Source organism: Rutidosis leptorrhynchoides, chromosome 3 (genome assembly GCF_046630445.1).
Source record: "Rutidosis leptorrhynchoides isolate AG116_Rl617_1_P2 chromosome 3, CSIRO_AGI_Rlap_v1, whole genome shotgun sequence".
Taxonomy (NCBI): domain Eukaryota; kingdom Viridiplantae; phylum Streptophyta; class Magnoliopsida; order Asterales; family Asteraceae; genus Rutidosis; species Rutidosis leptorrhynchoides.
The window spans coordinates 210,431,178-210,503,266 of record NC_092335.1 but is presented as its reverse complement, the minus strand read 5'-3'; the positions used below and the strand labels follow the sequence as shown (position 1 = coordinate 210,503,266).

Genomic DNA, 72,089 nt, shown 5'->3' with positions numbered 1-72,089 from the left:
AACGCTCTGATACCACATGTCATAACCCGTCCTTAACCATAAGAACGCGTTAGATAACGTATGATTTCATTGCGAGGTATTGACCTCTATATGAGACATTTTTGAAAGAAAACTGCATATATTATACATTACAAACCATAACCATTATTTTTGTTACAAGCTTAAGACAATAAAAAGAAGATTAACGTTTAGCGATAATCTTCGACTTACAAACTTTACAAATGATGACAACAACATGGTTTCTAGCATATTTTACAATACAACATCTCGGATATGCAGTTTTATTTTTGACACAAACATGCGTACGCAAGATCCTGGTTAGATCCAACATGATGCAGCGGAAGCTTTAGAAATCACCTGAGAATAGACATGTTTTAAAAGGTCAACATAAAGTTGGTGAGATATAGGTTTAATGCCGGCAGCAATATATATATAGACCACAAGATTTCGTATATAAACAGTTCAATAAAAGTATTCTAAGTGGTTGAGCACTTGGTAACCATACTTAACATTTTCACGTCGCATATTCCCTTTAATATGAAATCTTACTACACCGTACCAAGTGTAGTCACAAAACGAAGTACTGTGCAACCGTTGAATACTGGTCGTCCAGTCCGGTTGGGGTTGTCAGGCCCGATAGATCTATCAACAGGATTCGCGTTTACAATACCGCTGTAAATATTAGTTACCAAGCTACAGGGAAGTATGCCAGTGGTACAACTCAACGTAGAACATAATTTTCAGTTACTTGTGTCCATATCGTAAAACATAAAATACATGTATTCTCATCCCGAAATATTTAGAGTTTAAAAGTGGGACTATATACTCACGGTTGTCTTTGAAGATATAGATAATTGACTTGGTCTCCCGGTTGATATCACGAACCTATCCATATATAATATATCAATATGTTTTCATTTTTAAACAAACGTTATAAATATATACTTGTTATACTTTTAATACTTTGAATAATTCCTTAGTCCGTAGTTAGCAGTCCGATGTTAGTAATTCAATTTTAATGGTTCATTTTTAGATGTTTAATATACCCGCAATGAAATAAATAAAACCCCCAACGAAATCAATAAAACCCCATCATATATGTATTGGTCGAGATTAATCTTGACCCATGGTACCGGTGTTGTCAAATGACGTGTTGCGTACATAAAGTACCGGTGTTGTCAAATGACGTGTTGCGTACAAACATGGGATCTTATGATTAATCTTCTCGTATTGTTTACGGGTGATCCTGAACCATATAAAATTGAATTATAAGTACATATATATAAAATATCATGTTATCTTAGAAATATGTGATTTATATCATTTTTTTCCAATTGATCCCGTAGTTGAAATGATCTAGGATAACCAATTTTGTTTCGGTCATAGTTTCTTCGTTTCAAATCCGTTTTCGTTGATTCAAATTGCCATCTTCTTGGATCGAGTTCTTCTTTAAGACTATGAACTGTAAATACCTTGGTTTGTATTCAAAATCATACGGGATAAGTGAAACATTAGTGAAACATATGAAGTTAATCATTTTCCATCATGTAAACAACCTCAAATGATTATTTTCTAAAAATACTTATACTTTGAAAAACCAAGTTTTACCTTGTTAAATTAACATATAAATAAGTTATGTTACATGTCTTGAAGTATTTTAAAAGTTAAGTTAGAAGGATCTATTTAGTTTGCAAACAAGTTTGAAAACATTCAAACTATGTTCTTGTTGTTAAACTTTTGTACCACAAAATAAGATAGCTATATATATATGAATCGAATAAGGTTATGAACATAGATCCTACCTCAAGTTCCTTGGATAAGTTTGCTGTAAAAGAGGAGTAAGAAGCTAGAATCAAAAGGGTGATAGAAGTGGATGAAAGATTGGAAGTAAGTTGGTGTTCTTGGAAGGTTTTCTTGAAGTATTTTTGTAAGGGTTTTCTTATGATGATTAAGTGATGTTTTGAAGCTAAAAACTTATGAGGATTTTGAAGAACAATTGAAGGTTGAAGATAAGAGAGTTTAGAAGATCATTTTAACTTGAAAGAAATTTGTTATGAATGTGTATGTGTGTGTATATAGGCGTATATGTATATGTATATATAGACTTTATTTTTTTTGATTTTTAGCTTAAGAGTCTTCATCCATGATCCCACATGTTGGTGACTAATACAAGCTGCCAAGATCATATAATTGAGGTCTAATAATTTGTATTTTTCAATAGTAAAACTTCTAGAAACTGCGTATTTATACGGGTACATATACCCTAGATATACGTATGGAAATTTTGTGAAAAATGGAATGAGGATTCAAATATAGCTATCTTTTGTGAATACACTTATATGGTTTTATGTATTTAAGTCTTTAAAAGTGATTAAATACATTACTTATACGATATATGTATAAACATTATATGTCTTAAGTATTTATGTCAAATAACGTTACGTATAGTTATTGTTTTGAAAACTTAAGTTAGTAGTTTCAAAATATACTTATAACTTGTTGTTATTAATACAAAATGAGATATTAAAACATTTATTAATCATGTTAAATATGTATATATACCTATATATACACAAACGTATAAATATCATATATTGTATAGTTTGTGATATCATCGGTCAAACTAGACGGTCAAACGTTGTGTAAAACTCTTTTCGGAAATATAAATCTTAACAATTTGGATTGCTTATCATGTTGGCAAGGTTTAATTTATGTAAATATTAATCTTATAAGTATAGAATGATCGAAAAAGTGCGGGTCGTTACAAATAGGAGGCAGGTAAGGAACAACAGCAAGATGCTCCCCCTGACTAATAACATCATCATCATCAAGGATGATTGTTTCTGTTGGCTGTGTTTGTTGTGTAGCTGGCTGAGCAGCAGATGCTGGTTGAGGAGTAGAGCTGGCTTCTAACATAGCATCAACCCATTTCATGAAAATATCAGCTCTAACTCCACCAGTTGACTCAGTAGAATCAAGGTAATCCTTCATCTCAGCAGGAGTCATGTTCCTGATTCTTTCTGCTCTCTGTGCATACAGCTTTGCCCTCTGTTTGTCGTATTTGACCATGAACTTGGCATTTCTTTTTCTTGCCTCTTTTCTGTGTTTATCAAAGGCAGTCAGGTCATCATCGATTGCCATTGCTTTTGGACTCAGCCATCTTCTGTGCATAATCTTACGACGTTTAAGTTCAGCAAAGGCCTCAAACTTGGCATTGAAGGCATCATCTAGTTCCTGCTGTCGCTTTTGATGTCTCTCTAACTTCCTCTTCATTTTACGTTCAATAGATTGAGACAGCACAAAAGCTTCAGCTACAGCCATATCAGAAACATCACTGGGCTTACTGCCAGAACCAATATCATCCACTGGTGTGGCAGACACACTGGGTTGAGTACCACCAGTTGCCTGTGCACCACCAGCTTCAGTATGAGCGTTGCTGGGCTTAGGGCCAGTGTCTTGACCATCACCATCACCATCTCCATCTCTCCTGGGGTGTTTAGGAGCCTTTTCATGTTCATGCTCCCCCTCAGACTGTTTTCTCTTTTTAGATTTCTTTTTGGACTTTTTCTCCCCCTTTTTGTCATCAGCACGGGCAGTAGGGTGAATAGTAGGGGAGACAGTAGCATCAAGATCACTGTCTGACTGAGGAGCAGAGAAGGCAAAATTGTTCCACTCAGCAACCTCTGGAGTAAGATGGGCACCAGGATCCACTCCAAATTGTCTTAGCAGAAGATTGGAGGATCTAACTTCATTCCTGGCTACACCCATAGCCATTTGTTCAACGATGGCTCGAACATCACCTTGCAAAGCAGCCATTCGTTGCATGTTTTCAACCATCTGAACATAGGCAGCAGCAGGAATCATGTTAGCCATTTGAGCTTCCTGCGATTCCAATCTCTCATGTAACACCCTGTTCTCCTTATTTAAGAAAGTATTTCTGCGGTTAGCAGCATCCAAATCAGCTTGGAGTCGGGTGATATTTTCACAGTACTCATTGTGAGAGATAATTCGCCTTTCAAGCTCCTCTTCATCTTCGTGGTGCTTTGTGATTGCTTCGACTGCCACATCAGCAAAAGCACACACCTGCTGGAGTTTAAGATCAATAGGAGTTGTAACAGCCTCTCCAGCAGATCTGATAGCAGCAGAGACACTATCAACAATAGCTCTGCAAATAGTTTCCTCCAAATTTGGTGTGATCCCTTGCAGTGTCTTATAGACAGCAAAGGTGGAAATATCAGCAACCTCATCTGCATTGAACTTTAAGTATGCAGAGGTTGAAGGTTGGTCAGCACCAGCTAACAGAGGAGTATCACCGTGGGGTGGTGGAGGTGGAAGGTCAGGAGCTGACTCATCACCATGATCACCATCGTTTTTACCTTTGCCCGAAGGCTTAGAACCACTGATATCCTTGTCAGCATTATTATCAGCATTGTCATCAATAAGATCCACTGGTTTGTCTTTGGAACCAGTTACGTTATCATGAATGACTGGTTCGCCCTTACCAGTACCTTCATCAGCATCCCCATCAGAAGAAGATGATGAGGAAGAAGCTAAGGAAGAAGAAGGTACTGGCGAATCAGGGACATTTTGCATAACACACTTACCAGTAGTAGGATCGATGACAAACTTGAGAGGCCTCCATGTACCAGGAAATGGCGAAGCAGCTGGAGCCATACCAAAAACATGATAGTAAGGCTGTTCATTGATTTGCTCCAGCAGGGCTATCCTCTCATAAATTTCTTCTCTAGCTGGTCTATCAAGCTGAGATAATAGCTCAACCATCTCTTCACGAGGTAATCTGCTGGCTGAGACTATTGCAGATTCGGGATCAATGGTCAGCTGATCGACCAGCATAGCAATCTTGGGAGAGATTGAAGCTCCCTTAAAAATGAAGTTAGGAACAACTTCATCTGGATCTGGTACCTGCACAACATATGGCCTTTTTTCCTCAGTAACAGGAGCCTTAGTCGAATCAGTAGTTGTGTCAGCAGAGGTACCAGCATCCTTAACATCAGCAACCTGTGCACCAGTATCAGAAGGAAAAGTAGCACTAGTACCAGCATCCATAGCAGAATCAGATGGAAACGTAGCACTAGCACTAGCATCAGCTGTAACAATACCAGAATCAGAACCAGGAATGACAATAACATAAGCTGCATTCGGCTGAATGGTTTCAAACTCCATCTCAGCAGTTGGTTCAGTAGCAACCAAAATTGGACCAATAGGATGACGAACTGCAGATTCTGTAAGAACTTGACGTTCCATAGTAGAAGAATAAGAAGAATCAGCAGGCTCATCAGACATTAATGCAGAGTACACTCTTGGCTGGGTGACAGGTTCATCAAGAAGAACATCCTTGACAATATTGTCAATAACCTTCTCAAGAACAGGAGGTTCTTCCATGATAACATCTTCCACATCATGCTCAGTAGTGGAAGTAGTGGTACTGAGAGTTTGAGGAGGAACAGTAGTAGCAGTAGTATCAGTATCCATCTCCTCAGTAACAACAGCTGGACCAGTAGTAGTGGCCAACTCCTCAGTAACACCAGCAGCAGCAGAATCAACAGTACCAGCATCAGCACCACCAGTAACAGAATCAGTGGCACCAACACCAGTAGCAGAGGCAGCAATATCACCAGTAGGAATAACAACATCTTTATTTTGCTCCCCCTCTGCCTGTTCATCTACCCTGCTAAGAACTGAAACAATAGAACAAGTTATGTTAGCAACTGTAGAACCAAATAAATTTGACTCAACAATTGCATCTGTTTTTGGTCTCTGGGGACAGACTTGTGATTTGGCCAGCCCTTCGAATGAGACAGAAGAAGGTGTCTGTAAGTACAGCGGTGACTCTGCTGACTCATTGGCAACACATGTTGACCCAGATAGTGTAAGAGATCTGGCTGGTAATGATGTAGGAGTGTGACTCTTATCAGTATCCGAGTAACATACTGGCTGTGCAGTCACCTGAGCTGGTTCAACACGATGAAGACCCAGCTCAAGCCTGCTTTGGGGGTCAGTTATGTTCTCTACTGGTTGTACTGTCAGCAGAGAGTATTGCATTAAGTTCATTTCAGAAAAATGTGGAAGTGCCTTGTTAGAAGAGTATGGGTTGCTACTCTTCTTGACACCTATTTTAAAACCAGTCAGCTTGGGAGCCAGGGTTATACCTTTAACTCCCTCAACATTTTTCAAGTCAGCAGTTAAAAAATTTTCAATTAAGTTAGATTGTTCTGCTGTTTGGTCTAGAAACGCACCAGGTTCCATAGCTACATCCTTTGCAGGAGCAGCAGCTGAGACTGGTGCAATCTCCCCTGTGGTTCGCTTGGAGCCAGCTTTAGCACGCTTAGGTTTGCCTGTTACCAAGAAATAGATGAGCAACGGATTCCAACACTAGAATTGGGTAGTCAGTATATAAGACTAGGGCTGTTCTTTATGATCAGAGAGCACTAGATTCTAATACAACTACTGCTTTACCAGTATATGAGACGGTGGCTGTACTAGTTGAGGTAGCTAGCTACTTCCTTCGCGTTTCTGGATTTCGCTGAGGACCCTCCCCCTCAGCTGGTGCAGAACCAGAGGCAGTCGATTGGGTGGCTCCACGACGAGCAGCAAGATACTCGTTCATTGCTGGTGTCAACTCAGCATATGGAGCAGCAGGTACATCCTTTGGCATGCCCCCTTGTTTTACTGGGACCTCAAATGATTGATCAGCAATTTACTGATAAGCTTCACCCAGTTCACTTTCAAATACCAGGCTTAAAAATCGTGGAAATGGAATCAAGTTGGTTCTTACTCTAGCAGTCACCATTTCCCTTAGCCTCAAATAAATTTCAAGGGCGTAATCGATGTTCCTGTTGAACAACAACCCATGACCAAGCTTGAGCTCAAAATCTGAGCATTAGTCAAAGCTTCCTGACTTTTGACTCATGCACTGAGTCATCAACCCAAAGAAGTAGTACCACAGTGGTGGCATATGCTTTCTCAACGGTGTATGTGCCACTGGTCCAGCAAACCCAATGGTCTCCAACACCTCTCTTCTGAATTCGTCACTAGTAGGTGAATCAACAAATGGTCCACCGGGCAATTGAAGAGCACGTCTAATAGCTTCGACGGTGACAGAGCAATTTAGGGTTTCAGTCACCATGCCACGAATACATGGAACGTTGTCGGGAGTGGTGGCAACAGTGGCAGTATACCAAAATCGTGCCAAACAGGCAGCATAGAATCGGGAAGGTACACCGGTGATGGCTCTTGCCAGAGGTGATTGATGGATATATTCGATGAGGGCCTCATACCCTTTGTTAACCTTCGATTTGGGGATAGAGAGGGCATGTGCAGCATTGCCTCTAGATAGGCGAATCAGTGAGTGATCAGGTGCATTGGGAGCCCTAATCAGGTTGGGGTGGAGATTGAACAGTGGTCCTTGAACGACTTGTTCTTGAACCACCGGTTCCTCCGGTGCCGGTACCAGTTGCGGTTGTGGGGCAGGTTGTGGTTGCTGTTGTGGTTCGACTGTTTGAGGTTGTTGTTGCTGTTGTTCCTCTTGCTGGCTTGCAGCACGTGGTGATTGTTGTTGTTGTTCTGCCATTGATGAATGTAGGATGAAGATTTGAAGATTGAAGATTGAAAAGATTTTGAGAGTAAAAGTGTGTGTGTTTTGAATAATGAATAACCGAAGGTTATTATGGAAGATGAAACACACTTTTATCCGTTGTGATTGGGTGAAAAAGTGCAGGAGAGAGAAAATTACTGTCATCTGCAGGCGCGTGGGCAGATGTGACAGACTGGCACATTTTCAAGGGGACACAGACTGTTGACATGACATTTATACGGCTTAAACACTCATTCCTCCCATTCAGCATTAAATGCATCAGATTTCATTTCAAACAAATTGATTTAAAACCTCAAAAATAATTTTTGTATTAAATACAAAATACTTTTGCAGAAAGACCTTGCTGTGCTGGTTGTTTGACATGTAGGCAGTAAGTAAATAAATGTGACTTATTGGTTTGCCCTACACGTTGTAGAGCCAGCACACCAACAAAAGTTGTCTTTTATTTAAAGTTCAAGCATACCCAGCTCAGAGATGAGATAATTAAAACGTTTCTCATCTAATGGCTTTGTAAATAGGTCTGCTAATTGCTGGTCTGTAGAAATAAAATGTAACTCAACATCACCCTTTTGAACATGATCCCTTATGAAATGATACCGAACATCGATGTGCTTAGTCCTTGAGTGCATCACAGGATTGTTGGTGATAGCAATTGCACTGGTGTTGTCACAGTAGATTGGAGTTTTTGTAACATGAACACCATAGTCCTTTAGCTGGCTTTGCATCCACAGTACTTGAGCAGTACAACTACCAGCAGAGACATATTCTGCCTCAGCAGTAGATGTGGACACAGTATTTTGCTTTTTGCTTGTCCAGCTGACTAGCCTACTACCCAGTAACTAGCAACCACCAGTAGTACTTTTCCTGTCTATTTTACACCCTGCAAAGTCAGCATCTGAATACCCAATTAGTTCAAAATCCTGGTCTTTGGGATACCAAAGACCACGTTTAGCAGTACCTTTTAGGTATCTGAATATTCTTTTTACTGCCAGCAAGTGTGACTCTTTAGGATCAGCTTGATATCTGGCACAGAGACATGTGGCGAACATAATATCTGGTCTGCTGGCTGTGAGATAAAGTAGGGATCCAATCATACCTCTATATTCAGTGATATTGACTGGTTCACCATTTGGATCAGCATCTATTTTAATGGATGCTGCCATTGGAGTCCCTATGTCTTTTAAACAGGTCAGACCAAATTTCTTTAACATATCTTTGATATATTTATCTTGACTTATAAATATTCCATCATCAAGTTGTTTGATCTGCAATCCTAAAAAGTATTGCAGATCTCTTTGTAAACTCATTTCATATGCCTTTGACATACGTTTTGAAAAATCTTGACAATGTTTTTCATTTTTAGAACCATAAATAATATCATCCACATATATCTGTACCAACAAGAGATCACCATCTATCTCTTTTGAGAATAGAGTGGTATCAATTGTTCCAACTTTAAAACCTATACCAGTGAGATACACATGAAGTGTCTCATACCATGCTCTTGGAGCCTGTTTAAGGCCATAAAGAGCTTTGTCTAACTTGTAGACATGGTCTGGATATTTACTGCTTACAAAACCAGGAGGCTGTTTGACATAAACTTCTTCTTGCAGCTTCCCATTCAGAAATGCAGATTTAACATCCATCTGAAATACTCTAAAATTCATCCTAGCAGCATATGCTAAGAACAATCTGATAGCTTCCATCCTAGCCACTGGTGCATAAGTTTCCCCATAATCCAATCCTTCTTCCTGTCTAAACCCTTGAGCAACCAATCTTGCTTTGTTTCTGATAACGACACCATCTTCATCCATCTTGTTTTTAAACACCCACTTAGTACCAATGATCTTCTTTGTCTTATCCTCAGGTTCAGGTACCAATGTCCACACTTTGTTCCTATCAAACTGAGTAATTTCTTCTTGCATTGAACCAACCCAGCTAGGATCTTGAAGTGCTTCCTCAGGACACGTGGGCTCAATGGTAGACACAAAATTAACATGCATACAAAAGTTGCTGGTTGCATGCCTCCGTGTTTTAACACCACTCGCAAGATTACCAATAATCTGCTCAATCGGATGCTCCCTTGTCCATTTGGTGTTATGAACAGGTGAGCTGGTTATAGAACACACAGCATCTTGATCATCAGCTGGTTCAGATGAGTGAGCAGCAACAGAAGGTTGCTGATCAATATCAGTAGAATCAGTACCAGCTTGTGATCTCTCAGAACCAGCAGACCTAGGCTCAAGTTGCAGCACTTCAGTAGAGCCAGTAGGTCCACTTGGTTTAGACACAGATGGAACAGAATGTTCCATTTCATCATCAGAGAACCCAGCAGCATGGATTGGTGAGGGTTGTGCTGCTGGCTCTTCATCATCAAGAGCTTGCTGAGTAGGCTCTTCAAACAGTAACACTTCATCTTCACGATCAGTAGATGAAGCAGAGGCAGTTTCATCGAATGTAACATTAATGGATTCTTCAAAACAACCCCTTCTTTTGTTGTAGACCCTATATACCTTTGACATGTTGGAATATCCAAGGAATATACCTTCATCAGCTTTAGCATCGAATTTGCCCAGCTGATCCCTATTATTTAGAATGTAACAGGGAGTGCCAAATACATGAAGAAATGAAATTGAGGGTCTTCTTCCTTTGAGAACTTCATAAGCAGTTTTCTGATGTCTTTTCACAATAAGAGATCTATTCTGGGTAAAACAGGCAGTATTCACAGCTTCTACCCAGTACGAATTCTTTAACCCAGACTCAGCCAACATAGATCTTGCTGCTTCAATGAGAGTTCTGTTTCTTCTTTCTGCAACACCATTTTGCTGAGGTGTTCTCACAGCAGAGAAATTTTGGGAAATACCTTTGTCAGCACAAAATTCTTCTAATGTAGCATTTCTGAATTCTGTACCATGATCACTTCTTAGTTGCTTCACCAGTTGCCCATTCAAAAGCTCCATTCTTTTGATAAAATTGATGATTTTATCAACAGCTTCACTCTTTTGCCTCAAAAAGAACACCCAAGTGTATCTCGAGTATTCATCAACAATAACCAGTGTATACTTCTTCCCACTACAGCTGGCCACATTTACTGGACCAAATAGATCCATATGAAGTAAGTGAAATGGTTTCTCAACAGATGAGATTTGCTTTGATTTGAACGAGGCATGGTGATGTTTCCCCTTTTCACAACCAGGACACAATCTGTCCTTCACATAAGACATTGTGGGTAGCCCAGACACCAAACTTCTACTGGATAATTTGTGAATATCTTTGAAGTTGAGATGTGAGAGTCTCTTGTGCCATAACCACTTCAGGTTGTCTGCTGCCTTCGAATAGAAACAAGTATCAGTTGTTGTGACTGCTGTGTTCATGTCAATTTGATACATGTTTTCATGACGTTTTGCAGTCAGCAGTGGCTTCCCTGTCTTATCAAAAATAGTACCAATTTTCTTTCAGAATTGGACTATCTTATTCTTGCTTGTCAGATGGCTTATGCTGAGTAAGTTATGTTTAAGCCCAACTACATATGCAACATTTGAGAACGTGACATTCCCATTTGTCAAAGTACCAAAACCCTTTGTGTAACCCAACGAATTATCTCCATACGAAACAACTGGACCATCCTTTTCCTGATAGTCCATCAGCAGGGACTTACTTCTGGTCATATGTCTCGAACAACCACTATCGAGATACCAGATTTGCTTGTTTTGAATGCCCTGCACAATAGCTTAGAGATTAGTTCTTTTTGGGAACCCATCCAAGGATGGGTTCTGAAGGAGTCACCTTTGATGACTTCTTCTTTTCTACTGGCTTGCTAGAAGAAGCAGCAGATGGGGTTTGGGTTTGGGTTTGAGTACACTGGTTAGCCAAGTGAGCTTTGCTGCCACATTTGTAGCATTTTCTCACTTTTGGCTTTTGTGGCTGGTCATGCACAGATCTAATAGGGGCAGTAAGATCGGGTTGACTTTTGGTTACTGCCTCAATTAGCTGGTCAAGCTTGACTGTCATTATCTCAGTGATAGACAGCTCATCAGTCGAGTCAATTTTTGCTTTTCCCTTATGGGCAGCTTTCCTTTTGGAACCAGTACCATGACCATGGCGAGCTGTCTTTCCTTTATCATTTGACAAGTTAGCGTGGGAAGTTGCTGGCTTGTCTTCTGATGCTGATGAACCAGTAGGTATCTTAACTGCTGCCTTAGATTTGCCAGTATTTCGTTTCACTGGCTTGTCTGCAGCTACTGGGTGACCAGTAGATTGGTCATCAGCTGGCTTAGCACTGGTAGAACTCGAACACGAAGGGGAATCAGTTGGTTTAACTTTTCTCAAATTGTTTTCAGTGATTTCCCTTTTAATACGTCTTTCTTTCGTAGTCATGTAGTAGATGCTTGAGGGGTCAGTAGTCTCATCAATTGAGTTACTGGCTTCTCTTGCTCTAACTTCATCCTCCAAAATTTCTTTCATGGCAGGTGGTGGGGACACAGTAGGTCTAACAAATTTGTTTGTCACAACCTTTTTACCTTCAACTATCTTGGCAAAAGTATTTGGCAAGACAGCTTCAGGATCAGTTTCAAGAATCGGGTCCATGAAAGTAACTTCTACAATAGCAGCAGCAGCAGCATAGTCACCAGCAAATAAGGCTTCAACTTGGGCAGGCACCTGCTCGTTAACACATTTAGCTGTGCGTTGAGCAGATGTGAACCATGAAGCAACAACTCTTTTGAGATTGTCCAGCTGGGTCTTGACTTCTGCTGCCTCAACGTGAAGAGTTTCTAAAGCAAAGTTTTGTTTTTCAAGTTTGGAAATTGTATCTTTTAAGATCTTAATTTCATCATTTTTGCCTTTGAGTTTTTCATTTAAAGATTTGTTACTAGATTTCAAACTCTCTTCACGTTTGCAGCTTCTGCATAAGTCAATTCTTAGGTAGTCAAACATTTCAGCTTTTTCATCATCAGTATAAGTTCGAAAATTATCAACCTTATACATCATTTCAGTTTTCCATTGAGGAGAATCTCTTTTTTGATCAGCTTCCCTCATATCAGCCAAAAACGTACTACCACCATCATCCTCATCAGACTCCTCGACCTCTTTGGCCATCAAACACAGCTTTTTACCAGTAGCGTAACCAGCACCATCATCATCAGTATCACTATCAGAAGATGAAGACGTGCTGGCTTCATCCCAGTCATGATGTTCAGCAACTAGAACCTTTTCTGGCTGTTTACCCTTCTTGTCAGTCTTTGCACTTTCCTTCATCTGAGCTTTCATAGCTTTGTACTTGTTTTTGTACTTATCAGCTTTTGAGAAAGAGTTAGCATGTGACGTGGAAGGTTTCTTGGACATGCATTCAGCAGCAAAATGTCCAACCTTCCCACAATTAAAGCACTCAGATTTAGGACCCTTGACTGACTTGCTGTTGTACCTAGCACTTGGCTTTTTGCTCCCTTTGTATGACTTGCTGGTTCTACTACGATTGAACCTTTTGAACTGCCTAGCCAGCAGAGCCATACCTTCAGCAAACCCTTCTACATCACTTTCATCAGTACTGCTTTCTTCAGACCCAGTACCACTTTCCTCAACACTATCAGCTGACTCTTGTTCTGCCAGTAACTTTTGAACCAGTAAAGCTTTTTGAGCTTTCTTCCATTTAGCAGCAGCAATAAGAGCAGTATCATCATTTTTAGATGATTTTGAAGTGGTGGGGGCAGACCTAAAGTTTTCTTTCATGTTAAGTTCAAACTTGGCTTCTGCCTTCTCATGATTCCAAAGGGAACTATAGAGAGAAGACAGGTTAAAGTTCTTTAGGGTCTGTGTGGTTCTGAATGGGTCAGTAACAGGTCTCCATTTACATGGTAGTGCATCAATGAATTTGTTCACTTGTTCAAATTCAGTGTAGGTCACATTTAAAGTGATCAGGTCTGCTATCAAAGAGTTAAACCTAATGAAGGTTTGCTTAAGGGTTTCATTCTTATAGGCAAAGAACATTTCATATTCTCTTTTAAGAGCAATCATCATGTTCTGCCTAACTTCTCCCATACCCTCATAGGTGACATCTAGGTAGTCAAGCATAAGCTTAGCATTTTCTTTTCCCTTGATCAGTTTGAACAGTGGGTTAGGCAAAGTTATGGCTAACAGGGTTCTGATTTTAGGGTCAAGACCAACTCGATGTTTATCCTCATCATCCCATCTAGAGGGAGTGAGAATAACCTCTCTGCCAGGGATGGCAGGAGTGTCAGCTGTTGCTGGTGCACTACTAACTGTCTCAGTGGGAACAAAAGGGCCATCTTTGGCAATTCCAGGCATGAGTGGATCCACAGACTCAAGATGGAGCATGAACCTTGCTTCCAGGTTTCATACTCATCTTCATCAAACTTAGGTGGTCTGTTAGACGAGCCATTCTCAAGGTAAGCTGAGTTTGAATACGAAGCCATAAGAGAATTCAGATCCAAGATATTAATTATCAAGACTGAAGCTTTGATACCAGTTGTTGGTCCCTTAATAACAACAGGAGTATTGTAGAGGGGGGGGTGAATACAATTCTTTTCTTAATTAACTAGTCAGTTAAAAACGTTTAGTATTCTGTAGTAAATAAGATAGAGTCACAGGTAATTTTCAACAGTTATTCTTTATTGATTAAATCAGAAAGAATCACAACTATCCTTGGCGGAAATGATAGTTGGTTGATACAGATTACCTAGATTATAGCTAAGAGATAAACTAAAGCTATTACACGGTTTGGACTCTAACAGATAAACCCACACCACTAGTTTTTACAATAGTGGATACAACAATATATATAGTAGTTCTATTAACCGTGTAATTGATCTATTGTCCACTGGTACATAGGATGTCTGTACTTGAGGGGACAATTGTGTAAGGAGGCGTGCTCCCTTTCTTTCCTCTTTAGTAGCTATTTGCAGGAACACCCCAATTCGGTTTGGCACCACTATTTGATTAAACAAATAGAATGTTGTGTTCCCTAGGTGTTGACAACGGATAACTTATGTTTGCACATAAGTTAAACTTCTGCATTCCCATGCGGTCTTGTAAGGTCACTTGTCAGCTGCCGACGCGTGTCCTTCTCTGTTCAACTTTGTCTTCGACTTCTGTTGAATAGTACATTTGATGTAGACCACTCAGGGAAACTTATCATGCTTGTAATGGAGCATGGCTGTCTTGTGTTGTATACTGATATCCAGACTTACTGGTCCTTCATATGCTGAGTCACTTGATATTCTTGATTTGCTGGGTGCACATCCTGTGCTGATTCGAAGAATACATTTCTACCTTGTGCTGATAGACTAGGCAGCATACTAAACACTCGACACAGCTATATTAGCTGACTATACATAAACAAACTTGTGCTGGCTGCACATAACACTTTAGTGCAAATAAATATTGTTTTGTCATAATTAAATCCTTAATTATTTTGGGGACTCAACAATAACCACATACGCTTAATCGGACACGATGGGCGGGACATTTATAAGTACGAATTATTGTTCATTTGATCGGACACGGGGATGGATTAATAGTCAATGGACTCATTAAAACAGGGGTGAATTACATTCAAGGGTAATTGGTGTAATTGTTAACAAAGTAGTAAAACCTTGGTTTACACGCAGTCGATAACCTGGTGTATTCATTAAACAAAGTATTAAAACCTTGTTACAATTCGAATCCCCAATTAGTTGGAATATTTGACTTCGGGAATAAGAATAATTTGACGAAGGCTTTCGCTCTTTATATTTATGACTGATGGACTATTATGGACAAATCCGTATGGACATATTAAATAATCCAGGATAAAGGACAATTAACCCATGGGCATAAAACTAAAATGAACACGTCAAACATCATGATTACGGAAGTTTAAATAAGCATAATTATTTTATTTCATATTTAATTTCCTTTATTTTATATTTAATTGCACTTCTAATTATCGCATTTTTATTTATTGTTATTGTATTTAATTGCACTTTTAATTATCGTACTTTTTAATTATCGCAAGTTTATTTTATCGCACTTTTATTATTCGCAATTTCATTATCGTTATTTACTTTATGCTTTAATTTAAGTCTTGTATTTATTTTTAATATTTTACATTTGGTTTTAACTGCGACTAAAGTTTTAAAATCGACAAACCGGTCATTAAACGGTAAAAACCCCCTTTTATAATAATAATATTACTTATATATATATATTTGTATTTTTATAAAAGTAAACTAATATAGCGTTAAGCTTTGTTTAAAAAGATTCCCTGTGGAACGAACCGGACTTACTAAAAACTACACTACTGTACGATTAGGTACACTGCCTATAAGTGTTGTAGCAAGGTTTAAGTATATCCATTCTATAAATAAATAAATATCTTGTGTAAAATTGTATCGTATTTAATAGTATTTCCTGTAAAAATTAAGCTATTTTATATACACCTCGCACGACATCAAGTTATTTTTGGCGCCGCTGCCGGGGAACTCTTTTAAAAGCCGGAAGCGCAACGCTAATATATAAAAAAAAAATTTAGTTAACTTTTATTAAAATTCGTTTTTGTAAAAATACGTTTTAATTATTCGAAAATATAAAAAGAAAAACAAAAATTTAAATATTTTTAGGAGTTTGATAAATATTTAAGTTTTATAAAGTTTCTTTAGTTTGTAAAAATACAAGTTTTATTTAATTTATTTTATAAATATATTTAATAAATATAAAAAACCGAAAAAAAATATAAATATATATAAATCTATTTTTTTTATTGTTATAAAGTATTTTATTTTTATCTTAGTTATTAAAGATAAGTTTTATTTAAATTATATAAATATTTTAATTAGATAATATAAACAGAAAATATAAAAACAGAAAACAGAAAAAAAAAATAAAGAAAAACGCGTCGAATTTTAAACCTGTCAGTTGAATTTCTGAACCCCGCGACTCGCGGGGTTTGGTGCCTTGAATACCGCAACTCGCGGAGGGGACCTGACACCAACAGGAAGCCCTAATCCTGCATTTATTACGGAGTATTATTAATTATTATTAATTAAATTATAATTAGGGTTAAATATTTAATTAATTTAGTATTTAATTTAAGTTTTAATTAATTTGTATATTTAGTTTATTAAGTTTAATTAAATTGTAAAATAAATAGTTTTAATAAATAAATAATATAAAAATAATATTTTTATAAAAAATTGTACTTTTTACAACTTTTTGTATATTTTTATATTTTGTTCCTTTTTAATCGTTTTAGCGTAACTTTTGTATTTTTCGCTCATATTTAGTTTTAAACTTAGTTTTTGCCATAGTTATTTTTACTTCTAGATTTTTAGGCTTTGCTGTAGAATTCCTTAAGTGCTTTTTCTTTAGACTAAGATTTAGGTACTTTAGAATTTTGCGACGCCTTTTTAAGTTTTAGTTTCTTTTTAAGTTATTTCCATTTGGGATTTAGTTTTTCCTGTAAGCTTTAATATTTTTAGACACCTTTTACTATGTATCAATTATCATTCCAATTAATAATCTCAATTTGCGATTATAATTTTAAGTTAGTTGTAGTAATAAGGTTAGGTTAGTCAATTGTTTTTAAGTTTTATAAGTTTCTTTTATTTTTCCGTCACCTTTTATTTTTCAAACATTTTTCTTTTTCGACCTTTTTCGACGAGCTCTTTTTCTTTCTTATTTCTCGCTATTCTAGTTTTAGGACATAGATTTCTATTCTACTTCTTATCTAAATTTCTTAAAATTACGAAAATTTATTTTAAGTGGTTAAATTGATAGACATCAAAATTTTCTGGTTCGTAGTAATAGTTGGATTTGTACGTGGACCGGGTTATTGGAGCCAAACAGTCCTCAATTATATTGAGACCAAACGAATCCTGCCCCTCTGCTTCATCTTTTGGCTATTCGAAACGTGGGCAAAATCAGAAAAGTCTATTGATTGGATAACTTATTATAATTTTTCTTTCCTTTAAAAAAAAAAAACTAATAGGATATTCAGTGAATGCACCGAGCAAGATGTTCACCACCTTTTGTACGTTCACCACCTGTAACTAGATCAAGACATTTAGTAAATATTACCGCCGTTGATTTTTCTTTAGAATCGTCATCCAGTCGACCAAGTACTCCAGTTCAAATTTCCGATAATCCATTTTTTGAATCCGACCTCACAATTGAGAATCCGGAGAATATTCAGGAACGATTCGTAGATCCTGAACCACTAAACTTTCCTCCGGAACCACCAATCATTCAAACAGAGATTGTTGAGGAATGAACCATTAAATCAGAATCCTCTAGTGATTCCGATTCAACAAATTCAATTATGGAGAATCTGGAACCTTTAAGTATGGAAGACCGAATGAGAGCTAAACGCACTGGCCAAGGTCACGCAATTACTCATCCAGACATTAATGCGCCAGATTATGAAATCAAAGGAAAAATTCTACACATGGTGACTAATCAATGCCAATTTAGTGGTGCGCCGAAGGAAGATCCAAATGAACATCTACGTACCTTTAATAGGATCTGCACACTATTTAAAATCCGAGAAGTGGAGGATGAACAGATATATCTCATGTTATTTCCCTGGACTTTAAAGGGAGAAGCCAAAGATTGGTTGGAATCGTTACCTGAAGGGGCGATTGATACATGGGATGTTTTAGTTGACAAATTTCTTAAACAATTCTTTCCGGCATCTAAAGCCGTAAGACTTCAAGCAGAAATTGTTACGTTCACACAAAAGCCGAATGAAACTCTATATGAGGCATGGACTAGATATGGAAAGTTGTTAAGAGGATGTCCGCAACATGGTTTAGACACCTGTCAAATAGTACAAATATTCTACCAAGGATGCGACATCACTACAAGGAAAGACATAGATATAGCAGCTGGTGGTTCTATTATGAAAGAAACCGAAACTGATGCTTACAAAATTATTGATAACACTGCTTCCCACTCACATGAGTGGCACCAAGAAAAAGATATCGTTAGGTCATCTAAAGCAGCTAGAGCCGATTCTAGCCATGACTTAGATTCCATTTCTGCAAAGATAGATGCTGTGGAGAGACGAATGGAAAAGATGACTAAAGATATTCACTCAATACGAATTAGTTGTGAGCAGTGTGGAGGACCACATTTGACAAAAGATTGTCTCAGTATTGAATTAAAAATGGAACAAAGAGAGAATATTTCATACATAAACCAAAGGCCTGGAAATAATTATCAGAATAATTATCAACCGCCAAGACCTATTTACAATCAAAACCAGAATTATAACCGAAATATTCCATACAACAACCAACAAGGTCCTAGCAATCAACAAGTATCCAATAATACTTACAATCAGCAAAGACCTAATTTTTAAAACAAAACACCACAACAAACCGATGATAAAAAGCCGAATTTAGAAGATATGATGACGAAGCTAGTTGAAACTCAAACGCAGTTTTTCACATCTCAGAAACAAACTAATGAACAAAATGCTCAAGCATTTAGAAAACAACAAGCTTCTATTCAAAATCTGGAACAAGAAGTAAGTAACCTAGCAAGGTTAATAGGTGAAAGAACACCGGGAAGTCTACCTAGTGATACAAATGCTAACCCCCGGAATGAAACAGCTAAAGCCATTACCATAAGAAGTGGTACAACACTTAAACCACCTGAAATACCTGTAACTTCTGATGAAGCTATTCCTACTCCACAAGAACCACAACCTGATCAAGATAAGGAAAAAGAACCGGTAGTTGAAAAGGTTAATGAAGATAACACAGTTAAGGCTAAACCTTATGTTAAACCATACCAACCACCACTTCCTTACCCGAGTAAAATGAAGAAAGAGAAACTTGAAGCCGAGCAATCCAAATTCTTGGATATTTTTAAACAGATAAATATAAATCTTCCTTTCATTGATGTGATTTCAGGAATGCCTAGATATGCTAAATTCTTGAAAGATCTAATCTCAAATAGAAAGAAAATGGAAGAACTCTCGGCTGTTACTATGAATGCTAATTGTTCAGCAGTGCTATTGAATAAGATACCAGAAAAATTATCTGATCCAGGAAGTTTCACAATTCCATGTTTTCTGGGTAGTCTTAGTTCAATAGAAGCATTAGCAGACTTAGGTGCTAGTATAAATTTAATGCCGTATTCACTATACGCTAAACTAGACCTTGGAGAATTGAAACCAACCAGAATAAGCATACAACTAGCCGATAGATCAATAAAATATCCTAGAGGGATAATGGAGAACATGCTAGTTAAAGTTGGTACTTTAGTATTTCCAGTAGATTTTGTTGTTTTGGACATGGAAGAAGATTCTTAAGTTCCTCTCATATTAGGAAGACCATTCTTAAACACGGCTAAAGCAATGATAGACGTGTTCGGTAAGAAATTGACCCTAAGTATAGAGGATGAGAGTGTTACCTTTTCAGTTGATAGAGCAATGCAACAACCGCAATCTGCAGATGATACATGTTATTATATTCAAACTATAGATGCACATGCAGAATTATTAGAAGAATTTCTAAAATTACAAGGAACAGGAGAATGTTCTTTAGGAGAAGGTAATGAACCAATTGATGAAGCTGAAATGTTAGCTACACTTATAGCTAATGGATATGAACCAACAACAGAAGAAATTCAAATGCTAAAAGAAGAAGACAGATATCGATATAAATCATCGATAGAAGAACCTCTGAAATTAGAGTTAAAGCCACTTCCAAACCATTTGGAATACGCTTATTTACATGGTGAATCTGAATTACCTGTAATAATATCGTCTTCTCTTACTGAAAATGAGAAATCACAACTCATTTCTGTGTTGAAAGCTCATAAACCAGCCATTGCATGGAAGATTCATGATATTAAAGGAATAAGTCCTTCGTATTGCACACATAAAATCCTTATGGAAGAAGGTCATAAAACGTATGTGCAACGCCAACAAAGACAAAATCCTAATATGCAAGATGTAGTTAAGAAAGAGATTATTAAACTGCTAGACGCAGGTCTAATTTATCCAATTTCTGATAGTCCATGGGTAAGCCCAGTTCAATGCGTGCCTAAGAAGGGTGGCATGACTGTCATTACAAATGAGAAAAATGAGCTTACTCCTACTAGGACTGTAACAAGATGGCGTGTGTGTATTGATTATAGAAAATTAAATGACGCCACCAGAAAAGATTACTTTCCCTTACCTTTCATAGATCAAATGTTGGAAAGATTAGCCGGAAATAGTTACTATTGTTTTCTAGATGGATTTTCCGGATATTTTCAAATTCCAATAGCACCCGAAGATCAAGAGAAAACCACATTCACGTGCCCTTATGGTACTTTTGCTTACAAACGCATTCCATTTGGACTTTGTAACGCCCCTGCAACCTTTCAAAGGTGTATGATGGTGATTTTTCATGACATGATAGAAGAATGCATGGAAGTATTCATGGATGACTTTTCAGTCTTCGGTGATACATTTGAATCATGTCTAGTTAATCTGGAACGAATGCTTATTAGATGCGAACAATCAAATCTAGTACTTAATTGGGAGAAATGCCATTTCATGGTTAAAGAAGGCATCGTTCTTGGTCATAAAATTTCAAAAGAAGGAATTGAAGTGGATAGAGCTAAAGTAGATGTAATTGCTAAACTTCCACATCCCACCAATGTTAGAGGAGTTAGGAGTTTTCTAGGGCATGCCGGTTTTTACCGACGTTTCATAAAAGATTTTTCTAAAATTGCCACTCCTATGAATAAACTCCTAGAAAAAGATGCTCCATTCATCTTTTCAGATGAGTGTATCAAATCTTTTAATATTCTTAAAGAGAAACTCACTAATGCGCCAATCATGATAACACCAAATTGGAATCTACCATTTGAACTAATGTGCGATGCAAGTGATTTTGCAATGGGAGCCGTTTTTGGACAAAAGATTGAAAAACGATTTCAACCTATATATTATGCTAGTAAGACGTTACAAGGAGCACAAACGAACTATACAACTACTGAAAAAGAACTCCTTGCTATTGTCTTTGCTTTTGACAAATTTCGTTCATATCTCGTTCTAGCAAAAACGGTGGTCTATACCGACCATTCTGCTCTTAGAATCCTATTTTCGAAACAAGATGCTAAACCAAGATTAATCCGTTGGATCTTACTCTTACAAGAGTTTGACATTGAAATCCGAGATAAAAGAGGAGCAGAAAATCTCGCCGCTGATCATCTTTCTCGTCTTGAAAATCCCGAATTAGAAGTTCTAAATGAATCGGCCATACAAGACAACTTTCCTGATGAATATCTATTGAAGATAGATTATAATGAAATTCCATGGTTTGCAGACTATGCAAACTATTTAGTATGTGGATTCCTTGAAAAAGGATTATCGTACCAAAGACGAAAGAAATTCTTCAGTGATATAAAACACTATTTTTGGGAAGATCCACATCTGTTTAAAAGTTGTCCCGATGGAATAATACGCCGATTTGTATTCGGAGATGAAGCTAGTAAAATTTTAAACCATTGTCACACAGGACCAACAGGAGGGCATTATGGGCCTCAACTAATAGCAAGAAAAGTTTATGATGCTGGATTCTATTGGCCTACAATTTACAAAGACGCACACCTTCTTTGCAAATCCTGTGATGCTTGTCAAAGGGCCGGAAAAATAAGTCAACGTGATGAAATGCCACAAAATGTCATCCAAGTATGTGAAGTATTTGACATTTGGGGTATTGACTTTATGGGTCCATTTCCAAAATCTCATAATAATCTATATATACTCGTAGCCATTGATTATGTATCTAAATGGGCGAAAGCACAAGCTCTCCCAAATAACGACGCACGAGTTGTAGTCAACTTTTTAAAACGTCTTTTTGCAAGGTTTGGAACACCGAAAGCTTTAATAAGTGATCGGGGTACTCATTTCTGTAATAATCAACTTGAGAAAGTTCTTAAAAGATATGGAGTAACTCATAAAATCTCCACCGCATATCATCCACAAACAAGTGGACAAGTTGAAAATACCAACCGAGCTTTAAAACGTATTCTAGAGAAAACCGTAGGATCAAATTCGAAGGAATGGTCCATTAAATTGGAGGATGCACTCTGGGCTTTTAGAACAGCCTTCAAAACTCCAATTGGAACCACACCTTTTAGACTTGTTTATGGAAAAGCATGTCATCTTCCAGTAGAAATTGAACACAAAGCATTTTGGGCTTTGAAAACATGTAATCTTGATTTACATGAAGCCGGACGTCTACGATTAAGTCAACCAAACGAATTAGAAGAATTAAGGCATGAAGCATACGAAAATTCGTTAATCTATAAAGAAAGAACGAAGAAATGGCATGATAAAAGAATCAGAAGTTCAAAAGAATTTAAAGAAGGAGACAGAGTTCTTCTTTTCAATTCACGATTCAAGCTATTTCCTGGAAAATTGAAATCAAGATGGTTTGGACCATTCATAGTCAAAAGAGTTTTCCCATACGGAACGATAGAATTAATAAATTCAAATGGAATTGAATTTAAAGTTAATGGTCACAGAGTTAAACATTATATAGATAGTCCGATGGAAGTCGACAACGAAGTTAATCACAATTTCGACACCACAGCTAACTAAGTGTGGGGAGAATCAAGTATTTAAAAGATAATATGTATTTCTGTTAGAGTTAGATTGTCTGTTTTCGTGTAGTTCTCGAAAATGGAACCCGAATGGTCTTTCCCTAGCAGACCCTAAAGAACTAGTCTTCTCCCCCCATTCTGAATTTTTATTTTTTTTAGGTTTTTACGAAATGAAGACTGCCTGTGAACTAAATAATGGTCTAATGCTACACGCTTTGATCACTAAACGTAATAATGACACACTTCCGAGTGAAATAGTATCAGTAATCAGAGAAAGAATGGACGGAGTTAGAAAAGAATCCAGATGCGAAGATAATAAGTTACAATTTGGTAAAGGAAAATCAAAATCCGCAGCGAAAAGAAGAGCACGACACCTAGAAAGATGTCACAAATGCGTAAAATGGTCACACGGAGGTAAATGTTCAAATAATCAAACCTATTCAAACACCGAATTTGTTACTTTATGCAGAGACGGACCGTTCGTATGTTTAGAAGAAAAGACACTGAATGCTCGGGGTTACGCCTTTGTAGCCATGGAAAACCAATTAAACCGACTATCTTATGAATGGGATAGATCATATAACTAAGAAATCTATTTCACAGGTAAGTCTGTACAGTTTTTATTTTATTTTTTTTATTTTTAACCTTTTGATAATTAACGCTAATTTGTTCGCTAAAAAGTATTAAATTGGTATTGAATAAAATTAGGTTTGGCGACCGAAATTATTGATATCATACAAAAATTTATTACATCACTGCGAAATTTAACGTTTATTCTTAAGGTATAAATATCTTTAATCAATCAAACCAAAATATTTCAAAAATTCATCATGAGTTAAATTAGGTTTTGGAACCGAAATTACTTTACCGAAAAGAGGGGCGCATATTTTTGATAATATTTGATTGATTAAAGTGGGATAAAAAGCCAAAAAGATTTTTAATTTTATTTTTAGCATGTTTTTAAAATTAATATTTAAATCTTAAATTAATATTGTAAACTTTGTAAAAACAATATTTTTAAAATTGTAAATATTTGAATTTTTAAATTAAGTTTGGTGTGAATTTATAATATTTGAATTTTTAAATTAAGTTTGGTGTGAATTTATAATATGAATTTTTAAATTAAGTTTGGTGTGAATTTTTAAAATATGAATTTTTAATTTTATGCATTTTAAATTGTAAGTTTGGTGTGAATTTTTAATATTAATTTTGAATTTTATATTTAAATTGTGTGAATTTAAAAACAAAAATTTACTTTATCTCATTAAGTTAAAAATATAATTTTTAAAATTCGTCGTAAGTTGAAGACTAGGTCTTTGAACCGAAATTACTTTACCCAAGGGAGGGACGAGAATTTTTATTATCATTATTTTTAATCTTATTGAATTAAAGTATGCCAAAAACATTAAAAAACCCAAAAATCTTAGCTTTTAAAACAATCGCTACAAAAAGACAAATCTTAAAATTTTGTCGAAGGACGGACTAGGACATCGATCCGAAACGACCTCGTCCTAAATAACAAGGGAAACAAAATTTTAAATTAATTAATTAATTGTTTTAATTAGTATAAGATGTTATAAAAAAAAAAAAAAAAAGCAAACTCCGTGACTCGCGGAGTTTGAAGCTTTAAACACCGCGAGTCGCGGGAGGATCAGATTACAGAAAAAAAAATAAGAGCTGAAACAGCTCAGTCCACACAACCCACAACACAAAACACTGCAAACAAAAACCCGAAAAACCCGAAAAATACACCCCAAAATCACAATTTTTAACCTTTAATCATCAAATCTTTTATTAAAATCATATTGAGAAGGATGCTATCTAGGAATTACTCAAGAAAAACGGTAAATTTCTACACCTAAACACCATTTAATCCGAAATTTGTGTTCTTGAGCAATTTTTTCCCCAATTTGATTTTGATGCTTTTTAGTGTAATTAGGCTTAAATTATTTATGTATTATGCTTGTATAACCTAGATTGATGCTATTTAATATGATTAGAAGCCTTAAACTTCAAATTTTGAGTAATCTAGGGTTTGTGTTCTTGAGCAAATTTGGGGCTTTTTGATATAAACAGGTTATGGCCGATTTTTGTCATGAATTATTGCTAAATTAAGTAGTGTAACATGTCTAGGTAGTTAAATGATCCAAACTTTGAGCCTAAACATGATTTTGAAAATTAAAGTGGACTTTTTCAAGTCTAAAATTCGTGAACTTGATTTTTGAGAGATAATGCCATTTGAAACTTGTTTAATTGCTAGTAATGATTATTTTGACATGTTATTTGAGTTGAATGCTTATGAACTTGGCGAACATTTTCGTATATGCTTATTTGAAAAAGTGTAGATTTGATAAAAATGTGAAAATGAGCTTAAGTTTGATATAAATTGATCATGTCATTGTAATTATTTTGATTGATGATTTTGCTGACACTAATGCATATTTGGATGCACAAAAATTGTGTTTGATGTGTTTTGCAGACTGAAATGGGTGAATCTTCATCCCAAGCTCGCAATGCTCCTGCTAAGAATGCGGAATAACAGGAGGTGGATAACTACTACAAGCAGGATATACCTCATCCAGTCATGACCTTTTCTGATATGCACTTGGAAGAGTTGCACCCGAACCTGAGATTTGACAGACTTTGGATAGATTATCCAAAATACCAAAGGGGTTTGCATACTCTTCATTCTAAGGTTGTTGAGGTACCGAGGGTCATAGAATGGGGACCCTTAGAAGCTGTAGAATTGGCCGGGCCAATTAGGGAATTACTTGTACAGAGGTATGGTAATTCTACTTTTAATGACTGGGTACGTTTATTCACCATGCGTAGACCTGTATATAAAGTATGGTGTGAAGAATTGTTATGTAGTATAGAATTAAATGATCGGGTAGCTAGTTTAACCGACCGATCATTTATTAGATTTTTGTTAGGAGGTTCGATGCGCCACATGTCTTTACTAAACATGGCTCAGGCTTTACGTATATATACGCCTGAGGAGTTAGCATCTGCCGATTGTAGAGGGTTGATACTAAACGGTAGAAAGATAGATGAAAATTTTGATACACACGGTGTGTGGAGTCAAATGACAAGCCATCACCATTTCAAAGGGGGAAATTACTCTTATTTGGATATAGATAGAGCCGAATTAAGAGTGATTCATAGGTTTTTAGCTAATTCAATTACACAAAGAGGTAAGAACAAGGAAAAGGTAAATGAACAGGATTTGTTTTACCATATGTGTATTCGAGACCCACAAAGCGCTGTAAGTATACCTTATTGTGTGGGTTATTATTTATCAGCTATGGTTAGGGGGATGCGACCGAATAGCATAATAGGAGGCGGTATTTTTATTACTTTGATTGGTGAATATCTCGGTGTGGATATAAGTCGGGGGGGATTATTAGTAGAAGAACCAGAACCCCGCGATACTATAGGTTTAAATGTATACCATGGTGCGAAAGTTTTGAAGAGGTGAAATAACGCCGTAGTACAATACCATGGTAGACATCCACAGGTTGAGAGAAACCAACAGCAAGGTAATGTAGGAGGGGGAAATGAAATGCAAGAAATGCAAAGGTTTATAGCTTCACAGGAGTACGAAAATGCTAGACAGAGAGCATTTGAAGATTGGCAAGTTCATCAGAACCAAATCATAGCTCATTGCCAACATATAGGTAGAAACTATATTCCTACACCAAAACCCATCTTCCCTCCCTGGTCTATAGAGATGCAACCACTGTATCCTACGTATAACCCTACCGAAGCATTCTATAGCACCTATGGTTATGCCTGGAACCCCTATTGGTACCAGTATCATCCCTAGTCTACTTAGTTTTATTTATTTTGTAATTTGTAATATTGATACATTTAATACTTATGTTAATATTGTAATAGTTTTTATAATTTTCTAACTTTTATTCCTAGATTTTAATAATTTTTGAATGTGGGGTAATATACCAAACTTCAAAAATATGTATATATGTTTGCAGTTTATCTTATGTACACAACAGGGTAAAACAACGCATTTTCAAAGACTGGCATTAAGTTCAGCAAAAGCAACTAATTTTGACGACAAGATGCAAAATATATGTGAAATAACAACAAGACGGAATGAACAAATGATGTGCACCATTTATCATTCAGCAAACAAACGCCAATATATTTGGAAACTTTGGTAAAAATTTAATCATTTTCACACAAATCACCCTCAATAATTTAAATTGTTACTGATTTCTTGCAAATGAGGGCATTGCAAGATCTTAAGTGTGGGAAGGGGTTAAATTCTTTCGGATTTTAAAATTTTTACTTTAAACACTGGGTTACCATTAAAAATACTAGTAAAGCAGTAGTTGTATTAGAATCTAGTGCTCTCTGATAATAAAGAACAGCCCTAGTCTTATATACTGACTACCCAATTCTAGTAAAATTTTACAAAATTTTCAATTAAATGAACTCAAAATCATGTTTATACATATTTATGAACGATAAAACTAGGTTATAACACCGAAATTATTGTTACCTCGAAAAGGACATAAATTGAGAAACAAACCAAAATGTTAAAATTCATTTAAAATGGAATAGAGGACGATAAAAAAGGAAAATAAAAGCCAAGTGTGGGAAAAATTACCAAGTTATCTTAAACATATGCCACATATTTTTGTACAAATAACTGAAAATACTTTTGCTTTGGACTAAACTAAAAAGTTTTACCTGATTTACTGTAAGAAAGATGGATCTACACGATGAATCAATTCCATCATCAAAAGGAAGTAAAGTCTTCCGAAAAAAGAAACGCGCTTCTTGATTTAGGTCAAGAAGTTATCGTCCAGACCAGTTGTAGGTTGACGAAAAATCTAGAAAAGTCATCACTAAAATCAGTAGGAAATCCACGGACCTCAGCATTAAACAGGGTCGCCAAGTGGTCAGATTTATCCTAATCATGAGAAGGATTTATCTCGTAAAATGGGGGGCACCATGCAAATTAGCTGGATAAGACTAATAAATCAGATCCCCAGAAAGGATAATCTCCTTAAAAGATCAAAAATTAGCTTTTAAGCCTGATATTACTCAATCATAGAGATTGACCTTAAAGATTGAGAATTCAAACTCATGGAATTCAATGATATCTAAACTCGAGCTTGAACGAGAAAATATTTTGATCAAAATTACAAACCGATTTGTTTTCTGAAAACCCTATTTTCAATGCGTTCATTACCATTGAACGTAAAATCCTAGGAATTCACCTGGAATTCATTAGGTCACCTGAACCAAATCGGGTGTCAACCGTAAGAACGGTGGTTGCATAGCATGGTCAAAGACAAGACCTTGTGCCAGACCGAAAAATTATAAGGGTGAGCTTTACTATTGCTCCTACCAAGGATAGTAATTGCGTCCGACACGTTATAGACCATAATTAAAAGCATGTCAGGGGACATTGCCTTAACAGTTGCTTGTTCAATGCTTTCCTTTACAACCGGACGGTAGTTTACCGAAAGGTAATATACGGGACAAGTAAACTGGACGTGTTGCTTTCCAAATACAAGGTTAGCAAGTGGGTGACACAAAACCGCAAGTTTTGAGCTAAAATTTTCAAATCTGAAACCCACCAAACCCACAAAAATATTTTGCAAACACCGGTAAAGGGTTATTCCGGAAAACTTATCTAGGGTAAAAACTAGATTTAATTTTCAAAAGATCAAATGTTTTCATAAAGATCCAATTTCCTTAATGGATCTAAATTTTTATAGTCATGTGGGACTGTAAACCATATCGTTACTACCATTGTTTATACCACCGTATAGAAATCACTGATGTACAAAGTGTGAAGAATAAAGAAGTGATTCTAGTATTTCAAGACGATATTGCTTGAGGACAAGCAACGCTTAAGTGTGGGAATATTTGATAATGCTAAAAACGAACATATATTTCATAGCATTATTCCTCAAGAAAGACAAGCTTTTAGTTGCAATTGTTCTATTTACAAGTGATATTCGTTTAAATAATAAAAGGTGAAGACAAAAGACAGATTCGACGAATTGAAGACGCAAACGACCAAAAAGCTCAAAAGTACAAAATACAATCAAAGAGGTTCCAATTATTGATAAGAAACGTCTCGAAATTACAAGAGTACAAGATTCAAAACGCAAAGTACAAGATATTAAATTGTACGCAAGGACGTTCGAAAATCCGGAACCGGGACCAGAGTCAACTCTCAACGCTCGACGCAACGGACTAAAAATTACAAGTCAACTATGCACATAAATATAATATAATATTTAAATAATTCTTATAATTATTTATATATTATAATAAATAATAAAAACCGTCGGCAAGAAAGACTCTAAACTGGACTGAGCTGTAATTTCAATCTCCGCGACTCGCGGAGTTTGAAGGCCAAAAATGTCGCGAGTCGCGGAGCCCCAAGTTTTGAAATTCCCTATAAAAGCAACCGAATTCTGAGCATTTTTCATCATCTTTTTCTTCTTCTCTCATAATACTACGTAAATATTTATATTTATATTTTAATTTTAATTTTAATTTTAATTATAATTCTAATAATAAGGGTATGTTAGCGAATGTTGTAAGGGTGTAAGTCGAAATTCTGTCCGTGTAACGCTATGCTATTTTTAATCATTGTAAGTTATGTTCAACCTTTTTACATTAATGTCTCGTAGCTAAGTTATTATTATGCTTATATAATCCGAAGTAATCATGATGTTGGGCTAATTACTAAAATTGGGTAATTGGACTTTGTACCATAATTGGGGTTTGGATAAAAGAATGACACTTGTGGAAATTAGACTATGGGCTATTAATGAGTTTTATATTAACTAAACAATACCTTGTTAATTTAATATACAAACTTATAATTCGACGTATTTATATATAACCACATACGCTTAATCGGACACGATGGGCGGGACATTTATAAGTTCGAATTATTGTTCATTTGACCGGACACGGGGATGGATTAATAGTCAATGGACTCATTAAAACAGGGGTGAATTACATTCAAGGGTAATTGGTGTAATTGTTAACAAAGTAGTAAAACCTTGGTTTACACGCAGTCGATAACCTGGTGTATTCATTAAACAAAGTATTAAAACCTTGTTACAATTCGAATCCCCAATTAGTTGGAATATTTGACTTCGGGAATAAGAATAATTTGACGAAGGCTTTCGCTCTTTATATTTATGACTGATGGACTATTATGGACAAATCCGTATGGACATATTAAATAATCCAGGACAAAGGACAATTAACCCATGGGCATAAAACTAAAATGAACACGTCAAACATCATGATTACGGAAGTTTAAATAAGCATAATTATTTTATTTCATATTTAATTTCCTTTATTTTATATTTAATTGCACTTCTAATTATCGCATTTTTATTTATTGTTATTGTATTTAATTGCACTTTTAATTATCGTACTTTTTAATTATCGCAAGTTTATTTTATCGCACTTTTATTATTCGCAATTTCATTATCGTTATTTACTTTATGCTTTAATTTAAGTCTTGTATTTAATTTTAATATTTTACATTTGGTTTTAACTGCGACTAAAGTTTTAAAATCGACAAACCGGTCATTAAACGGTAAAAACCCCCCTTTATAATAATAATATTACTTATATATATATATTTGTATTTTTATAAAAGTAAACTAATATAGCGTTAAGCTTTGTTTAAAAAGATTCCCTGTGGAACGAACCGGACTTACTAAAAACTACACTACTGTACGATTAGGTACACTGCCTATAAGTGTTGTAGCAAGGTTTAAGTATATCCATTCTATAAATAAATAAATATCTTGTGTAAAATTGTATCGTATTTAATAGTATTTCCTGTAAAAATATAAGCTATTTTATATACACCTCGCACGACATCAATGTGCATCGATTATCGGGAGTTGAACAAAGTGACGATCAAGAATCGTTATCCATTACCTAGGATTGACGATTTGTTTGACCAACTCCAAGGTGCAACGTATTTTTCTAAGATTGACTTACGGTCTGGCTATCATCAAGTGCGAGTCCGTGAGGAAGACATAGAGAAAACGGCTTTCCGAACGCGTTACGGGCATTATGAGTTTGTAGTTATGCCTTTTGGTCTTACGAATGCACCGGCGGCATTCATGGATCTTATGAACCGGGTGTGCCAACCTATGTTGGACAAGTCGGTAATTGTGTTCATCGACAACATACTTGTTTATTCAAAGAGTATGAAGGAACATGAGCACCATTTGCGTGAAGTGTTGAAGACATTGCGGAAGGAGAAGTTGTATGAAAAATTCTCCAAATGTGAATTTTGGCTAAGGGAAGTTCAATTCCTTGGCCATATTGTGAATCAAGAAGGAATTCAAGTAGACCCGGGGAAGATAGAAACGGTGAAGAGTTGGGGACAACCGACTACGCCTATGGAAATCTGAAGCTTTCTCGGATTGGCCGGTTATTATCGTCGGTTCATCCAAGACTTTTTTAAGATTGCTTCTCCTTTGACTAAATTGATGAGGAAGAACGTAAGATTCAATTGGGAGAACGAGCAAGAAATCGCTTTTCAATTGTTAAAAGAGAAATTGTGTCAAGCTCCGGTGTTAGTGTTGCCGGAAGGGGTAGAAGACATGACGGTTTATTGTGATGCTTCTTTAAATGGGATCGGGTGTGTTTTGATGCAAAGAGGTAAGTTCATCGCTTACGCCTCTCGACAATTAAAGGAACACGAAAAGAGATACCCGACACATGATCTTGAATTGGCGGCGGTGGTTCATGCGTTGAAAATTTGGTGCCACTACTTGTATGGTGTCAAGTGTACGATTTATTCGGACCATAAGAGTTTGAAACATCTCTTTACTCAACGAGATTTGAATTATCGTCAACGTAGGTGGATGGATGTGGTAAAGGATTATGATTGTGAGATACTTTACCATCCGGGAAAAGCGAACGTGGTCGCGGATGCCTTGAGTCGAAAGAGTCAACATCCAGCGATACGAGTAGGATCGTTACGCATGATTATTACTAACGATTTCCTTGTAAAGCTTGGTGAGGTTCAAATAGAAGCGTATGTTCACAACAAGCACGAAGAGCGGATTGTGGGGCAAACGGAGTTCATTGCTATGGGCTCGCGTGGTTTGTTGTCGTTTCAAGGAAGAGTATGGGTACCTAAGATGGGTGGTAACTGACAAGTGCTACTTGAAGAAAGATGTACTATGACTTGAAGAAAGATTATTGGTGGCCCGGTATGAAGCGTGATGTGGTTAAGTATGTTGAATAATGCGTCACGTGTTTGCAACAAAGATGTACTATGACTTGAAGAAAGATTATTGGTGGCCCGGTATGAAGCGTGATGTGGTTAAGTATGTTGAATAATGCGTCACGTGTTTGCAAGTTAAAGCCGAACACCAAAAGCCGTACGATAAGTTACAACCCTTGGAAGTCCCGAAATGGAAATGGGAGCACATTACCATGGACTTCATTACTAAGTTACCGAAGATGGTTAGAACCCAATATGATACGATTTGGGTGATAGTTGATCGATTGACGAAAAGTGCTTTGCTATACGGGAAACGATATCATCGGAGACTTTATCCAAGTTGTTTATCAAGGAGGTGATATCGAGACATGGGGTTCCTATATCTATTGTTTCGGATCGAGATACTCGTTTTACGTCCCGGTTTTGGAACAAGTTTCATGAAGATATGGGTACTCAATTGAAAATGAGCACGGTGTATCATCCTCAAACGGACGGTCAAACTGAGCGTACGAACCAAACGTTAGAGGATATGTTAAGGGCGTGTATTATTGACTTTGGTGGAAGTTGGGATGAGCACTTACCCTTGGTGGAATTCTCATACAAAAATAGTTACCACACTAGTATTGGAATGCCACCTTATGAGATGCTCTATGGGCGTAGGTTTCGAACTCCCATTTGTTGGGGAGAAGTGGGTCAACGAGAAATCGGAAGTTCCGATTTGGTTTTGGAGACAAATAGTAAAATTGAGATGATTCGGGCTCGACTTAAAGCGGTGCAAGATAGACAAAAGTCTTATGCCGATAAAGGTAGGAGAACGATAGAGTTTCAAGAAGGTGACATGGTGATGCTTAAGGTTTCTCCATGGAAGGGTGTTATCCGGTTTCGGAAACGAGGAACGTTAGCTCCTCGGTTTATTGGTCCTTTCAAGGTTTTGGCACATGTTGGTGAGGTTGCTTATCGACTAGAGTTACCGAAGAACTTGCGGGAATTCATAACACATTTCATGTTTCCCATCTTCGTAAGTGTCTTGCGGATGACTCGACTTGGGTGCCTTTAGATGAGATTACGTTGAATAACAAGCTAGAGTATGCGGAAGAACCGGTTGCAATCCTTGATGAGAAGGTTAAGATGTTGCGGAACAAGGAAATTAGAACTTTCAAGGTGCAATGGCGACATCAAAAGGGTTCCGAGTTTACGTGGGAATTCCGAAGAGTTTGTTTTAGTTTATCTTCCGGCTTGTCATGCGGCTTGGATCGCGAGGACGCGCTCCGATTCAAGTGGGGGAGAGTTGTTACATCCCATTTTCCCGTACGTATCGAAAGGTACATACTTAATCGTTTGTACGTTTGTAACTCGTCGTTTAAGCGTAATTGTGTGTGTGTATATATATATATATATACATATATATATATATATATATATATATATATATATATATATATATATATATATATATATATATATGTACTTGTTAATGTGTGCGTATATAAGTTTGTATATGAGTTTGGTTAGCGTTAAGTCTTGTGTGGCTTAGATACGATGTTTAGACGTGTATTGGAAGCTTGAACGACTTGAATGTTGTGTAAAACGATTTTTGTGTTTAAGGTTGTCGAGATGGCCAGATAGTGCCTTAGGTCGCGCCGCGACAGACGGGTCCGCGCCGCGGCATATCAAGCAAATCTGGGACAGAACCTGGGTTAAGAAGGGGTGATTTTTCCTTTGTTCGTCGCGCCGCGACGATTTGAGCCGCGCCGCGACATTTCTGCCAGACTGGTGCCGGTTTTAACTCAAATTAAATGACTTCAAGGGGCAAATTAGTAATTTGGCGTATAAATCTGATGGGAGCATTAAATCCCAACCACTCATCCATTTCATTTAATTTCTTTTATCTTTTCTTTCATTTTCTCTCCCAAAAACTCAACACCCATTTAGATTAAAAGTGAGATTTGAGACTGAAGGATTGAGGGTTGATCTTTAGAGCAAGAATTAAAGTTGTTCCTTGTGTCTCTAGCTACGTGTTGATAGTCTCGGTAAGTTCTAACTCTAAGTTTTGAGTTTTAATTGGTTAATGGTTAGGTTTTGGTTACTAGAGACTTGTTTGACCCATTTGAGGGTAAAATGGGTGAATTTGGGTTATGTGGTTGTAATGAAACCCTAATAGCCACAAGCTAGGGTCTGGTCTAATGAAAATAGGATTTGTAAATGTTAAATGGCGTTTTTAGTCACTAAAACACTTGTTAAAGTTGAAAGAGATGTTAATTGGGTCATGTTTGACAAGTTTGGTAGTGAAAGTGTTAAAATGGATCCAAAATGTGCTAGTTGACCTAGTTTGGGTGAAATGGGTATAAATTACCCTAAGTTGGTGCTAGTTGAAGTTACTATACTTTAATTCACTAGTTTTAGTGATTAAAGTCGAGTCTTGGCCATTAAAGGGGCGGTTGTGGTGTGTTTGAGTCATTTAATGCGAGTTGGGTCATTAAATGCTCAAGTAGGTGCAATGTGGTTAATTCCACTAGTTGTGTAATGGAATGTGTACTTATGTATTAGGTACTTTGCTTTGAAGCTCGAAAGTGCATAATCATCACCGAAGTGTTAAGGTGAGTGGAATAATTATATGCGTGCATATATGATGTATTTATTTGTGTAGTTGAGTTGTAAAGTGTCGACGTGTTAAGACACCACTCCTCACATGACGAGTGAATTGTCGATGTTTTAAGACACCACTCGGGAGTGAAGTATCGATGTGTTAAGATGCCACTCCGAGAGATGTAACGAGTGAAGTGTCGATGTGCTAAGACACCACTCGGGGTGAAGTGCCGAAGTGTTAAGGCACCACCCGGGGTGAAGTATCGACGTGTTAAGATGCCACCCGTGGGGTTAGTGTACGAAGTGTTAAGTGCACTAATGGTTGTTATGAACTCCGACAATTTTTAAACACAGTTCCCTCGTTCGTTTGGTTAACCATGGTTGTGTGTGTGGATTGTAGCATATTATATTGTTTAAACTATATGCTATTGTTATGCTAGCTCGTATGGTGGAAGGTTTAGTGTAATACTTGTGATGGTATGAATACTTATAATGCTAGCATGTATGCGGTAAATGCGTAAGTGATTGCAAGTAAGTAGGTTGTATATGTAAACGTATAATTGTTGCACTCACTAAGCATTAGCTTACCCCTCTCGTTGTTTATCTTTTTAGATGCAGGTATGGACAAGGGCAAGGGGGTTATTGGGCACTAGGTGTCCTTGTTGATGTTATGATGAAGCTTTTGGAAGTTGACCTACGTTTTGGGTAGTTTAGTCCCAAACCATGCTCAAGGGGTCGTTTGGATTATAAACTATCATTTTTAGTTGGTTAAACTTGTATCATATTCATTAATGGCCTTTGTGCCTTTTTGTAAACATTAAACTCGTAGTATGTTTTTAATGAAGCGTGTGGAATGGTTTACATATTTAATTGGCGCGTAAATGTGTATCATTTAAAAAAAAATTACCGTACGGAGTACGGGTTGGGTTGTTTCACGCACGGGCCAAGGTCACGCCAATATTAAACCAGATATTAATGCGCCAGATTATAAGATCAAAGGACAAATCCTACACATGGTAACTAATCAATGCCAATATAGTGGTACGCCAAAAGAAGATCCAAACGAACATCTTCGAACATTTAATAGGATTTGTACTCTATTCAAAATCAGAGAAGTTGAGGATGAACAGATCTATCTCATTTAATATGGTTTCAACAAATTCTGAAAAACCAGCATCAGAAGATGGGAAGGTTTTTGATGTGAGTAACAATGAAGAAGTTACAACACCACCACCACCCGAGTATGTAAAGCCAGTGGTGGCACCATACAGACCAACCATCCCGTTTCCAAGAAAAGGAGTTGAGTATGAGCAAGTAATAGGTAATAAAGTTTGTGATACCTCTGGAAAGAAGAAGAAGAATAAGAAAGTACAAGAAACAAAAACCGTAAAGATAAACCCGGTGAAGACAGTTCCACCAAAACCTCCACCCAGGTTAGATGATCCAGGTGAATTTATTGTTCCTTGTCTACTTAGTGATTGTGTCATGTATGATGCACTAGCATATTTAGGTGCGAGTGTGAGTGTTATGCCTCTTTCATTATATAAGAGATTAGGAGTAGGTGAGTTAAGTCCAACAGAGATGAGTGTCCGGCTCTTTGATCAAACCATTAGGCACCCAGTTGGAATCGCTGAAAATCTACCCGTTCAAGTGGGTAATTTAACCTTTCTAGTCGAATTCATTGTCATTGACATAGAAGAGGACTCAAACATTCCTCTAATTTTAGGTCGACCATTCTTAGCGTCCACCGGGGCGTTATTTGATGTAAGAGAGGGTATAATGACACTTAGTAATGATGAAAAATTAATCACCTTTGTAAGTCGAAAGTCTAAATCTCCACCAACCAAAACCGTTGAACCAAAAACGATTGGTAAAAACCATATTGTTTTACCAACTCCAACGGTAGTGCTTAACAATAATAAAACACCTAAGTATGGGGAAGATGAAGTAACACCTAATGATGAGCTGATAACAAAGAACCCCGTTGTTGATACGAAATTAAATGATCTCGTTATTAACAGTTCAATGAAGAAACTTATTAAACGGATTCGCGATGCTAGAACCAAGGGGAACTTTAAGTTATATAACCGGTTAGTATCCAATCTATCGCCTAAATAAAAGGCAAAACTAGTTGAATTTGTGGATATTACACAGGAATCAGACAAATGGCTTAAAGCAAAAGTCACAAATATGCAAGTTGATTATGGTCCAAGAGAAATTGACAATGAAGTTAATCACAATTTCGACACCACAGCTACCTAAGAGTGGGGAGATTCAAATATTCTAAAAATAAAATGTTGTCTAGAGTTAGTTGTTTTGTTCTCGTGTAGTTCCGAGAATGGAATCCGATTGGTCTTTTCCGCTAGCAGACACTAAAGAACTAGTTTTCTCCCTCCATTCTGAACTTTTTTTTGTTTTGTAGGTTTGTATGAAATTAATACGCTTTTTAAATTTAAGTTTTGTGTGAAATTAAAAACAAAATTTACTTTATTTCTTTACGTTTAAAAAATGATTTCTAAAATTCGTCGTAAGTTAAAGACTAGATCATAGAATCAAAATTGCTTTACCCGAGGGCGGGGTGAAAAATTTTGTTATCATTATTTTTAATTTTATTGATCTAAAGTATACCAAAAAAATTAAAAAACCCAAAAATCTTTGCTTATAAAACAATAGCTTTAAAAACGACAAATTTTAAATTTTGTCGAGGGACGGACTAGGTAACATACCGAAACTACCTAAAGTAAAAGGAAACAAAATTTTAAAAAATTATTCATTTAAATTGTTTTAATAAATAAAGGTTATATATATATATATATATATATATATATATATATATATATATATATATATATATATATATATATATATATATATATATATATATATATATATATATATATAGTTTATCTTATGTACAAAACAGGGTAAAACAGCGCATTTTCAAAGACTGACATTAAAGTTCAGCAAAAGCTACTAATTTTAACAACAAGACGTAAAATATCAAATGTGATATAAAACAATATGTTTGCAAACTCGGTATTTTTAATCATTTTTCTACACTAATCACCCTCATGAATTTAAATTTTTACTGATTTCTTGCAAATGAGGGCATTGCAAGATCTCAATTGTGGGGAAGGGTTATAAATTCTTTCGGGTTTACACTTAGTTTAATTGCCAAATTTTGTGAAAATTTGAAAAATTTTCAACTAAATTCATTCAAAATCATGTTTATACATATTTATGAACGATAAAACTAGGTTATAATACAGAAATTATTGTTACCTCGGAGAGAACATAAATGGAGAAACAACCCAAAAAGCTTGAATTCATTTTAAATGGAATAAAGGAGAATAAAAAGGCAAAGAAAAGAATAAATAAAAGCTAAGTGTGGGAAGAATTTACCAAGTTCTTCAAAATATATATCACATATTTGTACAAGATTATTGCAGGTACTTTTACTTTGGACTAAACTAATCAGTTTTACCTGAATTACTGTAATATATTTGAAAGAAAGATGGATCTACACGATGAATCAATTCCATCATTAAAAGGAAGTAAAGTCTTTCGAAAAAGACACGCGCTTCTTGATTTATGTCAGGAAGTTGTCGTCCAGACCAGCTGTAGGTTGACGAAAAATCTAGAAAAGTCATCTCTAAAATCAGCAGAAAATCCACGGACCTCAGCATCAAACAGGGTCGCCAAGTGGTCAGACTTATCCTAACCATGAGAGGATCTATCTCATAAAATGGGAAGGGCGCTGTGCAAATTAGCTTGATAAGACTAATGAATCAGACCCCCAGAAAGGATAATCTCCTTAAATATTAAAAATTAGCTTTTAAGACTGATATTACTCAATCCTTGAGATTGACTTTAAAGATTGAGAATTACAAACTCATGGAATTCGATGATATCTAAACTTGAGCTTGAGCGAGAAAATATTTTGATCAAATTAAAACCGATTTGTTTTCTGAAAAACAATTTTTAATGCGTTCATTACCATTGAAAGTAAAATCCTAAGAATTCACCGGAATTCATTAGGTCACCTGAACCAAATCGGGTGTCAACCGTAAGAACGGTGGTTGCATAGCATGGTCAAAGATAGGACCTTGTGCCAGACCAAAAAACTATAGAGTGATCTTTACTATTGCTCCTACAAAGGATAGTAATTGTATCCGCACGTTATAGACCATAATCAAAAGCATGTCACGGGACATTGCCTTAACAGTTTCTTGTTCATCGCTTTCCTTTACAATCAGATGGTAGTTTATCGAAAGGTAATATATGGAACAAGTAAATTGGACGTGTTGCTTTCCTAATACAAGGTTAGCAAGTGGGTGACACAAAATCATAAGTTTTGAGCTAAAATTTTCAAATCTGAAACCCACAAAACCCACAAAAACATTTTGCAAACACCGGTGAAGGGTTATTCCGGAAAACTTTTCTAGGGTAAAAGCTAGAATGAATTTTCAAAAGATCCAATGTTTTCATAAAGATCCAATTTCCTTAAAGGATCTAAATTTTCATAGTCATGTGGGACTGTAAACCACATCGTTACTATCATTGTTTATACCGCCGTATTAAAATCACTGATGTATAAAGTGTGAGAATAAAAAAGTGATTCGAGTGAAGTGTGATTTAATTTCAAGTTCTGTATTGCTTGAGGACAAGCAACGTTTAAGTGTGGGGATATTTGATAATGCTAAAAAGGAACATATATTTAGTATCAATATCCTTCCAATATATAAAGCTTTTAGTTACTATTATTCTATTTTTATGTAATAATCGTTTAAATAAATAAGTGCGAAGACAAAAGAAGAAAACGACGATTTGAAGAAGCAAACGACCAAAAAGCTAAAAAGTACAAAGTACAATCCAAGTGGTTCAAATTATTGATGAGAAACGTCTAGAAATTACAAGAATACAAGCCGCAAAACGGAAAGTACAAGATATTAAATTATACGAAAAGGCGTTCGAAAATCCGGAACTGAGACATGAACCAACTATTAACGCGCGACGCAACGGACCTAAAATTACAAATTAACTATGTACATAAATATAATATAATATATAATTAATTCTATAAAATTATATATATATTATATTTATATATTAAAAACCGTCGGCAAGCTAGGATCCAAATTGTGTGAGCTGGAAATCGAACCTCCGCACTCGCGGAGCTGTGAAGCATAAAAGCTCCGCACTCGCGGAACTGTACAGTGAAACGTGGGCCTATAAAAGGCAGCGAATTCTACTCGATGAACATCACCTTTTATCTATCTCTCTCTTAATTTATATATATATTTACATTTATAATTTTAATTTTAATTTAAGATTAATAAAAATAAGGTTATAGTGGCGAATGTTGTAAGTGTGTAAGTCGAAATTCTGTCCGTGTAACTCTACGCTGTTAATACTCATTGTAGGTTATGTTCAACCTTTTTAAATTAATGTCTCGTAGCTAAGTTATTATTATGCTTATTTAAATTGAAGTAATCATGATGTTGGGCTAAATATTAAAGACGGGGTAATTGGGCTTTGTACCATAATTGGGGTTTGGACAAAAGACCGGCACTTGTGAAAATTAGACTATGGACTATTAATGGGCTTTATATTTGTTTAATTGAATGATAGTTCGTTAATTTAATATAAAGATTTACAATTGGACGTACCTATAAATAACCATATACACTTGATCGGACACGATGGGCGGGATATTTATAACTACTAATAATCGTTCATTTAACCGGACACTGGAATGGATTAATAGTCAATGGACTCATTAAAACAGGGGTGAATTATGTACAAGGACACTTGGCATAATTGTTAACAAAGTATTAAAACCTTGGGTTACACGCAGTCGATATCCTGGTGTAATTATTAAACAAAGTATTAAGACCGTATTACAGTTTAAGTCCCCAATTAGTTGGAATATTTGACTTCGGATATAAGGATAATTTGACGAGGACACTCGCACTTTATATTTATGACTGATGGACTGTTATGGACAAAAACCAGATGGACATATCGAATAATTTAGGACAAAGGACAATTAACCCATGATAATAAATTAAAATCAACACGTCAAACATCATGATTACTGAAGTTTAAATAAGCATAATTCCTTTATTTCATATTTCATAGCACTTTTATTTACTGTCATTTTATTTATTGCATTTTTATTTATCGCTTTTTTTTTAATTATCGCAATTTTATTTACCGTCATTTTATTTATCGCACTTTAATTTATTGCATTCTAATTATCGTCATTTACTTTACGCTTTAAATTAAGTTATATTTATTTTTAATATTTTACATTAGGTTTTAATTGCGATTTAAGTTTTAAAATCGACAAACCGGTCATTAAACGGTAAAACTCCCTTTTTATAATAAAAATAATACTACTTGTATATATATTTATATACAAATTTAGTTTTAAAAATATAGCGTTAAACTTGGCTAGTTCCCTGTGGACGAACCGGACTTACTAAAAACTACACTACTGTACGATTAGGTACACTGCCTATAAGTGTTGTAGCAAGGTTTACGTATATCCCATCTATATAAATAAATAAAAATTGTATCATATTACGCCGTATTTCATATTAAAAATAATACTATTTCGTACTACACCTCGCACACATCAATCTCTAATCCCCATGCTTACCCGAGCCGCCACCACGCGAATCTATAAAAATATCAACAACGAGAGGGTAAGCTAACGCTTAATGAGTGAGAATATACTACGTACATATATATGCATAAAATGGACAAGCCACACAAATAATCAAATAACACATACCGGAGCATCCAAGCATAAAGGCAAGCTAATCTAAGAATACCGTACGATCACTAAGCAACAAGCTAATAACATCAAAAATAAATTAAGTTCACCAACGACGATGTGAACAACGCCATCCAGCTACACCCGGAGGGTTAGCTACAATACCGCGATACATTAATACATTAATATATATATATATATATATATATATATATATATATATATATATATATATATATATATATATATATATATATATATATATATATGTATATATATATATATATGTATATATATATATATGTATATATATATATGTATATATATATATACATATATATATATATATATACATACATATATATATATACATATATATATATATATATATATATATATATATATATATATATATATATATATATATATATATATATATATATATATATATATATATATAACAAAGCGTAAACCGCCCAAGGTTAACCCCTTAACCCAATACCAAAACCAACTACCGTTTACCACAATGAAGATTGGCCGAACTACACGAGCCTCAGTAAATCCGCATCCACACGCGACTACTATCTTCAATAATATAACAACATCGAGGTTGGCCGAACTACACGAGCCTTAGTAATCCGCAACCACACGAGATCACTACCTCAATAAGATGACCGAACTACACGTGTCATCGTGAATCCGCATCCACACGTGACTCACTTCCCACATCAAATCCACATCATCGGGGTTACACAACCGCATCTCAAATACCAAATCCCACGCCATCGGGATTATCCACATCACAATACCATGTGATATCGTACACACAAAGTGTGCACTTCGCCAAAGATGGTCAACCAAAACGCACTACCGTGCCAATTGGACCTATACACAAGTCCATCAAATCCACCTACATGTGAAGTGAGCTCTATAACCGAGGATCACTTCACCCGACCCGCACCCATCCTACACATACATATGCACATAGGATATTAACACTCACCTCGAAGTCTTGATGAATGCAACCGAATAATCCGCAACACGCCAATGGAAAGTACCTATTCCATTAATCACATAACAAACAACACAATTAGGGTGGATTTACGAATCAACCCAAATTGACAACTAGTGAAAATTCCGACCCAATTGCACTTCCAAGCTCAAACTGCGCCCAAACTAACCAATAATCACTAACACAATTGAAAATGGTCCTAATACATCAATTAAACCCAAGCATAGGTGTTAAACACCAATCTTGCCCAAATTAACACCTAAACCCTAATTTTGACCCATTTCAAAATTAGTCAATCCAAATACACTCAAAGTGGTTCCAACACTTCTATAATCACTAACACTAGTGATTATACACCACTTACAAGCCTTAAAGATGGCTAAATCATTAACCAGCCCAAAATCCACCAAATATCAAAATAACAAGTTTCCATAAACCCTCTTCATCATCTAAATGGGTTTTACAACTAACAAATTTCAAAACCCTAACTTTGTATCTCAAATCAAACAATGAAACTCGGAGTTAGAACTTACCAATACCGCCAAAATGATGCTGTTGACGAGTAGAACAACTTTAATACTTGAGGTTTGACCCGAAACACCCTTCTTCTTCTCCAATTGGAGCTCTCTCTCTCTCTAAATTTCTCCTCTCTCTCTAGGGTTTGAAGATGAGAGTGTTGATGAGTGAAAATGAGGATACAATGAGCCTTGAATCAGTCTTATGGCTCTAGAATCGGCCATATGTGAATTTACCAAAACACCCTCAAAAGATTCCATTAAAATGGGTTAAAAATGTCATTAAGGCGACATTTGTTGCGTTTCGCGACACCAGGACGCGGTAAACAGCATTCAAACGCGACAAAGTGGACAGAAATCACCATCAGAAGTTGTCGCATTTCAACCATGTTTGTCACGGAACGCGACGCACCAGAACGCGACAAACTGCACTCAAATTCGATAGTTTATCTGATGTACTGCAATTTTACTTTTAAAACATTCCAAAGTCAATCGTGGTCAATGCATTACATCCAAACTATTAAATGATCATTCTTGGACTTCAAATGATGCCCCGAGCGTCATGTTTAGAAAAATGGGGTGTTACAATTAAAGTGCGTAAAATAAATGACAATTAAAATAACAATAAATAAAATGACAGTAATTAAAAGTACGATGAGAAATACAATAAAAGTATTATGCTTATTTAAACTTCCGTAATCATGATGTTTGACGTTTTGATTTTAATTAATTGTTACCCGGGTTAATTGTTCTTTGTCCTGGCTTATTTGATACCTATCTGGGTTTCGCCCATAATAGTCCATCGATCATAATTATAATATGCTCGTCAAATTAACCTTATTCCCGAAGTCAAATATTCCAACTAATTAGGGATTCGAACTGTAACAAGGTTTTAATACTTTGTTAATAACTACACTAGGTTATCGATTGCGTGTAATCCAAGGTTTTAATACTTTTAACAATTACACCAATTACCCTTGTATGTAATCCACCCCTGTTTTAATTAGTTCATGATATATTAATTTATCCACTTGGCCAGAATGAATAATCAATTACCCAACCCAATTGATTAATTAAATGATTATAAAAGATGTCGTATAAACGTCACTAAATAGGACATTCATAATCATTTAATAATTATTAAGTTAATTAATTTGAAGATAGGTTCGACAGATTCCAGTGAGTTGTCACTCAATTTGAAAATACCCCCCATCTATTAATAGTCATAGTCCAATGTCCACAAGTGTCGGTCTTTTGTCCAAACCCTAATTATGGTACAAAATCCAATAACCCCATCTTAATATTTAGCCCAACATCACGATTACTTCGACTCAAATAAGCATAATAATAACTTTGTTACGAGACATTAATTTAAAAAGGAAGAACATAGCTTACAGTGATTATTAATCATGTAGCGTTACACGGACAGAGTTCCGACTTTAAAACCCGTAAAACATTTCTTACAATAACCCAACTAAACCATAACTCTATTATTAAAATTAACTTAAATTAAAATTATAATATATATATATATATATATATATATATATTGAGAATCAGAGAAATAGAAAAGAAAAAGATGTGTTTTGAGTCGTGCATAAGCCTGCCTTTTATAGGCAATTTTCCTGAAATCGATCCCCATGCGATCGCATGAGATTCCGTTGTCTCGTACATTTACGCCCGGTTTATGTCTCTGTTCCGAATTTTCGAATGTCTTTTCGTACGCTTTAATATCTTGTACTTTATGTTTCGCAATTTGTAATTTGTACAAAAAATTATTTTCCTTAACTCCCAAAATCCGCGCAAGTCTTTAACTCACTTTTAGTGGCACTTTTGAGTGCACTATGACTTTAGTGGCACTTTTTAAGCTTTAGTGGCACTTTTTCCTCAATTCTTTAATCTTCGTGCTTCGTCTTCACATTTATTTATTTAAACGATTACAACTTAAAAATAGAATAATTACAACTAAAAACTTTACATATTGGGATGATATTGCGACTAAATATATGTTCATTTGGAGCACTATCAAATATCCCCACACTTGAGCGTTGCTTGTCCTCAAGCAATATAGAAATTGAAATTAAATCACACTTCACTCGAATCACTTTTTTATTCTCACACTTTATACATCAGTGATTTTGATACAGCGGTATGAACAATGATAGTAACGATGTGGTATACAGTCCCACATGACTATGAAAATTTAGATCCTTAAGGAAATTGGATCTTTATAAAAAAATTTGATCTTTTGAAAATTCATTCTAGCTTTTACCCTAGATAAGTTTTCCGGAATAACCCTTCATCGGTGTTTGCAAAATGTTTTTGTGGGTTGTGTGGGTTTTATATTTTAAAATTTTAGCTCAAAACTTATGGTTTTGTGTCACCCACTTGCTAACCTTGTATTAGGAAAGCAACACGTCCAATATACTTACTCCGTATATTACCTTTCGGTAACTACCATCCGGTTGTAAAGGAAAGCGTTGAACAAGCAACTGTTAAGGTAATGTCTAATGACATGCAGATGTTCATGGTCCACAATGTGTCGGATGCAATTACTATCCTTTGTAGGAGAAATAGTAAAGATCACCCTATAATTTTTCGGTCTGGCACAAGATCCTGTCTTCGACCATGCTATGCAACCACCATTCTTACGGTTGACACCCAATTTGGTTCAGGTGACCTAATAAATTCTGGTGAATTCTTAGAATTTTATGTTCAATGGTAATGAACGCAATGAAAATAGGGTTTTCAGAAAACAAATCGGTTTTAATTTGATCAAAATATTTTCTCGTTCAAGCTCGAGTTTAGATATCATCGAATTCCATGAGTTTGTAATTCTCAATCTTTAAAGTCAATCTCAAGGATTGAGTAATATCAGGCTTAAAACCTTATTTTTAATCTTTAAGGAGATTATCCTTTCTGGGGGTCTGATTCATTAGTCTTATCAAGCTAATATTTACGGTGCCCTCCCCATTTTATGAGACAGATCCTCTCATGGTTAGGATAAGTCTGTCCACTTGGCGACCCTGTTTGATGCTGAGGTTCGTGAATTTCCAGCTCATTTTCGAGAAAACTTTTCAAGGTTTTTCGTAGACTCTACAACTGGTCTGGACGACAACTTCCTGACCTAAATCAAGAAGCGTGTGTCTTTTTCGGAAGACTTTACTTCCTTCATTTCTTTTTCCGGAAGACTTTACTTCCTTTTAAATCAAGTGACACATTTCTTTCAAATATATTATAAGAAATCGGGTAAAACTGATTAAAATCGTCCAAAACAAAAGTACCTTCAATTATTTGTACAAAAATATGTGATATGTGATTTAAATAACTTGATAAATTTTTTCTACACTTGGCTTTTATTTTTCTTTCTTCGCCTTTTTATTCTCTTCTATTCCATTTTAAATGAATTCAAGCGTTTTGGGTTGTTTCTCAATTTATGTCCTCTCCAAGGTAACAATAATTTCGGTGTTAACACCTAGTTTTATCGTTCATAAATATGTATAAACATGATTTTGAGTTCATTTAGTTGAAAATTTTTAAAATTTTTACAAAATTTGGCAATTAAACCAAGTGTAAACCCGAGAGAATTTATAACCCTTCCCCACACTTGAGATCTTGCAATGTCCTCATTTGCATGAAATCAGACTATAATTATAAATTCATGAGGGTGATTAGTGTAGAAAAGTGATTAAAAATACCCAGTTTGTAAACATATTGTTTTATATCACATTTGATATTTTACGTCTTGTCATTAAAATTAGTAGCTTTTGCTGAACTTAATGTCAGTCTTTGAAAATGCGCTGTTTTACCCTGTTTTGTACATAAGATAAACTACAAACATATATATACATAATATATATTTTTTTATAAAACCTTTATTTATTAAAACAGGGGTGTTTTTAATTTTTTTTGGCATACTTTAGATCAATAATATTAAAATAATGATAACAAAATTTTTCGCCCCGTCCTTGGGTAAAGCAATTTCGGTTCTATGACCTAGTCTTTAACTTACGATGAATTTTAGAAATCATTTTTTTAACTTAATGAAATAAAGTAAATTTTGTTTTTTTAATTCACACAAAACTTAAATTTAAAAAGCATATTAATTTCATACAAACCTACAAAACAAAATAAAATTCAGAATGGGGGGGGGGAGAAAACTAGTTCTTTAGTGTCTGCTAGTGAAAAAGACCAATCGGATTCCATTCTCGGAACTACACGAGAACAGAACAACTAACTCTAGACAACATTTTCTTTTTAGAACATTTGAATCTCCCCACACTTAGGTAGCTGTGGTGTCGAAATTATGATTAACTTCATCATCAATTTCCCTTGGACCATAATCAACTTGTATATCTGTGACTTTTGCTTTAAGCCAGTGACCGGCTTCTTCTGTATTATCCACAAATTCAACTAGTTTCGCCTTTTCTTTAGGCGACAGATTGGATACTAACCGGTTATATAACTTAAAGTTCCCCTTAATTCTAGCATCGTAAACCCGTTTATAAAGTTTCTTCGTTGAAATGTTAATAACGGGGTCATTTAATTTTCGTATCAACAACGGGGTTCTTTGTTATCAAGTCATCATTAGGTGTTACTTCATCTTCCCCACACTTAGGCATTTTATTATTGTTAAGCATTACCGTTGGAGTTGGTAAAACAATATGCTTCTTACCAATCATTTTTATTGGTTCAACGGTTTTGGTTGGTGGAGATTTAGACTTTTGAATCACAAAGGTGACTGATTTGTCACCATCACTAAGTGTCATTCTACCCTCTCTTACATCAAATAACGCCCCAGTGGACGCTAAGAATGGTCGACCTAAAATTAGAGGAATGTTTGAGTCATCTTCTATGTCAATGACAATAAATTCGACTAGAAAGGTTAAATTACCTACTTGAACGGGTAGGTTGTCAACAATTCCAACTGGGTGCTTAATGGTTTGATCAAAGAGTCGAACACTCATTTCCGTTGGACTTAACTCACCTACTCCTAATCTCTTATATAATAAAAGAGTCATAATACTCACACTTGCACCTAAATCTGCTAATGCATCATACATGACACAATCACTAAGTAGACAAGGAATAATAAATTCACCCGGATCACCCAACCTGAGTGGAAGTTTTGGTGGAACTGTCTTCATCAGGTTTACTTCTACGGTTTTTGTTTCTTGCACTTTCTTATTCTTCTTCTTTCCAAAGGTATCACAAACTTTATTACCTATCACTTGCTCATACTCAACTCCTTTTCTTGGAAACGGGATGGGTGGTCTGTATGGTGCCACTACTGGCTTTACATACTCAGGTAGTGGTGGTGTTGTAACTTCTTCATTGTTACTCACATCGAAATCCTTTCCATCTTCTGATGCTAGTTTTTTAGAATTTGTTGACACCATATTAACATTCTCATTTCGAGGATTTACTTCAGTATCACTCGGTAGCTTTCCTTGTTCCCTCTTACTCATTAAGCTAGCAAGAGTACCTACGTGTTTTTCTAGATTCAAAATGGAAGCTTGTTGAGTTCTTAATGACCGATCAAACCTCTCATTTGTTTGGGTTTGAGATGTAATAAATTGTGTTTGAGATTCCATTAGCTTTACCATCATTTCTTCCAGATTTGGCTTTTTCTCTTCGGTTTGTTGTGGTGGTTTATACAAGCTAGGTCTTTGTTGATTGAAAGTGTTGTTTTGAGTTGGTTGGTTATTCTGACATTGTTGGTTATACGAGTTATTGTTGGGTCCATTTGGATTGTAAAGATTGTTTTGATTTCGATTGAAGTTTGGCCTTGGCGGTTGATAATTATTTTAATAATTATTTCCCGGCCTTTGGTTCATGTAGGAAATATTCTCACGTTATTCCATCGTTTGCTCGATGTGACAATCTTTCGTTAAGTGTTGTCCACCGCATTGCTCACCACTGATTCGTATTGCGTGAATATATTTATTCATCTTTTCCATTTGTCTCTCGAAAGCATCTATTTTTGCGGAAACGGAATCAAAGTCATGGCTAGAATCGGCTTTAGCCGCTTTAGATGAACGAAAAATATCTTTTTCCTGGAGCCACTCATGTGAGTGGGAGGCTGTGTTATCAATAATTTTGTGAGCTTCAGTTGCGGTTTTCTTCATAATGGAACCACCAGCTACTGTGTCGATGTCTTTTCGTTTAGCAACGTCGACACCTTGGTAGAATATTTGTACTATTTGATAAGTGTCTAAACCGTGCTGAGGACATCCTCTCAACAACTTTCTGAATCTTGTCCATGCCTCATATAACGTTTCATTTGGCTTTTGCATGAACGTGACAATTTCTCCTTAAAGTCTCACGGCTTTAGATGCCGGAAAGAATCTTTTAAGAAATTTTTCAACTAAGACATCCCATGTGTCAATCGCTCCTTCAGGTAACGATTCTAACCAATCTTTGGCTTCTCCCTTTGAAGTCCAGGGAAATAACATGAGATAGATCTGTTCATCCTCAACTTCTCTGATTTTGAATAGAGTACAAATCCTATTAAAGGTTCGAAGATGTTCGTTTGGATCTTCTTTTGGCGTACCACTATACTGGCATTGATTAGTTACCATGTGTAGGATTTGTCCTTTGATTTCATAATCTGACGCATTAATGTCTGGTCGCGTAATGGCATGTCCTTGGCCAGTGCGTGTAGCTCTCATTTGATCTTCCATACTTAGAGGTTCCGTTATTTCCATATTTAAAATTGTTGAATCCGAATTACTAGAAGATTCTGATTTAACGGTTTGTGGTTCAGGAGGAATGATTAGTGGTTCTGGATCTTGGAATTGTCCTTGAATATCCTCCGGGTTCTCAATTGTGAAGTCGGGTTCAAAAAATGGATTATCGGAAATTTGAATTGAAGTACTTGTTCGACTAGATGATGATTCTAAAGAAAAATCAACGGCGATAATATTGGCTAGATGTCTTGATCGGGTTACAGGTGGTGAACTTATGAAAGGTGGTGAACGTTTTGCTCGGTGCATTCACTGAATATCCTATTAGTTATAAATATAAAAATTATTAAAGTTATCAAATTAATAGTCTTTTCTGATTTTGCTCACGTTTTGAATAGCCAATAGATGCAGCAGGTAGCCATGACCCTTTAAATTGGAAGCCCACAACTCACCACTAACAAATCCAACTATTACTACGAACCAGAAAATTTGGATGTCTATCAATTTAATTGCTTACAATAATTTTTCGTCGAAATTTAAAGAAGATAAAAATCTATGTCCTAAAAACTAGAGCGTAGAAATGAGAAAGAAAAAGAAGCGCGTCGAAAAACGTCGAAAAATAAAAAGAAGAAAAAAAAGTCGAAACTTAAAAGTCTAAAAACTAAAAATTAAAATTTGCGCCTAAAGGTGTTAATGCTTAAAAGGAATTCTATATCCAAAACGGCAATAATTTAATTAGGCACTAAAATCTAAAAATTGCGTCGCAAAATTCTAAAGCGCCTAAATTTTAATCTAAAGAAAAAGCATTTAAGGGATTTTACGGCAAAGCTTAAAACTCTAGAAATATAAAATAACTATGGCAAAAACTAAGTTTAAAACTAATTACGAACGATAAAAATACAAATTATAACTAAAATGATAAAAATACAAATTTTATAAAAATATTATTTTTATATTATATTTTATAAAAGTACTAAATTTATATAATTGATAAAACTAATTAAAACTTAAAATACAAAATTAATTAAAACTAAAACTAATTATTATTAAATTAAAACCCTAATTAATATTTAATTTATTATAATTATTATTAATTACTAACCCTAATCGTACGATACTAGGATCAGAACCTGTCCAGTCGATTCATGCGATCGCATGAATTTTAGTTGTTAGGCTCATGCGATTGCATGGCCCAATGTTCCAGCAATGATTCGGGTTTCGAAGGCTTCGGCCTAGTTCTAATTTATTTTGATTTTGATTTTAATTTTCTGATTTTTAAGAGTTTTATAAAATAATAGATAGATAATTTTTATAAAATAAAAAGAAACTTATATTTTAAAAACTTAAAATAAAAATACTTTTATAACAAAATCTTAAAAATATAACTCTTTTTTTATTATTATTTTTATATTATTTAAAACTTATTAAAAAAACTATATTTTTACAAAAAAAAATAGATTAAAACCTTATATATATATATTTTCTATAGCATTTCGCTTTCGGCTCCCCCACAGCGGCGCCAAAAACTTGATGTTAAAGCAGAGGTGTACGAAATATTATTATTGTTTACAACAAAATACGACGAAATATTACACAAGTTTTATTAATTTATGGATGTAATATACCTAAACCTTGCTACAACACTTATAGGCAGTGTACCTAATCGTAGAGTAGTGTAGTTTTAGTAAGTCCGGTTCATTCCACAGGGAGCTAGTGGTTACGTACTATATTTTTATGAAACTTTATATATATATATATATATATATATATATATATATATATATAGACACACACACATACATATAAGTGTTATTATTATTATATAAGGGGGGTTTACCGTTTAATGACCGGTTTGTCGATTTTATATTTTAAGCGTAGAGATAAATGATAATAATTAAAGTACGTAAAATAAATGACAAAATTAAAATAACAATAAATAAAATGACAGTAATTAAAAGTACGATGAGAAATACAATAAAAGTATTATGTTTATTTAAACTTCCGTAATCATGACGTTTGACGTTTTGATTTTAATTAATTGTTACCCGGGTTAATTGTCCTTTGTCCTGGCATATTTGATACCTATCTGGGTTTTGCCCATAATAGTCCATCGGTCATAATTATAATATGTTCGTCAAATTAACCTTATTCTCGAAGTCAAATATTCCAACTAATTAGGGATTCGAACTGTAACAAGGTTTTAATACTTTGTTAATAATTACACCAGGTTATCGACTGCGTGTAATCCAAGGTTTTAATACTTTGTTAACAATTACACCAATTACCCTTGTATGTAATCCACCCCTGTTTTAATTAGTTCATGATATATTAATTTATCCACTTGGCCAAAATGAATAATCAATTACCCAACTCAATTGATTAATTAAATGATTGTAAAAGATGTCGTATAAACGTCACTAAATATGACATTCATAATCATTTAATAATTATTAAGTTAATTAATTTGAAGATAGGTTCGACAGATTCCAATGAGTTGTCTCTCAATTAGACAATACCCCACATCTTTTAATAGTCATAGTCCAATGTCCACAAGTGTCGATCTTTTGTCCAAACCCTAATTATGGTACAAAATCCAATAACCCTGTCTTAATATTTAGCCCAACATCACGATTACTTCGGCTCAAATAAGCATAATAATAGCTTAGTTACGAGACATTAATTTAAAAAGGAAGAACATAGCTTACAGTGATTATTAATCGCGTAGCGTTACACTGACAGAGTTCTGACTTTAAAACCCGTAAAACATTTCTTACAATAACCCAACTAAACCATAACTTTATTATTAAAATTAACTTAAATTAAAATTATAATATATATATATATATATATATATATATATATATATATATATATATATATATATATATATATATATATATATATATATATATATATATATATATATATTGAGAATCAGAGAAATAGAAAAGAAAAAGATATGTTTTGAGTCGTGCTTAAGCCTGCCTTTTATAGGCAATTTTCCTGAAATCGATCCCCATGCGATCGCATGAGATTCATGTGTAAAATTCATGCGATCGCATAGCCCTTCTGGCCAGCTCACATTACTTTGGCTCCTAGCTTGTCGACATATTTTTTAAATATAAATATAATATATATTAATTATATATATATATTATATTATATTCTTGTGAATAGTTGACTCATAATTTTGGCTCCGTTTTCTCGTACATTTACGCCCGGTTTATGTCTCTGTTCCAAATTTTCGAATGTCTTTTCGTACGCTTTAATATCTTGTACTTTATGTTTCGCAATTTGTAATTTGCACAAAAAATTATTTTCCTTAACTCCCAAAATCCGCGCAAGTCTTTAACTCACTTTTAGTGGCACTTTTGAGTGCACTATGGCTTTAGTGGCACTTTTCAAACTTTAGTGGCACTTTTTCTTTAATCCTTTAATCTTCGTGCTTCATCTTCATATTTATTTATTTAAACGATTACAACTTAAAAAATAGAATAATTACAACTAAAAACTTTACATATTGGGATGATATTGCGACTAAATATATGCTCATTAGGAGCACTATCAGGTCCTCCTTGTTTCAATATCAACAAGCTCGGAACGGGATGTCGATAGAATATGTGTATATCAACAAAGGAGTTCTCTTAAATGCACCTGATAATTTGAAAGACTTCTTCCCTCTACTTAAAGCATTAGATCTACAAAGGGTTGCTTCAGAAAGTGCAATGTTTAGGCTGAAAAATTAATGGCTATATTAAATAAGATGTTAGATCAACGGGTGCTAGTGAGAGGAAAGTACTTGGCTGATATGCCTTCTACAAGTCAACTAGTCAAGACGTTCAAGATGTATTGTTGGACCTCAGTTGGAAAGATGAATCCGGAGTTTAGCCGAAATGAGATGCTACAATTTTTTTTTGGTTTTTAACTATGCTTTTTTATTCCTTCATTTTGCATTAATGCATTGGTAATATTGCTCATTGATTTCTCTCACGATTAGGTTTTGTTGGATGTGCAAAGAAGATTAAAATGAAGAAACATGTACCAGGTCGCGTTCGGTTATGGTCTGTCGCGATACGCGACAAAATGGAACGCGACACATGAAGCTGGAACGCGACAAATGAGGCAAGGATCTGGACTCGATGGCTATCGCGATTTGATCAACTTTGTCGTGTGTGGATGCAGTTTGTCGCGAAACGTGATGGGTTGTCGTGAAACGGGACGATGTTCACAGCCAGCAAGTTATTTGATTTGTTTCCTAATTTTGATTAGCACTATAAATATACCCATTGTATTCTGTAAACCCATGTATGAAAATTCAATAAAAAAGAGTTGCCCGTTGACTAAAGCAATCATACTGATTGCATATAACCACGTAATATCTTGTGTCATTTACTTTTCTTGTTGTTATTCTGTTCGTTTGTCATTTGTGGGATCACAATCTATCGATTGGTGGTTGTTGTTGGGTCCATAAATTCCTTACAACTGGTATCAGAGCTAGGCTATAGCCCCGATGTGATGGACGGCGCAATGGGCGCACCCCGATCACACGCAGCGGCGTCGCGCACCCTTAGTTATATGCAGCGATGAGTGGACCCAACTATCGTTCGAGAGACCCTGGCACGATGAGTTAATCCTGGAAGCCTTGTATCGAAATCTCCCTGCCCTCCCACAAGGTTGAGAGTTCCGAGTTGGCGGCGGTAAAGGTTGGATCCGGACTATCGTTGGAGGGGAGGCCCAGATGGACTTGGGTTTGAGGGGAGGTTTGTTAGGGTGCAAACCAAAGTCCCACATCGGTCATGAGACAAAACAAATGTATGTATATAAGTCTAAGGGGAAGTCATCCTATCACAAATTGGTTTTAGAATAAGGATGGACTCTTGGGCTTATATTACAGGACATTGTGTTTGGGCTATACGTCCTAACAGCTGGTATCTAGAGCACAAGGTTTGTATTAAGCGCGATGGCGGACGTAGGAAAGTTTAGGATTGATCGGTTCGATGGGAAAGATTTTGGTTTTCGAAAGATGCAAATAGAAGACTATTTGTACCAGAAAAAATTACACTTACCACTTAAAGAGAAGAAGCCTGATAGCGTTAAACAAGAAGATTGGGATCTCCTAGATCGCCAAGCTTTAGGGGCGGTTAGGATGTCTCTTGCAAAAAACGTTGCCTACAACGTTATTAATGAGAAGACTACGTTTGGGTGTTTAAAGGCACTTACAAACATGTATGAAAAACCTAATGCCGCTAATAAGGTTTTTTCTCATGCGTCAATTATTCAACCAAAAGATGAAAGAAAGTGTGTGTGCTGCAGATCATATCAATGATTTTAACAATCTCATTACAAGATTGGCCTCGGTGGAGATTGTGTTTGATGATGAACTTCAAGCACTGATTTTGCTTTCTTCTTTACCTGAAAGTTGGTCGTGTACAGTTACTACAGTTAGTAGTTCCACAGGAACCACTAAGCTTAAGCTTGAGGGGATCAAGGACTTGATTCTAGGAGAAGAGACTCGTAGGAGGAATTCCGAGGAATCATCGGGGTCGCTCTTAAATACCGACAAGGATAGGGGCAGAAATTTTTGTATCAAAAAGTGTCCGCTAATCTGGTCCTAATTAGTAACTGGTCCTAACCACATCATTAAATAATAATAAATATTAATTAAAAATAAAAGCATATAGTAACACAATACTAACTTAAGGGCAAACTAGTAATCTTACAGCTAGGCCCGGTTGAGGATGTTACAACTTTCGAGGATACTGATGACGCCTTGGTGTGTTGTGTTGAAAATTCGGTTGAAGCTTGGATCATGGATTCGGGCGCATCATTCCATGCTAATCCTAGTAAGGAGATGATGAATAATTTTAAGGCGTATCGGGGGATTGTGAGATTGGCGGATGACAAACGCTTAGACATAAGAGGCATTGGAGATGTGACATTGAAGACATCCAATGGTTCCAATTGAACTTTGAAAGATGTGAGGTATATTTCGGATTTAAAAAGGAAGCTTATCTCTATAGGTCAATTGGATGAAGAATGTAATCATACTACCTTCGGTGATCGCAAGTGGCGTGTTCTAAAGGATGGTCAAGTCGTGGCATCGGGACATAAAAGGGAAACTTTATACATGGTCGAGGTATTCGATGATGATGAGGTTAATGTGATGAGTAATGTAGGGGCCGATTCTACTCTATTGCACCGAAGATTAGGGCATATGAGTGAGAAGTGGATGAAGTTGCTAGTTTCTAATGGGAAGATTCCGGGTTTGAAGAAAGTGGATATCGGGTTTTGTGAGCCATGTACTATGGGGAAACAAAAGAAGGTATCATTCGGGAAATCGGGAATTGGGCCAAAAAAGGAGAAGCTTGAACTTGTTCATTCCGATGTCTATGGACCTACAACGGTTGAGTCGCATGGTAGTTCCCGCTACTATGTCACCTTCATTGATGACTCTACAAGAAAGGTATGGGTTTACTTTCTCAAAGCTAAATCTGATGTGTTTTCTACTTTTAAAGTGCGGAGAGCTGCTGTTGAAAATGAGACTAACTTGAAAGTTAAGTGCTTGAAATCTGACAATGGAGGTGAATACAGCAGTAAAGAATTTAAAGACTATTGTGCGGAACATGGTATTCGTATGTTGAAAACTGTTCCAGAAATACCACAGCACAATGGGATTGCCGAACGCATGAACCGGACGCTCAATGAACGGGCAAGGAGTATGCGGTTACATGCGGGTCTACCAAAGATGTTTTGGGCAGATACTGTGAATACGGCAGCTTATCTGATTAACAGGGACCCTCAACACCGTTAGAGTTTTGAATTCCTGAGGAAGAGTGGACCGGTAAAAAGGTGAGTTTGGCTCACTTAAGGGTTTTTGGTTGTAATATGTATGTGAAAACCAAAGACATTGACAAAGACAAGCGTGAAGCTAAATCAAGAAAATGTACTTTTATCGGGTATGGATTGGATGACATGGGTTATAGGTGTTGGACAATGAGGCGAGGAAAGTGATTCGTAGTAGAGATGTTACTTTTGATGAAAGCTCGTTGTATGGCACCAAGGTAACGGTTAATTCTAATCATAATCCGGTTATGCTTGATAAATTTGTTGATGTAAATACAGGTTCTAGTGGGAGTTCAGGAACTATTGAATTGCCAATTAACGGTGAGGATCAAAGTGTTAGAGATGATTCGGAGAGTGGTGCTAGCTCCGAAAATGATGAGAGCTCTATTGGTGGGGATGATGGTGACTTAACTCTATCACCACCACCCGTTACTCCACCATTGAGATGCTCTAGTAGAACGCCCAAACCTACTGTGTAGCGACCCGACAAAATCGTCATTGACGGCGCCACTAACTTATGTCCCGTTACGTGGTCGTAGTCCCTATATGAGACTCGTTTGACTAAAATTATGTCGCATTCATTTGAAAAATACAAGACTTACAAAGTTTAATTTACCAAACGGATCGACAACAAGTTTAAGTTTACAAAAGTATAATGTATAAATGAAATAAACCTGCGACATAATATAAGTTGAAAGTCACGGTTGCTATAATTAGCGTAAGTATGTAAACAATATGTTTGAATCCAAAGGTGCTATCATTAGCGTATGCATGTATGTATGCTTGACTCCAAGCAAGAAATCAGAGTGTATGCATGTATGCTTGACCCCAAGCAAGTATGAGTGTACGCGGAAGCATGTATCAAATAGCCATGTATGAACCTGAGAAACATATAGAAATCTGTCAACGAAAAACGTTGGTGAAATCATAGGTGTTTGTAATAAACGTTGTTTTTGAACCACAAGATTTAGTATTCCCATAACGTTGATTATCAAAAATCGTTTGCATTCCAAAAGTATTGTTTGCGAGCACCCAATTATCAAGACTTAACGTATCCTTCCATAGAACCCCATCACAATAGTGTTAGAACATACACTGTTTCTCAAAAATATATTTCATTCGTAGACGGTAGCGAACCGTCCGAAATGAGGGTTTGTCAAACCCGTATGGCCACACAATATAAGTTCTCGCTTACACCCTGCAAGTGTAACTAATGATAATCGAATTGAGGATTTTTGTTCTAACTCGCTGTGGAATATTTATTTCATCGTACTTGTGTTCAAAGTATAAAAGTAAGTAGTACAAAATGTAACAAAGTATATGTTTCTCAGCCCACAATTTAAAAGTATAAAAAGTTGTTGAAAAGGTAGGACTATGATCTCACCTCGAGTGCACGAGTATAAATGTACTTCACAAGTAAACGTGTGCATGAAAGTTGCTTAGCCTCGATCTAAACAAGTAAGTTGTATCAATTAACTGGTTACTATACAAGGTCGGTCGAAATGTGTTCAATTAGTCCTATGGCTCGTTACGACTTGATTAATATAGTATGTGAATCAAGTTGTCAAGTTTCATGCAAGAATCAAGTATAAAAGAAAGATTAGAACGATTGCATAAGTATTTGGTTAAGTTTGACTAAAAGTTAAACTTGGTCAAAGTCAACGGGGTCGGGTCGGGTATCCGACAATTTTTCAAAGTCATATAATCATATATGAGCATGTTGGCCAAGTTTCATGTTAATAGGAGGTGCGTAGCATAGTTAGAATTAAACGGTGAACGACCAAGCAAAACAGAATCTGGCAGTTCATCTGGACGGCGTTCAAAGAGTCTGGACGGCGTCCAGATGTGAAGGTCTCGATGGCGTCCAAGAGTCTGGACGGCGTCCAGATCAGTATACAGACCCTGTTTTGCTTAAACACACAAGTGCACGAACCAAAACTCAAACTAACACCATTTGTGAACCGAAAACACTTAGAACACGTATCTTATATCGTTGGAAAGGTATTTTGACAAGGAATACAACTAACCACATGTCATCAATCGAGTTCATCATTTACAACAACAAAAACCTCGTCAAATGATCGTTAAATGTTCATAATCAAAGTCTCAAGTTCGCAAAATGCGTTTCATGATTCGGGCAACCAATTTACATGTATGATATGCCGTTTCGAAGGTAATCAAGCATACAATCCAACCAAACACTTAAAAACAACATTTCATGGCATTCAAATCATCAAAAGTCCATTTTAAGAGTTATCAAACCCTAACCAAAAGTCACAAAATCAATATTCATGTGTTTGAAGTTTTCTTAATCAACCTATACATCAAAATGAAGCTAGTGATACTAGTAACACAATTAAAACATGAACTTTAACAATTTAACAACATTTAATCACCCAAAACTCAAGATTAAGCACACCCATTTCAAATGTTCAAACTAGTTACTCAAAACAACAAATCGAGCAAAAAAAACATGTATTCATGTTATACTTGAACCATAGACACTAATTAACACCATTTCAAGTATATAAAACGAATTTAGAGAAATCTAGTATTTTTAGAAAGTTACCCAAACTTGATGAAATTGGTACCAAAATGTAGAGGATGAAGAGAGGATCACGAAAATGTAATTCGTTTTGATGTTTGCTTCTTAATTCGGATTTGGATGATGAATTAATGGAGAAGATGAAAATGGTGTTCTTGAGTTTGAGACGATAAGGGATGAGGAGGTGGAAGTATCAAATGAATGGGTGGTGGGAAGTGGGTTGACTAGTTGACCTAGTCAACTAGTTTGCCCACTTGGCAACTTCGGTCCCTCGAGTTTAAAGCGGGTGCGGGAATTAACCAAACGAGTATTTTAAAAAAACGCTCGAGTAAACTAGTGATGTTATAATTAAATAACAGGAATATTAAGAACGTTAGTCAACGAAAAATACGATTTTAAATAACGAAAGGTATTATTTAAAAAAAGAAGGTGTTAAAAAATAAATTTAACGGAAAAACGCGGGATGTTACATTACCTACACCTTAAAAGAAATTTCGTACCGAAATTTAGTTGGAAGTAGTAGTTGTCGTTTCTTCCTCGAAATCTTGCGTTGCCAACACTACGAATGAGTGAAGGTACTTCCTTGGGCATTTCAACGAACTTTGACAGTCGGAATTTTACGTCGTTTTAAAGTTTGGTTTTCACGATTCACAATTTCAACCGGTTCTCCTAGGAAGTGAAGTTTGTCATCGATAGTAAGCTCATCGAAAGGAATATCAAGTTCTTGTTTGGCAAGACACTTCTTTAAATTTGATACGTAGAATGTAGGATGAACGGAGGCTCGAATGAGTTGGAAAATCTAAACGGCTAGTAACGGGTCCAAAACGCCCCCGGATTTTAAAAGGTTTTGTGTATCGCGGATTTAGCTTTCTACGTTTCTCGAAACGGATTGCACCTTTTCAAGGTGCGACTTTTAACGTTACGCGGTTACCCACTTGGAATTCGAGAGGTCTACATCTAACATCGGCATAGCTCTTTTGGCGACTACGAGTCGTGTTGGGTCTTTCTTGAATATGGATAAATTTTCTCGGTCGCTCATGTATAATCTTGGGTCCGGTGAATTGATCATCGTTTACTTGGTTCTACAAAAGGAGAATGACGTCTCCGGTCATATAAGATTTCAAAAGGTGTGACGTTAAGACTTGAATGATAACTATTGTAGTAAGAGAATTCGGCTAAAGGCAAATACTTTTCTCAAGTAAAATTGAAGTTGATAACACAAATTCATATTATGGTTCCCAAGGTTCGAATCGTACATTTGCTTTGTTCATCGGTTCGTGGATGACACTCGGTACTTATGTCTAAACGTGGTCCCGAGACTTTTTGAAAGGCACTCCGAAATCTAGAAGTGAAACGAGGATCTCGATCCGAAACGAAGTATATCTCCTTAAGATATATTTTGAACAAGTTTTTGTTTCTCAATAAATTCGCGCCGTGGAAGATGTATCGATTTCCGAAAATGTTTGTTAGAGCAAGTTTCTTATCGGGTTCTGAAAACGTTCGTTAGGACTATTCACTCTCGAGGCGAATACTAGTATAGTGTGAAGAGTCTCTCTCACCACTAAGAATTTAGATAAAAGGTTTCCGTATACAGAAGTACAAGGAGCATAACAAGAATTTTATAGTTCGTCGATAAAACCGTGCAAAAACGAGATAGTATACACGTATAACATACGTCTGATGTTGAAAGAATTTGCCATTCATTTGGAAGCATAAATATGGTTCGACAATAATCGAAGATGTGTCCCGAGTATGGTTGTTATCAGTATTCTCGGAGTTTTCGAATGTTCAAACAAGAAAAATGAAGTCATGTCCATGGCACATGGTGGTGATTAGGTTGATCGAGTCCAATCACCATCACGAGTCATTAGAACTTTGGTATGACTTACCGTAATATAACCACGTTGATCGAGTGTCGTTATATTACGCAAACTCATACCTCCATTCCCACATCACTCCATAGATTCAAGTTCGTATAATCGTGAAGTTTTAAAATGAACAAAGTGTAACGACGTCTCTAACGTGACTCGTATTGAATCGAAAGAATTAGTGCAACTCTAAAGAAGCGTTCCCCGAGGGAGGTGTATAAATGATTGTTCACGTCAAAGCGGTTCAAGTCAAACAATAGTGTATTTTGGTACGAGAAGTGTAACGAATCATGATAACGAATAGTACGCAACCGTAGTGATAAATGGTGATGACGATACTCACCTAGAGTAGTGATGGTAGTAACAAGAAGTGGTAGATAGTAAAGAACACCGGTGTGACACCGATAGTAAGTTGAAGCGGTGGCGAATAACAGTCTGGGAGACAGAGTTCCCGAACAAGTATGACTAACGAAGTCGTCGTCGTCCTTACGCGTATGAATCTTAAGTTTACGCGTGTTACCAGAAAGCGGTAGATTATAGATTCGTATGATGAAAACTTGGTACCATTAAGAAGTTTGACTAAGAATGATTCAAGTATAATGCACAAGTAGTCAAGTAAGTGCTATCTATAGCAAATGTATGTCAGAATGCAATGGCTAACTATCCTGTTGTAGTCTAGATTCAATAATGCGTCCTAACGACTCTGTCAGACACACTAATGCACATCCTAGATCCCTACAACCAACGCTCTGATACCATCTGTAGCGAACCGACAAAATCGTCATTGACGGCGCCATTAACTTAGGTCTCGTTACGTGGTCCTAGTCCCTATATGAGACTCGTTTGACCAAAATTATGTCGCATTCATTTGAAAAGTACAAGACTTACAAAGTTTAATTTACCAAACGGATCAACAACAAGTTTAAGTTTATAAAAGTATAATGTATAAATGAAATAAACCTACGACATAATATAAGTTGAAAGTCACGGTTGCTATAAATAGCGTAAGTATGTAAACAATATGTTTGAATCCAAAGGTGCTATCACTAGCGTATGCATGTATGTATGCTTGACTCCAAGCAAGAAATCAGAGTGTATGCATGTATGCTTGACCCCAAGCAAGTATGAGTGTACGCGGAAGCATGTATCAAATAGCCATGTATGAACCTGAGAAACATATAGAAATCTGTCAACGAAAAACGTTGGTGAAATCATAGGTGTTTGTAATAAACGTTGTTTTTGAACCACAAGATTTAGTATTCCCATAACGTTGATTATCAAAAATCGTTTGCATTCCAAAAGTATTGTTCGCGAGCACCCAATTATCAAGACTTAACGTATCCTTCCATAGAACCCCATCACAATAGTGTTAGAACATACACTGTTTCTCAAAAATATATTTCATCCGTAGACGGTAGCGAACCGTCTGAAATGAGGGTTTGTAAAACCCGTATGGCCACACAATATAAGTTCTCGCTTACACTCTGCAAGTGTAACTAGTGATAATCGAATTGAGGATTTTTGTTCTAACTCGCTGTGGAATGTTTGTTTCATCGTACTTGTGTTCAAAGTATAAAAGTAAGTAGTACAAAATGTAACAAAGTATATGTTTCTCAGCCCACAATTTAAAAGTATAAAAAGTTGTTGAAAAGGTGAGACTATGATCTCACCTCGAGTGCACTAGTATAAATGTACTTCACAAGTAAACGTGTGCATGAAAGTTGCTTAGCCTCGACCTAAACAAGTAAGTTGTATCAATTAACCGGTTACGACACAAGGTCGGTCGAAATGTGTTCAATTAGTCCTATGGCTCGTTACGACTCGATTAATATAGTATGTGAATCAAGTTGTCAAGTTTCATGCAAGAATCAAGTATAAAAGAAAGATTAGAACGATTGCATAAGTATTTGGTTAAGTTTGACTAAAAGTCAAAATTTGTCAAAGTCAAAGTCAACGGGGTCGGTGCGGGTATCTGACAATTTTTCTAAGTCATATAATCATATATGAGCATGTTGGCCAAGTTTCATGTTAATAGGAGGTGCGTAGCATAGTTAGAATTAAACGGTGAACGACCAAACGAAACAGAATCTGGCAGTTCATCTGGACGGCGTCCAAAGAGTCTGGACGGCGTCCAGATGTGAAGGTCTGGACGGCGTCCAAGAGTCCGGACGGCGTCCAGATCAGTATACAGACCCTGTTTTGCTGAAACACACAAGTGCACGAACCAAAACTCAAACTAACACCATTTGTGAACCGAAAACACTTAGAACATGTATCTTATATTGTTGGAAAGGTATTTTGACAAGGAATACAACTAACCACATATCATCAATCGATTTCATCATTTACAACAACAAAAACCTCGTTAAATGATCGTTAAATGTTCATAATCAAAGTCTCAAGTTAGTAAAATGCGTTTCATGATTCGGGCAACCAATTTACATGTATGATATGCCGTTTCGAAGGTAATCAAACATACAATCCAAACAAACACTTACCAACAACATTTCATGGCATTCAAATCATCAAAATTCCATTTTAAGAGTTATCAAACCCTAACCAAAAGTCACAAAATCAATATTCATGTGTTTGAAGTTTTCTTAATCAACCTATACATCAAAACAAAGCTAGTGATAGTAGTAACACAATTAAAATATGAACTTTAACAATTTAACAACATTTAATCACCCAAAACTCAAGATTAAGCACACCCATTTTAAATGTTCAAACTAGTTACTCAAAACCACAAATCGAGCAAACAAAACATGTATTCATGTTATACTTGAGCCATAGACACTAATTAACACCATTTCAAGTATATAAAACGAATTTAGAGAAATCTAGTGTTTTTAGAAAGTTACCCAAACTTGATGAAATTGGTACCAAAATGTAGAGGATGAAGAGAGGATCGCGAAAATGTAATTTGTTTTGATGTTTGCTTCTTGATTCGGATTTGGATGATGAATTAATGGAGAAGATGAAAATGGTGTTCTTGAGTTTGAGAGGATAAGGGATGAGGAGGTGGAAGTATCAAATGAATGGGTGGTGGGAAGTGGGTTGACTAGTTGACCTAGTCAACTAGTTTGCCCACTTGACAACTTCGGTCCCTCGAGTTTAAAGTGGGTGCGGGAATTAACCAAACGAGTATTTTAAAAAATGCTCGAGTAAACTAGTGATGTTATAATTAAATAACAGGAATATTAAGAACGTTAGTCAACGGAAAATACGATTTTAAATAACGAAAGGTATTATTTAAAAAAAAAAAAGACGGTGTTAAAAAATAAATTTAACGGAAAAACGCGGGATGTTACAACTGTTAGGTTTTCTCCATCAACAAACTATTTGCTCTATACCGAAAATGGTGAACCCGAGAGTTATTTTGAAGCAAGACAATCTAAAGAATCCATACAGTGGGAGCTTGCTATGAAAGAAAAGATGGGGTCACTTATCAAGAATAAGACATGGTCTTTAGTGAAATTACCTCCAATGAAAAAGGCGTTGCACAGTAAATGGGACTTTCGAGTCAAAGATGAGTTGAACGAGAAAAAGCGGTACAAAGCCCGATTGGTAGTTAAGGGGTTTCAACAAAGGGAAGGAGTTGATTATAATGAGATCTTTTCGCCGGTGGTGAAGATGACTACTATTCGATTGGTTTTGAGTATTGTTGCCGCTGATGACTTATATCTAGAACAATTAGATGTAAAGACCGCATTTTTACATGGAGATCTTAAAGAAGAGATTTATATGGTGCAACCAAAGGGCTTCGAGGTAGTTGGTAAAGAGAGATGGGTTTGCAAATTGAAGAAAAGTCTGTATGGGTTAAAACAAGCACCACGACAATGGTACTTGAAGTTTGATGAATTTATGACAAGGAGTGACTTTACAAGAAGCGAGTCGGATCATTGTTATTACTTGAAGAAATTCAAGTCCTCCTATGTTATATTGTTACTTTATATTGATGACATGTTGATTGTAGGTTCGGACATCTTAGAGATCAACAGGTTGAAGAGAAAGTTGTCTCACGCGTTCGAGATGAAAGACTTAGGGGCTGCTAAACGGATACTCGAAATGAGTGTTGAAAGGAATCGGGTTGAAGGCACTCTAACTTTGTCTCAAACCAAGTATATCGAGAAAGTGTTAGAGCGGTTCAACATGGGTGATTCAAAGGCAAGGTCTGTGCCTTTAGGCGGTACCTTAAAGTTAATGAAAAGTCAAGCACCTACAACGGAAGTAGACAAAGAGGAGATGGCTCAAATTCCGTATGCGTCGGCAGTGGGTAGTATTATGTACGCAATGATTTGTTCAAGACCTGACATAGCTTATGCAGTGGGAGTTGTGAGTTGGTTTATGTCGAATCCAGGTAAAGAGCATTGGGAAGGTATAAAGTGGCTTTTGCGCTACTTGAAAGGTACTTTTAAAATGGGATTGTAATTCACTAAAGGTGATTCCATTTTGAGAGGGTACGTTGATGCTGATTTGGGTGGTTGTGACGATTCGGGTAGAAGCACTACGGGGTATGTTTTCACGGTTGGTAAGACGGCGGTCAGTTGGATGTCCAAACTTCAAAGTTGTGTTGCGCTGTCAACAACAGAGGCGGAATATATGGCAGCAGCAGAAGCTTGCAAAGAACTTGTATGGCTGAAGAATTTTATGTTTGAGTTGGGATGAGTTTAACAAGATTATGTCTTGCACTGTGATAATCAAAGTGCTATTCATTTGGCGAAGAACCCGGTGTTTCATGGTCGTACGAAACACATAAAGCTAACGTATCATAAAATTCGCGAACTTATTGAAGATGGTACTTTAGTTGTTAAAAAAAATTCCTGGTACGGAGAATCCTGCTGATATGTGTATGAAGGTGGTTACGATCGGAAAGTTGAAGCTTTGCATAGCTTCAACTGGTCTTCTTGTTACTTGATGAAAGAAGACGGCAACTAGAGAGCTCTAAGGGTTATTGGTATTGATTTCGACAAGTAGTGTTGAAGACCTTGTATCGAAAGTCTGCTCTTCCAACGATGTTGAGTTTGCGTGTCCCATGTTTGATTGGCGGGATGAGAGGTGGTTCGACGTTCTTGGTTAAAATGGTTAGTTTTGGGGTTGGCGAGATTTCTGGGTTTTGCTCTCCTTTGAGTGGGAGATTGTTGGATGTGCAAAGAAGATCAAAACGAAGAAACAGGTACCAGGTCGCGTTCGGGTGTGGTCTTTCGCGATACGCGACAAAATGGAACGCGACACATGAAGCTGGAATGCCACAAATGAGGCAGGGATCTGGACTCGATGGCTATCGCGTTTTGATCAACTTTATCGCGTGTGGATGCAGTTTGTCGCGAAACACGATGGGTTGTCGCGAAACGCAACGATGTTCGTAGCCAGCAAGTTATTTGATTTGTTTCCTAATTTTGATTAGCACTATAAATATACCCATTGTATTCTGTAAACCAATGTACGAAAATTCTATAAAAAAGCTCTCTAGTTGCCCGTGGACTAAAGCAATCATACCGATTGCATATAACCACGTAATATCTTGTGTCGTTTACTTTTCTTGTCGTTATTCTGTCCGTTTGTCGTTTGTGGAATCACAATCTATCGATTGGTGATTGTTGTTGGGTCCATAAAATCCTAACAGGTTTCGAAAATGGGCATAAATGACACGAAGTTTTGGAGACTCATTGGGCCCGCTATCATTTGAACGGTAAGGGACAAAGCTTTGTTTAACGGTGAAATTACTTGTTTGATGAATGAATTTGGTATCAACCATCAAAATGAAAAGAGAGTTAAGGGAAAAATTAGACCAATTTTTCATCCTCTTCCTTTCATTTCTTCCGAAATAAAAACTTAAAACACCATTTCATTTAGTTTTTACTCATGTTTTTTTTTCTTTTTCTTCTCAATATTTAACTCGAGAACAAAGCCTAAACGATTTTTGCAAGAAATAAGATAAAAATAAAAACAAAAGGATTTATAGTGGTTGAGAATATCTTATCCACCTAACATTGTCCATTAAAATCTAACCAAAATTTTTAACTATATTAACTCAACCTTTATAATTACTTATAAGAATTTTTCGAATGATAACTTTAAACATTTTATAGTAACACATTAATACATCTAGTTCAAAAGATCTTTGATATTTATATGAGTAAATTACACTAATGATCCCTGTAGTTTATTGTAAATTACGTCGCTCATCCCTATCTCTTAAAAATTACATAGTTCGTCCATGTGGTTTTAGATATCAACGGCGCTGGTCCTTGTGGTTTGTTGTAAATAACGTCGCTTGTCCCTATCTTTATAAAGTTACATGGTTCGTCCATGTGGTTTTAAATATCAACGACGCTGGTCCCTGTGGATTAATAATAATAATAATAATAATAATAATAATAATAATAATAATAATAATAATAATAATAATAATAATAATAATAATAATAATAATAATAATAATATTATTATTATTATTATTATTATTATTATTGTGCATTATTATTATTATTATTATTATTATTATTATTATTATTATTATTATTATTATTATTATTATTATTATTATTATTATTATTATTATTATTATTATTATTGTTATTGTTATTGTTATTATTACATAATTCTAATTGCATCTCTTATTTTCAATTAATTTGAAATTTTTTATTTTCTTAATTCACAATCTTGCAACATAGATACATAATTCTCGTTACTGATCAACAGATATATTTTAATATATTAATCCATTATTTACGGTTCTATCATTTATCTATTTATTATATACTCAGTATTTTAGTATATATCTTTACACATTAATGTAATCCTAAGTATGTTTAGTTTTGGTAAATCAGTTGTAGACTTTTGATTATTGCACTATTAGTCTAAATATTTTAAATGGATAGTTAAATTATGGTGGTAGTGATTGGAATTAAAATTATGTAATAATAATAATAATAATAATAATAATAATAATAATAATAATAATAATAATAATAATAATAATAATAATAATAATAATGCACAACAAAAACAACATCAATAATAATAATAATAATAATAATAATAATAATAATAATAATAATAATAATAATAATAATAATAATGTTAATCCACATGGACCAGCGTCGTTGATATTTAAAATTATAGGGACGAACTATATAATTTTAAAGAGATAGGGACGAGCGACATAATTTACAATAAACCATAGGGACCAGCACCGTTGATATTTAAAACCACAAGGACGAACCATGTAATTTTTAAGAGATAAGGACAAGCGACGTAATTTACAACAAACGACAGGGACCATTGATGTAATTTACTCTATTTATATATATGTCGATCAATTTTTAATTCAATTTCTTACTCTAGTAGCACTTTCCTAACGATTTCAAGTTTATAAATTGACAAAATTATTACTCCAATATTAAATTAGTCAACTCTTTTGCTAATTCTTTAAAAAACGCCGTGAATCACTACCCAATCCCAAATTGAATAAACTCACAATTTCGAGATCAGATCTTCACTACTTTCAATCATCGACAACTTACAGCCGGATCCAATGGCACCGGCGCTGCATTTGACCTTAATTACACTTTTCATCACCACCACCACCGCCGCCGCCTACACTAATCACACCGTCGGAGGTCGCGACGGTTGGTTTTTCAACCCTCAAACCAACAAATCCGCCACTAATTACGCCTCCTGGACCGCTGATCAAACCTTCAATCTTGGCGATTACTTAAGTAAGTCCTATCTCAAATCATCTACAATCACCACTAACTGTAATTTATACGATAACTAATTTTTGATGTATTGATTGTGAATTTTGTGCAGTATTTAACACCAATACGAATCAGACGGTAGTTTTAACTTACAACGAAACAACGTTCCGTAGCTGTAGCATTGATAATTCATCAGATAGTGATACATTTCAATTCGTCGGTCAACAAGGAGGTGAGATCGGTGCGCCGTTAACCGTACCGGTTCCGTTAACTATCGTAGGACCGAATTACTTTTTTTCCGATGCTTTTGATGGAATTCAGTGCGAGAATGGATTAGCGTTTGGAATCAATGTGAGTCACGGTGTCGGACTTCCGCCGAATCTCAACCAGCCTCCACCGCCGCCGTACGTTGAGCCTCCGTCTAATGCTGACGGTAGTCTTACGCCGCCGGTTACCGGTAACCAGCCAAATGGCGCTGGATTGTATGTCGGTGCTAACGTGCGCGGGTCGGTGTATGGTGCACTCATCACGTTCTACGGAATCTTTGCTTTAATTTAAGTGTGTGAAACGAAGGCTGTAGTTCATGTAATTTGCGAGGGCAATTTCGGTATTTTTATTTTTATTTAAAAAAAAAATTAGTTAGTTTGCAAATTTAGAAACTTGTATGTAGTTGAGATGAAAATGAAATTGGTTGGTATTACTAAATAGAAACTTTTGAATTTTCACTCATCACAATGGATCATATATAAATTGGATTATATCATTCTACGTCTATATTCATTAATCAAAATTCCATTTATATCGATATTTATATTAATTTAATTTTAATTTTAATTAATCTATTCATATCCATATCTATGGGTTATTCAGGTAAATGAATATCCATTGAAATAATTCTTCGTTTGATATTTTTCTTCAACTTAACATTATTAAAATTCATTGTTATCTTTTTTTCAACTTAATATATTAAAATTCATACTATCAATGAATATTCATTGATATTTTCTTCAACTTAATACTATTAAAATTCATAGCTTGTTACAATAAAATTATATAATTAGTTAAAAATAAATCATAATGAATGTAACTTACATGTTCTAAATCATCTAATTCACTAGTCAGTCGTAATTTTCGTATATATACAGCTATACAATTCGTTGACAACAAATAAACCATACATATTAGAATATTACCATCTTGTATGTGTACGTTGATTGAATTAAATATAGAGGGAAAAGTTTTGCCGTTAATAATAGAAAATATTAAAAATATAATGCAAATAAAAAGTGAAAGCAATATGTACAAAGTTAATAAATGCTATATATATCTGCGGGTACGGGGCAGGATCAATGGGGAAGTAACCAATCGGGGGGAAGCAAAAATTTTTTTTTCATTTTTTTTGGATTTTTTTTTTCCCGGAATCAAGATCACACAAAAATATGAACATTTAGAAGAGACACTTCGTGATGAATGTTATTATTTAGGCGGGAAAACGATCGACAAAAATAACATTCAAGATAATATTGTTCGTAAAGAATATGAACGTTTTTCTTCTTCATGTTTTGTGAAGTAAAATTTAGCCCGATATAGAGTTTAGGGTTTAGGGTTTAGGGTTTGGTGGAATAAACCCAAAACACCAAACCCTAAACCCTAAACCCTAAACTCTAAACCGTTCGTGTTAAAAACTCAATCTAAATCCTAAATCTAAACCCTAAATCTAAACCCTAAACCCTAAATTTCTAAACCCTAATATCTAAACCCTATAAACCCTAATATCTAAACCCTAATATCTAAACCCCAATAGCTAAAACCTCAACATACGCTCGAAAAACACGATAATTGTTATATATTACTTCTTCGAGCGTTTTCCCGCCAAAATAAAAACATTTATCACAAAGTGTCTCTACTAAATGTTCATCTTTTCATCCCATCTATAATGTTCGTGAACAAAGATTTTTCAAAAAACGAAGAAAAAAAAAGTTTTTGCTTCCCCCCGCTTCTCCCCGATTGGTTACTTCCCTCTTGATCCTACCACCTGCGAGTATTATGACTTCTTTTTTGAAAATCTAAATTCATTTAAACACCAAAACACCAAAATATTTCATTGACACCTTGGTTCACAAGAACCGGACCCAGTTACAAATACAAAATATATTACAAATTACACAAACTGGAACTAGAACGCCAACAAAACAACTCTTTGAAAAGCAAATACAATCACCTTTAGACCATTCGTAACGGTGAGTGGCGTTTCTTTTGGTGTCACTTACCTTTTAGCACTTTTTGGATGACTATGACGTGTTACTTGTTTGTGTGGAGTAGTGGTGGTGTTACTTTTTGGTGTTAGTTGTAGTGACCCGAACTTTTCCATGTTTATATATATTAATTGAGATTGATATTTACATGACTAAATGTTTCCAACATGTTAAGCAATCAAACTTGTTAAGACTTGATTAATTGGAATAGGTTTCATATAGACAAATGACCACCCAAGTTGACCGGTGATTCACGAACGTTAAAACTTGTAAAAACTATATGATGACATATATATGATTATATATATAGTTAACATGATATTATGATAAGTAAGTATCTCATTAGGTATTTTAACAATGAGTTATGTACATAAAATTGTGTTTATTGAATTAAGAAACTCGAAACGATATATATAACGATTATCGTTATAACAACGTCTTACTAATTACATATGAATCATATTAAGATATTGTTACACTATGTTTAATCATGATAAATGATAAGTAAACATGTCATTAAGTTTATTAACAATGAACTACATATGTAAAAACAAGACTACTAACTTAATGATTTTGAAACGAGACATATATGTAACGATTATCGTTGTAACAACATTTAACTATATATATATATATATATCATACTAAGATATATTAATATATCATAATATCATGATAATATAATAATTTAACATCTCATTAGATATAATAAACATTGGGTTAACAACATTTAACAAGATCGTTAACCTAAAGGTTTCAAAACAACATTTACATGTAACGACTAACGATGACATAACGACTCAGTTAAAATGTATATACATGTT

At 35.5% G+C, this 72,089-nt stretch overlaps 1 protein-coding gene and 1 non-coding gene across 2 annotated transcripts; both read left to right on the top strand.

Annotated features, from left to right (window-relative positions):
• The first annotated feature begins 49,581 nt into the window (after nt 1–49,581).
• LOC139903117 (small nucleolar RNA R71) lies at nt 49,582–49,688 on the top strand. Its single transcript, XR_011777961.1, has one exon. It is a non-coding gene; the product is annotated as a small nucleolar RNA R71 (small nucleolar RNA).
• An 18,982-nt stretch (nt 49,689–68,670) lies between these two features.
• On the top strand, nt 68,671–69,613 carry LOC139897186 (early nodulin-like protein 18). The gene is made up of 2 exons (XM_071879861.1): nt 68,671–69,031; nt 69,123–69,613. The coding sequence occupies exons 1-2, from the start codon at nt 68,848–68,850 to the stop codon at nt 69,566–69,568; spliced, it is 630 nt and encodes a 209-aa protein (XP_071735962.1). The 5' UTR covers nt 68,671–68,847; the 3' UTR covers nt 69,569–69,613.
• Nucleotides 69,614–72,089: the final 2,476 nt, after the last annotated feature.

What these genes read in the sequence shown, in the direction of transcription:
- LOC139897186 (XM_071879861.1), top strand. Translation starts at nt 68,848, where the DNA reads ATGGCACCGGCGCTGCATTTGACCTTAATTACACTTTTCATCACCACC. An exon ending in CAATCTTGGCGATTACTTAA is followed by an intron (nt 69,032 to 69,122) that starts GTAAGTCCTATC and finishes AATTTTGTGCAG; the next exon opens with TATTTAACACCAATACGAAT.